Source organism: Leptonychotes weddellii, chromosome 5, assembly GCF_054177405.1.
Source record: "Leptonychotes weddellii isolate Sample4059 chromosome 5, ASM5417740v2, whole genome shotgun sequence".
NCBI classification, from domain to species: Eukaryota; Metazoa; Chordata; class Mammalia; order Carnivora; family Phocidae; genus Leptonychotes; species Leptonychotes weddellii.
Genome location: NC_138373.1, coordinates 32,686,830 through 32,757,893, shown reverse-complemented (window position 1 = coordinate 32,757,893; position 71,064 = coordinate 32,686,830). Strand labels below are relative to the sequence as shown.

General features: G+C 48.3%; 2 protein-coding genes, 1 long non-coding RNA gene and 1 other non-coding gene across 10 annotated transcripts in view; all 4 read right to left on the bottom strand.

Moving 5' to 3' along the window:
- The window catches only part of ADCY9 (adenylate cyclase 9), a 119,202-nt gene extending 105,089 nt beyond the window's left edge, over positions 1–14,113 (bottom strand). The window contains exons 1-2 of one of the 2 annotated variants that reach the window (XM_081820186.1): positions 13,553–14,113; positions 11,540–13,275 (exon numbers count right to left, since the gene is read on the bottom strand). In XM_081820186.1, the coding sequence (XP_081676312.1) occupies positions 11,540–13,232 (1,693 nt within the window). In that variant the 5' untranslated portion in view covers positions 13,233–13,275; positions 13,553–14,113. The remainder of the gene's footprint in view (positions 1–11,539; positions 13,276–13,552) is intronic. The other variant, XM_081820185.1, reaches the window with a different exon arrangement.
- LOC115938787 (U1 spliceosomal RNA) lies at positions 9,157–9,320 on the bottom strand. Its single transcript, XR_004073815.1, has one exon. It is a non-coding gene; the product is annotated as a U1 spliceosomal RNA (small nuclear RNA).
- A 19,935-nt stretch (positions 14,114–34,048) lies between the features above and the next one.
- LOC115938786 (uncharacterized) lies at positions 34,049–55,253 on the bottom strand. Of its 4 annotated transcripts, XR_014145392.1 has the most exons (6): positions 54,802–55,253; positions 53,256–53,485; positions 52,365–52,514; positions 48,488–48,613; positions 41,134–41,274; positions 34,049–34,424 (listed from the first exon to the last, which is right to left on the bottom strand). It is a non-coding gene; the product is annotated as an uncharacterized LOC115938786 (long non-coding RNA). The 4 variants fall into 4 exon arrangements; XR_014145390.1 differs by lacking the exons at positions 34,049–34,424; positions 41,134–41,274 and having other exon boundaries at positions 46,551–48,613; XR_014145391.1 differs by lacking the exons at positions 34,049–34,424; positions 41,134–41,274 and having other exon boundaries at positions 46,551–48,613; positions 52,365–52,488.
- A 5,635-nt stretch (positions 55,254–60,888) lies between these two features.
- SRL (sarcalumenin) overlaps positions 60,889–71,064 on the bottom strand; it is a 35,707-nt gene continuing 25,531 nt past the window's right edge. For all 3 annotated transcript variants that reach the window (XM_081820165.1, XM_081820166.1, XM_081820167.1), the window contains 5 exons: positions 70,586–70,687; positions 69,699–69,794; positions 66,420–66,536; positions 65,256–65,489; positions 60,889–64,100 (listed from right to left, as the gene is read on the bottom strand). In XM_081820165.1, the coding sequence (XP_081676291.1) occupies positions 63,289–64,100; positions 65,256–65,489; positions 66,420–66,536; positions 69,699–69,794; positions 70,586–70,687 (1,361 nt within the window). In that variant the 3' untranslated portion in view covers positions 60,889–63,288. The remainder of the gene's footprint in view (positions 64,101–65,255; positions 65,490–66,419; positions 66,537–69,698; positions 69,795–70,585; positions 70,688–71,064) is intronic.

Sequence of the window (71,064 nt, the reverse complement as noted above, 5' to 3'; positions counted from 1 at the left end):
TTTCTGTGGAAGGAAAAAAAATGAATTTAATAGCATTACCTAAAAATCCTGGAAATTATGCACAAAGACTATCCTAGAGCTTTGCCAAAAAAAGGATATGCTGGTTTCTCATGTGCATAAGTGATAATCAAATAAGAATTATAAGGAGCTACAGTATTATTAAAGATAAATACACTTCCTGAAATCTCCATTTTAAAAAGCTTAAAAATGATTGCCTAAACTAAGCCATTCAAGCCCACATTTCCTGGGCCCAAAATAAACACTTGGGTTTCAGTGACCTGAGTTCCTGCCCTACAGCCCAGCCCCCCCACCCTGTAGCCTTCAATGGCAGCACCCTGGAGCCCTCAGTCCTGAGGCTGCCCGCTCTCCCGCACCCATGCCCTAGGTCACATCCCCAGGCACTATGCGTCGGCAGCTCTCTCTGCCTCCTTCCCCAGATCCTTGCAAGACCCTACCTACAGCCTCTATTTAACAAACCACTCAACCATTCCTTAAAAACCAGTCATTGCCTTCCGTCTGCCTCCTGGTTTGTTCTGTGTGGATGTCCGGGGTGTGGTTTCTCGAACAACAGAGTGCCCACACGCAGAGTGTAAGTAGTTAGAATATTCATTCATTCATTCATTCACTAAGACAAATATTATTGAGCATCTACTATATGCCAGACTATGTTCCCAGCAGTAGGAGTACAGAAAATCCCTGCTCTCAAGACACATTCTAGTGGGATGAAGAAAGATCATAAACAAAAATAAGTAAGTCAAATACATGTTATGCAAGATGGAAAGGGGAGTGGTAGGGCAGTCATTCCAGGAAGCACTATTCAGAACAAAGTTCCCATGGAGGGAATTCCTGGAGTTGGGCCTTCTGGAACCTTCCACAGCTGTGCTGGGGGATGGAGCTTGCTGGGCTGGGGGCACTCTTCAGTTCGCAAACAGTCTACATTTTGGTTTAGGATTCCTTTCATTTTATATTTCTTTGTCTCTACTTATCTACATTCACAGGCACCTGTCCCTGGACAGGCATTAGTGGGAAGACAGAGTTCAAAGAAATGCTGCATTGCTCTATAATTCTCAATTTTAAGAATGCAAATTAAAGCTTCCAAAGAACTTGAAGCAGCATGAACCATTTCTTCTGCAGTGCTGTTTCTTCATATTAACATGGATATACTATTAATTTTCTTTTCAAAAAAGGAGAGGGAGGGATGCCTGTGTGGCTCAGTCGTTAAGCATCTGCCTTCGGCTCAGGTCATGATCCCAGAGTCCTGGGATCGAGCCCCACATCGGGCTCCCTGCTCCGTGGGAAGCCTGCTTCTCCCTCTCCCACTCCCCCTGCTTGTGTTCCCTCTCTCGCTGTGTCTCTCTCTGTCAAATAAATAAATAAAATCTTAAAAAAAAAAAAAAGGAGAGGGAAAACTTTAGCTCAGTCTCTCGGAATAAACCTATGAGACAAACAGAAGTAACGAGATTTTAAGAACTATTATTTCTCTACTCCTTAAAAATGTTACTAAATGCATAAGAAAGCTATTAAAGACTTCGGGATTGTATGAAAAGGACTTGGGGGCAACCTGAGGGGGCTTCCATGGGCCCAAGATGGGACAATTAAAGCATCAAAAATTGTGATTTCTGGGGCGCCTGGGTGGCTCAGTTGGTTAAGCGACTACCTTCGGCTCAGGTCATGATCCTGGAGTCCCGGGATCGAGTCCCATATCGGGCTCCTTGCTCAGCAGGGGGTCTGCTTCTCCCTCTGACCCTCCCCCCTCTCATGTGCTCTCTCTCTCTCATTCTCTCTCTCAAATAAATAAATAAAATCTTTAAAAAAAAATTATGATTTCTGTAATGGAGTAAAATACATCAAATAAGCTGAAATCTAAGAATTGATAAAGATACTTGAAAAAAAATCATTGGTCACCTTTGGAAGATGTTAAGAAACCAACTCAGCCTGGAAACCCTATAATGGGGTGGGGGGCACCTGAGTGGCTGAGTCGGTTAAGCATCTGACTCTTGAGGCCATGATCTCAGGGGTGTACTATCGAGCCCCACATCAGGCTCCACACTGGGTGTGGAGCCTGTTCAAGATTCTCTCTCCCCATCTCCTTCTGACTCCCCCCAAAAAAGCAAAAAACTAAACAAAACAAAAAAATCCCATTATGGGAAATAAGCAAACAAATAAAACATAAACTCCTAAACATACACAGTTCCCGTGATCCTAAGACTTCACAATGGTTGAGATAACAATGTGCATGCAAACACTCTGAGAACTGGAAAGAGCCACACAAAGGTATGGTTGTTTTCCTACTGTTGGTGCTAAGAAAATTGTCCCCGCTTTCACTAGCTAATGCATCTAATCTCTGTTGAGTGTCACTGGGTGCCAAGTACTTTTCTACGTACTTAACATCATTTTCTCCTTTAATCCTCACTGCAATTCTACCAAGTGGGCACTAGTATTTCCTAATACAGCCCCTCTGGGTCTAAATACCGGCTCTACCACTTAGCAGCTCTTTCTAGCTGTGTGGACACCCCGAGTTACTTAATCTCTCTGTGCTTTAGTCCCGTCACCTATAAAATGGAAATGATAAGTGTCCCTACCTCCCAGCCCCATTTGTAATACGATAAGCAAGTCTAGTGTGTATTTGTTCAGGTGATAATTTGATTAATGTCTACTTCCCCTTCTAGGCTGTATGCTCCAAGAGAGCAGAGGGCTCTCTCTCCAGAACCTAGTCCAGGCCTCACAAATAGCAGGAAATCATTTGATATTTATTGAGTAAATAGAGGAGTTTATAGTAGAAAGCGGTAGAGCTGAATAACTGTTCTAGTTCAAACTTCAGCCAGGATCTCCAGAGTCACAAAGCTGAGGATTTCCCCATAATTCCTCAATTATCAAGGGCCACATCATCTTAAGTACCCCTAAGCTCTGGGGACCAGATGCAGCCCAAGAACAATACTGCCTGAACTCCCTGGGGTTTTCAGTTAAGAAGTTGCCAAACTTGGCAGCTACTGTTTAGCCAGGGTAAGCTATCAGTCTTTTGTATTTTGGACACTTGCCCTTTTTAATCGGAGAAACTGACACAATTACAGTCCCTGGTGTGTTTTGGGTTTCAGTACCAAATTATACAAGACTGCACCAAACAGAGTGTAGGGAAAAAGAAACACCCTTGAGTACAGGACAAAATGTGACTCACCCAGGCAGAAGAGTTGGTTATTAGCAAGCGAATAAATCAATCATGGGAGAGTCACTACGCTAACAAGTGCTTTCCTTCGATCCTCTCACTCAATTCTCCCAATAACTCTCTGACAGAGCTACTGTCACTCCTGTAAATTGGAGAGTCCCTACATACTTGCCCAAGGCTCCCCAGTTCAGAAATTGCACAACTAAGAACTGAATACAAATGTATCAGAAACCAAAATCCATGCCATCATCCACTAAACTATACTGACAAAGGGTAAGCCCTGCAAAAAAAAGTTAAAAATACAAAGTTGATAGTCTTCATTGTGAACCCACCAACAAAAATTTGGCAGAGGCACAAAGGATTTCTTTGATTTAAAAAAAAAAAAAAGGTATGAACTAAAGTCACTTGGTGCTTCCACAATAAATGCGCTACGTCCACTGCACTTCCAGTCTGAACAGTTTCAGGTACATGAGAATGTGTGTTTGGGTAGTATGTACAAAACCCTCAGGCTTCCTATCTTACAGCTTAGGGAAGCAGTTCCCCACATATTACCGCAGACCCTCAGGGACCCCTGAGACCTCTGCAGAACATCCATCTGTGGGGTCAAAACTATTCTCATCATAACACTAGGACATTATTTGCCTTTTTCGGTGTCAGCATCAGAACTGATGGTGCAAAACTAATCGTGGGTAAAACCACTAGTAATCAAAGTGGTGGCACCATCCGAATTATCAGCGTGTTCTTGACTATCACGCACTTGCAGAAGGAAAAAAAAAATAGTTTCACCTAAGGAGGTCCTTTGATGATGCAGTAAAAATGAATAATTGTGTTAAATCAAACCCTGAGTGACTGTGTTAAAATAGGAAGCACGGCCACAGCATGGCCACTGCACACAGAAGGGCAAGGGTGTTGAGAAAAGCACCCTCGCAGTTGTCTGGGTTGCAAGCTGAACCAGCTGCTTTTCGGATGGAACATCATTTATGCTCGACCTACAAACTGTGGTCACTCAGACTAGCGTATTTGGCAGACTGTTCCTGAAAAATGAACAAAATGAGTCTGTCACTTAAAGGGAAACAACTGACAGTATTTGTCGCCAGTGATAAAATTCAAACTTTCAAGTGAAAACAAGAATGAGAAAACTGCCCCTGTGAAGTCGGCATCTTCCTGGTATTTAAAGACGGCTATGTTAACATTTGGAAGATCTACATAACTCAAGAAGCCAATATTTTCCAAATGACCAATGCATTACATTACAAAATCACGCCTCGGTAAAGATTCATTCAAAAATAAATGGGGTTTGGGGCACCTGGGTGGCTCAGTCGGTTAAGTGGCTGCCTTCAGCTCGGGTCATGATCCCAGGGTCCTGGGATCAAGCCCCGTGTCGGGCTCCCTGCTCGGGCTCCCTCTCCCTCTGCCTGCTGCTCTGTCTGCTTGTGCTCTCTCTCTCTGTCAAATAAATAAATAAAATCTTTAAAAAATAATAAAAAATAAAATAAAATAAATGGGGTTTGGGGGTACCTGGCTGGCTCAGTCGACAGAGCATGCAACTCTCCATCTCAGAGTCGTGAGTTCAAGCCCCACATTGGGTGTGGAGCCTACTTAAAAAAGGGGGTGTGGTCTTAATAGCATACCAAAAAATTGACTAATAGGATTTCAGATTCCATTTTTTAACTGGTCTTAAGAAACTACTGGGTATTGGTAGAGCATCAAAGAAAAATATCCACAATTACCTAAAAAAAGCTATTAAAATGTTCCTCCATTACCGAACTAGGTAACTCTGTAAAGCCAGACTTTCTACACATTCTTCAACATATTGCAACAGACTGAATGCTAAAGCAGTTAAGAAAATCCAGCTAACACACTTAAAAATAGTTAAATTAATAAATTTTCAATGTGTATTTTAAAAATTTTTTTAAAAATCCAGCAGTTTTTATTTATCTGGACATTAAGGAGAAAATGTAAAGGCAAAGTATTATAACACAGTAGGCTAACTATACTGAAATTTAAAATAATTAAAAATTAGTTACATTTTTAACATATAATTATCTGTATAAAAATGTTATTTATATTAACATGCAGTGGGTACAATGGATTTATTATTATTTTGAAATAAATTATAAGGAAACATTCTCTTAAACATCTCAGTTTGTTTCAATTTCTAACATGATAAATATCAGTAGATAAGGCACATAAACAAGAGCTCTTTAGTTTCTCCAATAATTTTTAGGGGTGTAGAGGAGTCCTGAAACCGAAAAGTTTAAGAACAGAACCACGGGCTGATGGAAAGCCTCACTGGTTGGTCACAGCTGTTCTTGATCATCCCAGTCCCAGAATCCCACCCCGTCCCAAAGCTGTTCCGGTCCCTCACTCCCTTTCTGGTTCTGCTGCCTGCCACTCCCTCCACCAGTCTCTGGGGGGGGCCTGACCTTCCAGACTATTCTAAGGAAATGAGCCTCTCTCCTAACCTCAGCAGAGAATGCATGCCGCATGCCAGGCATTTTCCTACAAGTGCAATGGAGCAAATGCTGGGGGAAAACAAAAACCTGATTTACAAGAGCAAACAAGTTTTACAAAGTACAGTTTCACCAAACCTGACCCAAGGTTGGCCACGGGGTGGCTTGGCCAATACAGTCTACCAGGGCATGAGCAAGACCAATGAATGTCACGGCCTTATCCAGCCTTCCTAGAGGAAGACTACCCCCGCCCTTTGCCCACTGCTCTGTGCCTGGTAGCCCCGGTCAGCCTGTGAGGCACTCAGTTCCCTCACTGCAATCCTGCATTAACGTCTTAGCGTGGACGGTCTAGACCTCACATGGCAGTGCCCTTCCTGTTTCAAAAACTCTCATTTCCTTATAAAATTCCCTCCAAGGATGCTAGTTCCTTCTGGGAAAAAGGTCTTCAGATGTCTCATGTGCAAAGTACAAATGATGCCAAGAGTCACATGAATGAGGAGCCACTCAGCCACTCCTCTGGTGGTCAGCAGCCTCCTATCACCACCAGGAGAGGGGACATGCATTCTAATGATTAATGATCACTGTCTTATAAGAATCCCAACAGAAATACCAATACTGAAATCACCAACCAAAAAGAAGAAAATTTAGGCACATGTACACACGAGAGAAAATTCAATGGTTTCTTTCAAGATTATTACTCCACAGCAAAGTACACAGGTGACCTGACCAGGAGGCAGAAACACAATCATTATTTGAACCAGGCCAGCTAGTCCCTGAAATTTCGTTACTTATGCTATTTATTTCTTTTTAATGTTTCCCTTTCTTAGTTAATTCTACCTAAAAGATTACCTTCCTTCCTTCTTTATTCAACCTGCCATTCTGCAAACTATATCCTTAACTTTCTTTGCCAAAGGCTAATTCTGCTCAAAAGCTGGTCCTCAGAATTAACCTGTGTGCTTCTTGCTGGAAGGCATATAATTTGGCCTGAAGAAGCCTGAATACATCGTCACCAAGGGCTGCCTGAGCATCAACTCCACAGCTGTTTGTTGTCTCCAATCTTGGTTGTCAAGCTAAATTCTGCTTCATCTTGTCTCTGCCACTTGCCATCCAAGAGGCTATGTTTCAAAGTGCACGAGACAGCCCGTTCTAGGGTGCAGGTGAGCACAGAATTTCTTGACTGGACTTTAGAGGAAGCACTGAGCTGTCAGCTGTAGGCTAGCACTCCAGTGGGTCGCAAGGGTACATGCTTAGACGGGGACAAGCTATCCAAGCTTGGGTAGGGCTGTTAGCTGCCAGCTGGCAGGGAACTAGGGGACCCAGACTGCCAGTTTGGGACAGCCGTTGGTAAAGGCTAAAGCTCAGAGTGCCTCAGGCCACTGTCAATTTGAGGAATGGCCCCAGCAGGGGGCTAGATAGGAACTCTTCTAAGTGCCACCTATTAGCACTTGGGGAAGGTCTTGGTCGCTGTGGCCAGCAGGTGACGATCTGCTCCAGTGCACATCAGCAGATCTTTCCCCCAGTTGCTCATGAGCTTAAAAGGTTGGCGATAGCTACCAGATATTCCCTTTATAAAGACATGGTTGTTGCGGTCAATTTGGAGTGACTGCGCACCGTTTCAGCTTCCTAATGTTTCGGAGGGGAATATAAGACATTTATAGATATCTTCTGACAGTTTCACCTTCTGTCTCTGTGACTCTACCTATGACAGGAAAAAAACAACAGTTCCAGACAATCCTCCTCACCTTTTTGGCTTGTGGCCCAACGCAGAAGAGAACAGCCAGTACCCTTTTGGGCCCAGTAGTTTGTCCCAAATGGTGTGAAAGGATGCTTCTTCCCATCACTCATATCACACTGTTTCTCCCTATCTTTAATAATAATTGCCTCTTAGTTTTTTGATCATTTCCAAAATCCTAGTCCTGTACTGAAAATTCCTTCAACCTTCTCTCTCAGTGACTGGCCACTAAAATTTCACACACATACACACAGACTCCAAATCCTCCTTTTTGCCTTATGTTTTCTCCTTAAAGCTTAATGCAAAATATATTTTATATTTCATTTATTTGTTTACTATTTGACTGCCCTATTAGAACAGAATACCACTGCTGCTCTCCCTTGCAGAGGCAGCCCTGCATGGCTGCTCAGACTGGTGTCTGAGAACTTTCAGTGCATGACAACATACCATGAGGGCAGGAATTTTTGTCTCTTTTGTTCACTACTGTATCCCCAGCACCTAGAACTGTGCCCAGCACAAAATAAATTACTTGTTGAATGAATCAATGAATGAATGAATGAATGAACAAGCCAGGGGTTCCTGGACTGTTTCATATTCTGCAACTCAATCCTGCATTCTCTATTCATACCACAGAAACTTCAAAGGTCTCAGTCATTCCTGACAGCAAACTGTCCTCAACGTCAACTCCAGAAACCTTGAAAGGCCATCTGCCAGGGCGCCTGGGTGGCTCAGATGGTTAAGCGTCTGCCTTCGGCTCAGGTCATGATCTCAGGGTCCTGGGATCGAGTCCCGCATCGGGCTTCCTGCTCCTTGGGAGCCTGCTCCTCCCTCTGCCTCTCTCTCTCTCTCTGTCTCTCATGAATAAATAAATAAAATCTTTAAAAAAAAAAAAAAAAAGGCCATCTGTCATTCAGACAATCTATCCTCTCACCCACCAAGCTGTCTGTTTAAATCTGGCTCTACTTCTTATCAAGTCTGTCCTGCTACTGCTCATATCTGTCCCACCACCTCCATTGCCACTGTTGTCACCCTGTTTAAGGCTGCCATTACCCTGTCCGGGATTTACTGAAACAACTCCCTAATCTCCCACCTCATACCCTTCCAACCGACACTCCCTAGAATTGAAAAAGTAAGCCCTCTAAACTTGCAAATTAGATCACCTAAGCCTCCTGCCTAAAGCCTATCGGTGGCTCCCCATTACCTACAGGATCGAATACAAACTCCTTCCCGTGTGACCCACAGCCTTCCTTGTCCTCATGAAGTACTGTACTTAAAGCCCACCAAGAAAAACAACCCCAAGCCTTTGCTCATGTTCTGCACTGAATGTTCTTTTATCTACCTGGAGAGCCACCGCCTGGTCTCAACATCCACCTCAGTATGTGCACCTCCATACAGTGTTCCTGACTCTCTGCACATGCTATCACATTTAGAACTGTAACCTCGCTGAGGTCAGGAACTTTCGGGACTCCATCTGCTCATCCACAGCATGGGGCGCATCATAGGAGCACGATGAAGATTTTCGAGGAGTGAGTGAATGTGCAGAAATAATGAAAGTCCACCCTTCCACAAACCTTTTCAGATAAATTACAGAGCAGTAGCTACTTTTCACGCTGCCAGGCTAGTTCTGGAGTGACCAGTCTACTGATACTCATTTCTACAGAGTCCTCTACTGGGTATTTTTAACCCCGTTGTCAGAAAAGGGGATGAGAGGTAAAGGCTGATGCCCAACATTGTAGAGAGAAAATATTTCCATAAACCCTAAGACAGGCTAAAAGAAATTTATTTTTTATTTACTTATCTTTTTAAAAAAGGAGAGAGCGCAAACTCAGTCCCCCACTACCACAAATTATGCAGTCGAGTTTCCTACATTTGGGGAAATCACAGGGGTCAGCACATCTGGGGTGCAATGGATAAGCATCACCCTGGGAAAACCGCCTTCATGATCATGGTATCCCCCGTGCCAGATAAGTATGGAAATTTTAAATATATAACCTTAACCTCAGGTATAAAAGGATTTTCTACAAACTGTGCTACCTTCTCAATTTAGCAGATTTGTACAATGACAGGAGAACAGAACTGGGCAGCTTCAAAAAGAGGCAGGAAGTTGTGTAGACATCCTATATTACTGGAGTCCTGTCCACAAAGGTTTTCAAAATCAGCTGAATAAAGCAAAAATCATGGTCTCAGGGAAACAGTTAAATGAGGGAATACCATATAAAAATATAACCGTTTTAGCTAACCCTTCCATCTTTCTCTACCTCTCATCCAGTAGTAAAACTTTTCCCTTAAATATACAACTACACAAATTTAAAGAAAAAGCTAACTTACCAAATTTACACTATTTGAAGTTAAAAAAAAAATCAATAAACCCATTCTAGCATATCTTGTCAGTGTCTTTGAGACCCTTGGCTTGAACTGAAGTTGAAAATAAAATTACACATAAATTTTTAAAAATGGGTATTGCCAAAGAGTCAAAGACTTGGTGACTTCCAGACCTACTTTATGATTACATCTGTTTTTATTTTTGATATTCAAGAAATACACTGTTCAAACTACCACTTACAAAACTGTTATCCTTGTCATAATGTCATACAGCACAGCTCCATTCTCTGGAATCTGTCCCACAACCCGTGAGGACTGAGCCTACAACACTCAGATCTTAAAGATGCCAAAGTGTCAAGCAAGGGATTACATCTGCCCCACACTCCACTGGCATCTTTAGACTCTGAGGACTCTGAGAGCAAGGGTCACCCTCCTACAGGGAAAGACAATCGCCACGGCAGAATCTCTCAAGTGAACTGCAAAGTGTAGTTTCTGACCTCCTCAATGTAACATTTACAGCTCTCTAGACAGAGGGAAGTTATCAGGTGAAAATAGTTTTCTACTACATCCATAAATTCTTCAACTCCTAGCAAAATTAATAAAGAAAAGTCAGGAGAAGGATAAAGCGCTCTCACCGAATAACAAGTAAATGACACGGGGAACTCCAATCACAAGGAGAGAAATGAAGTATCAGTTGAGCATATAGGATGATGTCAAGCCTGACAAACTATTCAGGCCCCCACACTCAACCACTTACTGTCTCTGATTTACAGTATTACTTCTCTCATCTTTGACTTAAGCTGTTCCTTCCCCCGACAAACTCTTTTTCCTGGAGCCTTTTACTGTGTAATCATGCAACGTGTAGGCTCCACAAAACACAATAAGCTTTACAAATTTTGGCTTTTAAGAATCAATATTATTTTCTCTGAATACTTCCAAAATAGATGTCCCCCCTCCAACCCAGAAGATTTTAGTAAAACATAAGGACTGTTTTTAAAAAGGGGGTAGGATGGGTGTTAGGTATTTAGAATCCTTACTTTGGGTCCCACTTGCTTATACATCACTTTCCAGGCCTCAAAAATTTTTGTCCTATGTGAAAATAAGAAAAACCAAAGAAGCCCACTGAAAACATCAAAAACAGCAGTAAGAGCTTAAGACCGAGATAAGAGACAAGATACAAATCCAAGGGGTTGGGAATAGGGGGTCTAAATACTGCTCCGGGTGTATTTCAGGTGTATTTCTAAAACGCTGCAGTCTATAAGACAAATATCACGATAAAAATGAAAACTGAAAGCTGAAAATACATTTTAAAAAAAGAGACCTAGGCAAAGGCAGTGTGTACTTGGGAGTATACAATTCCATCTAATTCTCAAGAGTCCTGCAGGGTTAAGCCAACTTCCTTATTCCAGCAAAGTGAGGCCTCAAGGCGAGAAAGGTTTTATTCTTCACAGTTCTGGAAAAAGGCAGAGAGAAATGTTTTGATGGGATTTAGGGGCAACCAAAGACAATCTGTTAAAGTACTTCAAAGTTCTGCCTGCTAACAGGCTCCGACTCCCCATACATTCATCGAATCTGCCCCCAGGATTTCAGAAACAGTAACAGCTGACTGGCAGGAAATGCATTTCCAAGGTTCTCCTTCCTCCTAAAGGTCTCATCTAGGTCAGCATTGTCACAGTGTGAACAGATCTGTGATACTTGACTCACCAGAGGAAAAGTCTCACCAGCCCTGAGATGCCCCCATGGTGAGGTGTCCTGAGACAACTGATCTGCCTCCAGATACTGACACTAGAAAAAGATTGTTTGGTTTTTATTTTCCTCAACACAAACAGGACTGGGGAGGGAGATGACGAGGCAAAGAAATGCACATACCTTTCAACTGATCAGCAACAACGCTCTGGCCAAGGCGTTCAGTAACTTTCCCATCTTCCATTTCGTACCGATCATCTAGGTATTTTGCTGTGGCCTCGGAAATGTGAACTTTGCCCGCCACTCCCAGCTGCTCCATGAGATTGGCCAAGTTCACATCATTGGACCACACATCGAATTTGAACCTACTCATGCCCAAGATGCCACAGAGGACGGTCCCCGTGTGAACCCCGACACGCATGTTCACCATCTCTTTCTTCTCCTGGCAGAACTGCTCAATAGCTCTGATCATGCCCAAGCCCATCTCAATGCAGCAGTAGGCATGGTCAGCCCGGGGCTCTGGACACCCCGCCACACAATAGTAGCAGTCTCCCAGGGTACTGATTTTCTCACATTTGGTCTCTTCACACAACTGGTCGAAGCGACCAAACAGATCATTGAGGAGACCCACCAACGCGTGAGCAGACTTATTGGCACTCATCTTGGTGAAGCCCACGATATCTGCAAATAAAATACTGACTTCTTCGATCTGCTGCATTTTGAAAGGGCGGAAGGCTATAGGGGCTTTCTGTATGGAAGACTTTTTCTTCCTGTTCTTGGGACTCGAGGTGGCGTGTCTTTTGACTGAATTCTCGCTCTCCTCATCCCCCTGTTTCATCAGGTCATCAGCTATGATTCTTGGCATCACAGAATGAATCATCCTCTCTTTCAGGGCTTTTTCCACTTCCAGATCCTTTCCATGCATAATTGACTGTCCCACCTTGAGAAAGGTGCTCCTAGATCTCACCTGGGACATGATAAATAGGTGGATCCCAATGGCGTGGATGCAGACGTGGAGCAGGGCTCGGCTCAGCAGCTCCCAGTGTGGCACCCCTGCTCCAGGTGGGGGAAAGCAGTCTTTGTCTCGGAAATGATAGCCAAACGTCTCAAAGAGAACAGAATAGACCACTCCCAGAAACAAGCTCAAGTACAAAGGTAAGTGCATGACGGTGTAGAGCAAAAAGAGCACTTCGATGCACATGGAAAAGCTCCCCACTTGCGATAAGCAAGTGTCTGTGGGCTTGGCTGCGAGGGTATGATTGGAGCTGTCAACACGTCCTGAGAGAGGCGTCAAAACCTGAAACTGGGCGGCCAGGGTCAGGGCGAACACCAGGAGAGTGAGAACCAGAGAGGTCCACACGTAATGCCGGGCATACAGCTTGGTGAAGGTAAACAGAAAAAAGCCCACACACACTACTAGGATGCACAGAGCTGGGGCTACCATGACAATCAGTCTGGACCGCACGTGGACCCCAAAATAGATGCTCCACAGAAGGCAGGCGAAGCCGATGTAGAAGAGCGCATACCGGAAGCGGCGCTGGGTCTGCGGGAAGCAGCGCTCCATGCAAGCCTCCTCCAGGTTCACCGAGTCGAACTTGGGGTCCCACCACCGGCTAGAGGCCCTCTCAAACAGCTGGGGCAGCTTCTTCTGCCTGCGCAGGCGGCCTCCAGCGCCCACTCTCCGGGGGACGCCCCCTGAGTCCCCAGAGCTGCTACAGCTGGAGGAGATGCTGTACTTGCAGTGCTTGGGGTGGCTGTTGGAGGACAGCTGCTTGGGGTTGATTTTGACCCTCACGCTGTTGCTGTCTCCGCTGGAGTCACAACTCACCTCGGTGCTGTGGTGCTGCAGCAGATGCTGGTGGGGCGGGGAAGCCATGTTGCCAAGCGCTCAGAACCTTCCCGGCCGGGGTCACTGGTACCTACCGGCGAAGACAACCAGAGTTACACTGGCACTGATTCCTACACAGGTACACACACCTGAAGGCCACGAGCTCCACTGGTTTGCTCGGCGGTGGCCCCGGCGGTCTACTTGGAGAGGCACCACATGCTCCCGAAAGCTGCGGCTAACGTCTAACCGGGGCTTCCACCGTCCCGCCCCGAGGCCGCCCGCAGCAACCGGGACGGACCCGGCAGCCCCGGGCCGGCGAGGCGGCGGCGTCCCTCGCCCCCCCCGCGCCGCCCGACCCGCGCACTCGCCTGCTCCGGCCGCCGCGGCCGTGGAGGCAAGTCCAGCCGAGCCCTCTCACGCCGCCAGCCGCTCTCGCCGGCACAGCTCTCCCGCCGACGGCGGCGGGCCCCTCATGCCGCGCCGAGCGGCGCCTCCCCTGCGTCAAAGGCCGGCGGCCCCGCGGGAGGCTGCGGACCGGCTGTGAGGGGCGGCAGCGAGGCCCCGGCGCTGGCGCGAGTCTGAGGAGCCCGCGGCGCTGCGACCACCCCCGCCGGCGCGGCCCGTCTAGCGGGGCCTGCTCCCGGCCTCCGGGGCCGACCCAGCAGGGCGGGGATGCCCAGCGCCCCGGGAGACGCCGGGCGCCGAGCGCAGGGCGCGGCGGGCGCGGGCCCCTCAGCCGGCCGCCCTGCGCGGCGCTGCCGCAGAGCCCGCTCCCGCGACGCCGACCCGGGACGCCCGCCCGCCCACGCCCGGGGCGGCCTCCCGAGCTAGCGACGCCGCCGCGGCCGCGGCCGCCGCCGTGCCTCCCGCTGCCGCTGCCTCATGTCGGAAGAGCCGCCACAGCCGCCGCCGCCGCCGCCGCCGCCGCCACCATCTCCGGCCCCGTCCTCCTCCTCCTCCCCCTCCCGCTGTCACTGACAGACTCGCCCGCGCCGCCCCTCGCCCCGCCGCAGCGCGCACGCGCGGCCCGCGCACGCCGCCGCCGGACCCCGGGCACGCGCACGGTGCGCGCGCCGGGCTGGCGCGGCTGCAGGGCGGGGGCGGGGCGGGCCAGCTGCAGCTCCGCCTCAGTCCTCCGCCCGCCGCACCCGGCGGCGAGGTGCCCCGACCACCGCTGCAGGCACTGCTGGGCTGAGGGACGTGCGAGGGCTGCGGGGACTGCGGGGGTGACGGGGTTCTGCGAGACCCGTTTTCCTCCCGCCTCGGGCCCCCAGACCCGCTCGAGGAAAACCAGTGGTTACTGCTAGTTAAGGAGCAGCCCGGGTGCGATGTTTAGGAAACGAAAATGTTTGCCTGTCAGCACACCTTTTTTTAATACATGCAAGTTTGCAACTATTGCATTTGCCGAAGGGAGGCACCGCTTCCTCTCTAAGCAATGAGCACGGGCCCCGGGGGCACAAGCCCTTCCCTGAGCGTGCTCGCCGCAACCACCGCAGTCGGAGCCCCAGCCTCTGGTGCCTCGGCCCCCACAGGCCTGCTCTTCCAGCCCCAGAGACTTGCCTTTCCCGTGCCTGGGCCATCTGCTACAACTGCTTTTACCTGCCCACAAATGAAACTTTCACAGGAGTCTGCTATCCATAGGGCAGCCCCACGGGGGCCTCCCTGAATGTTGTCTGCAATGTGTCGTACAGTCCCCATACATACTCCCCACTCCCCAGTGCACCAATCCTGGCCCTTCCCCTCATACTTAATACCTCCTGCCAGTCACAAGGGTCTCCTTCCTCCTCCCCTCACTTTCCAGGCCCAGCCCTGGGGCCCACGCCAGGATTCACAGTTGATTTAGAAAATAAAATAAAATGTCGCCTGTCCACATAATGGAATATTTTTCAGCCATAAAAAGGAATGAAGTACTAATCCATGAAGGAACGGGGATGAAACTTGAAAACATGATACTAAGTGAAAAAGAGCCAGTCAGGAAAGACCACATATTGTATGATTTCATTTCCATGAAATGTCCAGAATAGGCACATCCATAGACAGAAAGCAGACAGGTGATTTTCAGGGGCTGGGGGCGCTGGGAATGGGGATTGCAGCTGTTGGGAAGGCGTTGCTTTTGGGGGTGATGGAACTAGATGGACGTGGTGGGTGCACAACACTGTGAATGTACTAAATGCCACTGAATTGTACACTTTAAAATAGTTTAAAGTGGTAAGTTGTATGTGTATTTTACCGTGATAAAGATAAAAGAAAAACAAAAGTAACACAACATCATGACTGGTATTCCTGCCAAAAGTACATAACCTTGATCTAATCACCAGAAAACATCAGGCGAACCCAAATTGAGAAATATCTCTTCCAAGTAATTGGCCAGTACTGGTCAAAAGTGTCAAGGTCGTGAAAGACAAAAAGCGAGGAACTGTCAAAAATTGGACTAAACAGAACACGGGATTCTGGTATGGAAACTGGGACAGGAAAGAGCATTTGGGGGAATTGGAAGAGGTCTGCACTTTAGTGAATGGCATTGCCTCTTGCCAGTGTAAATTTCCTGGATTCATCAATGGACTATCATTACAGACGATGTTAACATTAGGGGAAGCCTGCTGTAGAGTGAAGGAGAACGCTCTAGTATTTTTGCAACTTTAAGTCTAAAATTGTTTCCAAACAAAAAGTCAGAAAAAGTTATAAATAAAACCTTTACTGATCATCAACTATGTGCCAAACAACTCTGATGTATTCTGTTTTTTACAGACGAAGAAACAGATGCAGTGGTGTACATTGCACAAGCCAGTAAGAGAGATAATAATAGTAAACTTACACTGACTGAACGTGTCGTAAGTGCCAGAAACCACTGGACACTTTCACTTGTGACCTATTTGGTCCTTACTGCAACCCTCTGAGGTACATGTGATTGTCCCTATTTTAGAGATGTGAAACTGGGGACTGATGAGCAACGTGTCCCAAGTCATACAAAGTCTAGGAACTGAGCTCAGATTCAAAACCAGGTCTGACCCCAGAGGCCATGGTGCCCTGATAAGCCTTGGCACCACCCTCTCTAAGCCTCATGGTGGCCCTTCACGTACCCCAGCGTCTCACATGCCAACCCACCGCCTGGGACCTGAAGCCCTTGGAGACAGTGCTGACAATTTACATTCCCCCCAAAATTTAATGCAACCCTTCACTCCCCACTTGCTGGTTTCCTTCAGTAATCGGAAAGATCTGTCTGTGCTTTTCCTCTCCTCCTGTAATCATTTTAGTCCACCCACCACTTGTGGTGACTTTGGCATTTGTAAATTAATTAGTTATGTCAGATTTTTAGACACGAGCATGATTTTAGATTATGCCGACCTCCCTCCTTCTCTCCCGTATGTCTCCTGGAAGCAGTTGGACAACATTCCCTGTTGATGAAGCCTGTAACCTGCCAAAGCCTCCTCAATTTCCAGGTTAGGGTGTAAGTCATTCCATAAATCCTTGGGATTGGGGATAATGTGCCCAGCGCTGTGCATTAAGCCCTGGATGTCCAATGATGCACCATCTGTGTCTTCAAGGGGCTTCTAGCTGGGAAAGATACTGGGGAAGGCGATGGGTTAAGAAAGTGGAATCATCATACGTGAGGAAGAATGCTACCAAAAAAGGTTAACTGCGTTCTCCTAATGCCAAGACCTGGAGGGGAGTCGCTGGTAAGCCCTGGGTCCCTTCTCCTTGACTCCCAGAAAGCATACTGCTGCCTAATACTCAACAGACATGGGACAGAGGCAACTGCTTTCTCCAACCATCCAAACAGGTTGCCTCCAGGTCTGTAAGGTTTTCTCTCCATCTGTGATGTGTGCAGAACTTCCACCCCAACACAAACTTTACCGAAGTTTTCTGCAGGTGTTGCCAGCTTCATCATATCACCCTCGCCCTCCCTCACATGCGCGTTCACCTGACTTGTGAGGGCCTTGGCTCCAAACTATTAGAAGTCGCACAGGGTAACAACATGACTGGCTTCAAGATAAAGAACACCTGGATGGAGCTCTGGCCATTCTCGTCACGTTGGTCCTTGAGGTCTCAGCAGTGCCCATGTTATTTCTGGTGGTCAGGTGGGCAATCATTTTGGAGAACCACCCCCTGGAAGGGGGGGATTCCCTGCTCTCATCCAATCAAGCTGTAGTTAACAAGCTTTGAGTCCTTCTTCTCTTGCCTGGTAAGGGTGAGTTTGTAGGAATAGACCCACATGTTTTCCCCTCCATCAGTGGCTGGTCACAGGTCTCAGGCAGCTGCCTCCACACTGGCAGAGGATCAGGTACTGAGGCAAAGTAAAAGAAGGCTGATTAGGGAAGATCATCAAAATCCCTGGCAGGCTCCACAACAACCCAGGAGTCTTTGATCTAGCCAACTATATATATTCCAAATCCTGCTGTGCCTGGTGCATAGCTCAATAATGTCTATTGAATGAATGCATAATGGAATTATAAGAGACAAGATGTGTGTGAAATAGTTAAGCTCTTGGTTGCTTTTAATAAGCAGAATAAATAATATTCAATGTAATGCTTATGATTTTACAGCTCTTTCCACCTACATATATAGTAGAGGTTCTAGCTTGAACCTAAAGCTAAAATATGTGATGGGCATATTTATGACCCCAGGGGGGCCAGGGAGGACCAGTCCAGGGGCAATCACATTTTGAAGTAAGGAGGAGCTGGTTGGTTGACCCAGCAAGTTTGACTGAGACAGAGGGTGAAGATTCTGAGTAAAGCATGGTGACTGTCCCTCAGATTTGCAACCTGGCCCAGCTCCTGCTGAACTGTTACTCCCGTCCCATTCCCTAATTGGGAATCCATAATAGGGTCTTAGCAGATGTAATTACTGAAGATGAGATCATTCTGGATTCAGATGGGCCCTACATCCAGTGACTGATGTCCTTCAAGACAACGGGGGACACAGAGACACACAGGGAGGAGAAGGCCATGGGGAAGATGGGGGCAGAGATTGGAGTGATGTGTCCACAAGGCAGAGAATGCCAAGTGTTGCCGGGAGAAGCTGAAAGAGGCAGGGAAGACCCTCCCCCCAGTGCCTTCAGAGGGAGCAAGGCCTCGCTGACACCTTCATTTCTGACTTCTGGCCTCCGGAAATGTGAGCAAATACATTTCTGTTGTTTGAAACCACCAAGTTTGGGGTCATTGTTATGGCAGCCCCAGGAAACGCCCACAAACTGTTTCATCACAAACCACAAGCGAAGGTACAATTAGCACTCCACATGACCCCTCCAACCGTGCAGACATGAAAGACGAAAGGCAGGAGGGGCTCTCTCTGCTTCACAGCGGACTAGAGCAAACCTTCAGCATCTTGAGAGCTGCAGGAGACCCCAAGGACACACAGGGGTGTGGAGGTCAGCCCTGACCAGTGCAGGTGAGAAAGAGGAGGAATCGGGTCACTTCTGTTTAAAAAGCCTCTAGAGACGCCTGCAGAAACTTGGCTTACACGACACCATGCCCATTTTACAGACCAGGAGCGTGAGCCGAGAGAGCACGTTGCCAAGCATCCTGTGGCTTCCAGTGTTGTGATGAGAGCTCAGATACCTTCTGACTCTTGATCCTAAGTATGAAACCTGGTTTCTCTCTGGAAGTTTCCCCGTAGCTCTGAAACTTCACCATGCTGGATCGTAGTGTGGGTCTGTGTTCATCCATTGTGTTAGGCCTTGGCTGGCCCCTCGCAATCGGAAGACTCATGTTCGTCATTTCTGGGAACTTTTATGAAATTGTGTCTTTGATGATTTCTCTCTTCTGTTTTCCCTGTTCTCTTTCTGCAATGCTTATTGTTGGAATGCTGGACCTCCTGTCTGTTCCTCTTATTTTCTTATCTTTTCCATCTCTGTGACTTTCCTTTTTCTCCCTTTGACTTTTTTGCTCAATGTTCTGGGAGATTTCCTTAACTTTACCTTTTAATCTTTTATAGAGATTTTTCTTTCTATCCTTTTTTCCTTTTCTCTTCAAAAACTTTGCACAATAATAATTCTACTGTCATGTTTTAATATCCAAGGGCTTTTCTGTCTTCTGATTTTTTTTTTTTTTTAAGATTTTATTTATTTGAGAGAGAGAGAACAGGAGCGGGGGTGGGGGGAGGGTATGAAAGGGGCAGAGGGAGGAGCAGACTCCCTGCTGAGCAGTGAGTCTGCACACGGTGCTCGATCCCAGGACCCTGGGACCATGACTTGGGCTGCAGGCAAACGCTTAACCAACTGAGCCACCTAGGCGCCCTGTCTTCTGAATTTTTAAAATCTCATCCTTTTCTCATTTCACCAGTGGAATAACTTCTCATCTCTCTGAAGATACTGAAAATAGATTTAAAAAAAAAAAATTTTTTTTTCCATAGTCTTCACCTTTTCTCATTGTTTTGGCCTTCTTCAAGTTAGAGGCTTTTCTTACATGTCTGGTCAGCTTTGGCTGTCCATTCACAGTTCAGAGGAGTCACTAAAAGCTGATTAGAAACTCAGAGCAGGTGGTGGGACATGCCAACCATAGGCTTCCCTTTACACAGTGCTTCTCAGCCCGGCCACATGCCACAACTATCTGGGATGCTTGTGGACACTAATGATCTGACCCCATCCTCAGAAATTCTGATAAGGAGGAGCCTGGGTGGCTCAAATGGTTAAGCGTCTGACTCTTGATTTCAGCTCGGGTCATGATCTCAGGGTCCTGGGATCGAACCCCATATCCATCAGGCTCCCCGCTCAGGGGGGAGTTGGCTCAAGGAGTCTCCCTCTCCCTCTGCCCCTCTCCCTGCTTGTGTTATTTCTCTCTTTCTTTCTCTCTCTCAAATAAATAGATAAATCTTAAAAAAAAAAAAGAAAGAAAGAAATTCTGATGTGACCATTTGGGGATAGGAAGGGGTACAGGAGAGCATTTCAAATCTCCCCAAGTGATTCTTATGATTATTTGCTGCTTTAGAATGTTCTGGTCAGGTCATTTTGTAGGAGACCCTCTCCCGTGTCAGTACTTCCAAGTGTTTTTCCCTGCATTCGTCAGGTTTTCCAAAGAAGGCTCTTCCAGGCTGGCTGCCACTCATCTGAGAAGCAAAAATGGCTGGAAAGCTGAGCATTCAGTATCTATCTAAACCTTCGCTTAGGAAAACACTATCCAGGACGGTTCTGATCCTGGTGGACTGCTGCTGGCTTTTACCCAGGAGCCCTGCTAGGACAGTCCCTTGCACAATGAACCTGCAAATTGTTAGCCGCATCCATCGGTATCCACCATGGTAGAACCCCATATACTTGTTAGGATGATGTGGGTATATTTAGGCACACGATCATATCAAATTACCATTAACACTACTCAGAAAGAAAGTCAGTGAACTAGACAAGTATTACCACAATGCCAATAAATACATTTTTTTCCAAATATAGAAACATTCCAGGAGGAAGTATCCAGTACCATCTACAATACTCAATATCTGAGAAGCTCCACACTGTTGAGTCCAGGCTGTATACGACCAGCACAGTTTTTTTTGGATTTCTCTGTTCTCATTTATGCTTCATGTTTCAATGCTTCATGACGAGGTCCTCACACAAGTCACGATAAAACCCACCATGCCATAGTGTGCTGGGACTGTTTGCAAGAGACAAGCCTTTCTTGTGTGCAGTGCCTGTAGAACACTCTACAATAGGGGCGCCCAGGTGGCTCAATCAGTTAAGTGTCTGACTCTTGATTTTGGCTCAGGTCATGATCTCAGGGCCATGAGATCAAGCCCCGAGTCAGGCTGGGTGGTCAGCCGGGAGTCTGCTTCTCTCCCTCTTCATCGCCCTCTGCCCATCCCCCCCACCACATGCCTGCTTTCTCTAAATAAGTAAATAAATTTGAAGACTCTACAATATTTCCAAAGAGTGCTCTTAACTAACTGCAACTCGTTACCTACATAAGATGTCTTTGGTTCTAAGAGTCCCATTTGCCCACAGTTTCCAGGAATAGTGTTATAATTTGGGGCAACATCCATATCCTCTCTTAGACAGAACGGTGAGGTGGGGAGCCTGGAAGGAGGAGCCAGTGGACCCGCAGGCCGGTTCCTCTCTGGCCCTCCTACTGTGTGGCAGTTAGGTGTGACAGGCAGTTTACAGTGAGTTACAGGCTAAATCATGCCAACCCCCTCCCCGCCAAATCCATACGTTGAAGTCCAAACCCCCACTACCTTAGAATGTGACTGCGTTGGAAATAAATTATTGGAAGAGGTGATTAAGTTAAAATGAGGTCATGAGGGTGGGCCCTAAACCAGGATGACTGGCATCCTCAAAAGAAGAGGAAATTAGGACACTTACACGTACAGAGAAAGATGACGTGAAAAAGCACAAGAAGACAGCCATCCATAAGCCCAGGAAGGGGGCTTCAGAAGAAACCAATCCTGCCAACACCTTGATCTCGGGCTCCCAGCCTCCAGAACCAGGAGAAAACAAATTTTTGTTGTTCAAGCTGCCTGGTCTTCAGTACTATGTTATGGCAGCTCTAGCCAACTAATACAGACGGTACCTTCTTTAGATGTATTCCACCACAATTAATAATAATAATAATAATAACAGTTCATAAGCCTATGAATATGCAAGTAGAATAAAAAAACAATGAATCTATTTTAAATTTTCCACTTCCTCTGCCCAGTCATTTCTGTGACTTTATCCCCTCCACACATACCCTGTGCAATGACCCCTTTTGTACCTCTCCAGCCAAGGATATTTAGGGACAGGAATACTGAGTTCTTGAAATGGGATTCACCACAGGAATGGCCCCAAGGAAAGCGTTGACCTTTTGCCCCTTTCCCCAAAACTAAGAAGTTGACCCTCTGTGTGCTTCCCTAGCAATTTGGACCTGCTTGTATTATCAACCACACCACAACTTAAAATCAGACGTGTGGATCGCTCTTCGAAGGCTCTCCACTCCTGGGAGGAGGAAATGGGGTGCAGGAAGGGCTGGTACCCAGGCTGCAGGGTCTGGAGTCCCCCCTGTCTAAACTGTCTCCCTCTCTCTGCACCTGCCTCCAGAAGCCAGTCGGTAATCACAGGAGGACAGACAGGAAGCCATGCAAAGCAACAACCCAGCTGCAAAATCGCAGGCCATGAACAGGGAACGTGTGTTCACAGTTTAATTTCAGCCTGTGTGGGAGCCAAGCGTAAGCACGTTTCAAAGCCTGGCAACATTAAGAGCTAGGAAACCACCTTTTCCCCCATCTTGAGTTACTCAAAGGCACATTCAAAGACACGAGGGTATACGCACACTGGGACATTGTGTACATCATAATACAAACATCTTGGGTTTATGAAATACTTTACAGTTTGCAGGAGGCTTGCCTCTGTACTCCTTCCTTTGATCCTCAGAACAGTGCTGGGAGGTCAGCGGACAAGACAAACAGCCCCGGGACAGAGGCAGGCACCGAGACTGGGGTTGGTGGTCCTGGAGGTCACAGAGCCATTCCTTGACAGAAGTGGGTCTAGCTCACTATTCTCTCTGCCCCAGCCTGATAGCAATAATTACCACTATGCTCGCTTGCTCTGTGTCTGGCATGTCCACTTACTGTCTCATTCCATCCTCAACCACCCTTTGATGAAACCAAGGTTTAGCCAACAAATACCGGGGAGGGGGTGGGATTTGAACTCAGGAGTGTCCCCGAATGCCACCTTCTAACTCAGCTGCATTCAATGTCCTCCCATTCCATCTGGTTCCTTTGTACTGGGTTCCTGGTTCATACAAGGCTGGTTTAGGTCTGCAGTATCACCCCATTCTTCAGTGGGGATGGGGGTGTGGGGGTAGCTGCCCCTGCCACAACCTTAGGACAGGCAGACCTCAGACAAGCAGGCGGTGGGGCCCATCATCCGAGAACTGGGGGCAGGTTCAGTGTGCTGGTTCCCGGAGCAGCATCGAGTGAGCACAGCCCAGGGCCAGGCAGGGCGGAATCAGTGCTTCTGAGATTCAGGGAGACTGGGGAAAGAAAATCCTCAAGAGCCAGGGTAGCGTTGCCAGGACAGCCTAAAACCGCATTCCTGGGCTGCTTCGGTACCCCCAAGAAGATGGAGGTTGTGTTAATTGTCTCTGCTACAACCAGGCCACAGTGCCCTACGAGGGCAGCGGGTAGCAGGCTAACTTCATATGACAACTCAGCCCAGAGCTGGGCTTCCTCCTGATTCCTTATCAGCTGAGGCTGTGGTCACAGAACCATCTGCAGGAGGTGTGGCCCCACCCGTGCCCAGCCAGGAACAGTGGAGATGCAGGAGTGCCCGGCTGCCAAGACAGGGACATGCAGGGAGCCAGCAGGTCTCCTTCCTCACTGGCTCAAAGTGGAAGTCCAAGACGCAACCGGTCACATGCAGTTCTGGACTTTAGTTATGTTCAACACACCCACTGTCTGCTCCCGGCAAGCAGGGAAACGGTATCAGACATGGGTGGGGAGAGAAAATGCCTTGAAGACCTCTGGTCCCAGGAGGGCTCATGGAGGGCTGGAGTGTCTGGGGGATTCTGGAGGAGGGGGCTGTGCTGGGGGAGATGAGCAGGCCAGCTGGGCTGCAGGGCACAGGGGATATGAGCCAAGTAAGCAGCATGGGCAGGGTGGGACCATGTGGAGAAGAGGCTCAGAAGCCTCTGGGAGATCCGTGAGGCACAGTGTGGGTGCCTGGGCTGCCCTTACAGGAAAGGCCCTGCACAGAGCCCATCAGCAGACCCTCCCAGTTGTATCTGCTTACGAAGGTGGAACCGGGACAGTTGTAGAAACGTGCTTGGGGTGAGGAAGAAACTTACCTTCCATCCAGGATCAATGATGTCACGCACAAACGCAGACACATCCCTGCCTGGCGGCACCACAGCTCCAAATCAGGAGGCAGAAACACCTGAGGGGCTGGGGGAGGCGTGCGGGGAAGGCGGGTCTGCTGAGGCTCTCGCGAAGAATCTGGGAGCGGCCGCCCCACGCAGGGACTCGGAATGTGCCAGGCTGCAAGGTGAATTCCTGGTGCATTTGTGAGACTCAGGTGATTCTGAAGGTAGAGGCTGTCCTGGAAAAACAGCATCCTGTAGACACGGACTCTGAAAGACGGGCACTGGGAGCTGGTTTCACCCCGGAGCCCGGCCCACAGCCCAGTGCCAAACAGATGTCATCCCCATTGGCAGCTCTAAAAGTGGATCTTGGTTTGTAAGCCTGGAGCATGCGGGGCAGCTGAGCAGACTTCACCTGCCAGCTCACGTGAGGAAAAGGTCTGGGAACAAGGGTCAGCCATGCTGTTCCAGGGGCTCCTCTTCTTTATCAGCAGGCTTCCTGCTGGGAGGAGAAGTTACGCCTGCTCCTTCTAATGACTGGTTCCTGGAGCACCTGGCCAGCTCAGTCCGTAGTGCATGCAACGCTTGATTCCGGGGTTGTGAGTTCAAGCCCCACGTTGGGTGTAGAGATTACTTAAAAAATAAATAAATAAAAATCTCTAATAGCTAGGTACTATAATATTATATATTTGCACCCATTCTTCCAGTTATGGAAATGCCAAGAAAGGAGAAGTACAGAGCAGAGGTCATTAAGCTAGAAGCTTTAGGATGTCAGGGCCAGTGTTCCATTTCTAGCAACGGGGAGGCCTGAGTGGTCCTGGCACATCCTCCTGCTCCACGATACCTAAGAAGAAAACAAAATTATTCTGACAAAATACATACAACATACACTTTACCATTTTAACCATTTTTAAGCGTATAGTTCAGTGGCAGTAAGTACATTTGCACTGCTGTGCAATCATCACCACCATCCGTTACATCCAAAACATTACCTCTTCCCAAATTGAGCCTCTGTCCCGGTTAAACACTCACTCCTCGTTTCCTCTCTGCCGCCTGGCCCCCGTGACCCCTATTCTACCCTCTGTCTCTACGAATCTGACCATTCTAGCGTCTCGTAGGAGAAGAATCATGCAATATTTGTCCTTTTGTGTCCGGCTTATTTCACTCAGCATAATGTTCTCAAGGTCCATCAGTGTTGTAGTAGGTGTCAGAATTTCATTCCTTTTTCAGGCTGAAGAAGATTCCATTGTATGTCTATACCACACCCATTCATCAATGGACATCTGGATTGGTTCCACCTTTTTGCTTTTGTGAATAATGCTGCTAACATCAGAGGACAAGGGTCTGTTTCAAGTCTTTGCTTTTTCTTGACTTAGTGATTTTTTTTTCTAGAAATGTATTCTTTTTTTTCCTGAACATGAAAAATTATTGGTAGGTTTTTCATAATCTTTTATTATTCTTATCATCTCTGCTGCATTTATGGTTATGTCCCCTTCTAAAATCTTCATATTATTTATTTGTGTCTTCTTTGTTCTCAATCTTGTAAGAGACTTACCAACTGCTTGCTATTCTTTCAAACAGCTAATCATATTAGACTTGGGTTCAGGGTTAGAGAAAACCTCCAAATAACAGCTTAACCCTTTCTCACTGTGACACGTCCTGAAGGCTCAGTCTGGGGCTGGTCTGGCAATCCATGGTGTGGGAGAACCAGACTCCTTAGATCCTGTTGCCCTTTCATTGTCCAACAAAAGAAAAGTCACTGTCCTATATCTAAAGGTACCCCCCTTCTGTGTAGGATAGTTTCTGGAGCTCCAGACAGGAAGGAGGAGGAGGGAGAATAAACGCATGCACACAGCACTTTTGTTCGTATCTCCCAGGCCAGAACAGTCATACAGCCACCCGACTAGCTAAAGAGTTTTTTGAAAAATAATTTCACTAGATACCGAATTCTAGATTGATTGCTTTTTCTTCCACTGCTTTGAAGATATTTTGATGTCTTCTGGCTTACATCATTTATGACAAGAAATCTGGAGTAATTCTAACCTTTGTTCTATATTTAATGTATCTTTGTCTCTGAAATTTAAGATTTTTTTCATTATCACTGGTTTTCAGCAATTTGATTATCATGTGTCTTGGTTTGGTTTTATGTTTATTCTGTTTGGGATTCTTTGTCTTAGATCTGTCTATAACTATCTTTACAGCTTTCATTAAATGTGGAAAAAACTTTGGCCATTAGCTCTTCAAATCTATTTCTTTTTTTTAAAGATTTTATTTATTTATTTGAGAGAGAAAGCACTGAGGGAGAGGGGGGAGAGTCAGAGGGAGAAGCAGACTCCCTGCTTAGCAGGAAGCCCGATGCAGGACTCGATCCTGGGATTCTGGAATCATGACCTGAGCTGAAGGCAAATGCTTAACCAAATGAGCCACCAGGTGCCCTCTTCAAATCTATTTCTTTCTTGACCTTCTTCTTCCTGGGACTTCCATTACACACAATCACACATACACATGCTGCTCAACATTGTCCCACAGGTCAGAGAGGATCTGGTGGGGTTTTCTTTTTTTTCTCTGTGCATTAGTGTGAATAGTATCCATTCCTATGTTTATGAGTTCACTGATCTGTTCTTCTGCAGAGTCTAATCTTCTATTAATCCCATCTGGTGAAATTTTCATTTCATATATTGAAATTTTCAGTGCCACAAGGACCATTTGGGTTTTTTAAAATATCTTACACTTTTCTCCACATTACATGATTTCCTTTAAGTCTTTGAGGATATTTACAATAGATGACTTAAAGTCCTTGTCTGTGAGTCATTTCATCTCTGTCATTTCTGACTGTTTCTATTGACTGATACTGCTCCAGATTATGGATCACATTTGATCACCTCTTCTCATGTCAAGTAATTTTTTGTTGGATGCTGGACATTGTGAATTATGCATTGTTGAGTGCTAGAGTTTGTTGCCTTCTTTTCAAGAGTATCAGACTTTGTTCTAACAGGAAGCTAGGTCATTTGCTGATTAGGTTAATTCTCTCAAAGCATGTTTTTAAGCTTTGTTTGGACAGACCTTTAATAGCCTTTCCTGTAGAAATACTTCAGCTTAACTAGTGTCACTGACCCTTCTGGGCTCTCTATGAATGCCCATGTGTTCAGTGATGACTCTCCACTCTAGCTGTTTAGAACTCCAGTATCACCCCCTGTGTATTTGTGGCTTGGTGTTCAGTAACAGTCTCCAGATTTTTAGAACTCTTTCTTTGCCTAGGATCCTCCTCTCTGGGACTCTGCTCTGCAGATTCCAACTGCTTCAGCCTCTTCAAATGCCTATATCTGTCTCCTCAACTCAGCAAGATTGCCATACTCTGCTTGCATTCCCCCTATTGGGCCACTTGGATATTCCAGAAATACAGGACTGGTTTAATATTGGAAAATATATTAATACAATTAACCACATTGCCATATTAAAGGAGGCATGATGATCTCAGTAGGCAGAGGTAAAAAATCAATGAAATCAATGAAATTCAATAACTATCCATTTTTTAAACTTTCAGCAAACTAGGAATAGAAACTTCCTTAACCTAATAAAAAAAGAATACCTATCCCCCCCCCAAAAAAAAACTATAGCAAACCTAATAGTTTTAAATACATAGCTGCAGTTTTAAACAGGGTGATGAGGTCTCACTGAGGAGGACACATTTGGGCAGAGATTTGGAGAATGTGAGAGAAGGGACCATGTGGATATCTGGGGAACAATGTCACAGGCAGAGGGATCGAGGTAGCAAGAACTGCGTGGAGACAGGAGCCCACCTGATGTGCTCCAGGAACAGGAAGGAGGCCCATGTGGCCCAAGTGCAGAAAGCAGGGAGAGTGGCAGATCAATTCAGAGAAGCCATGGGGGTGATAAGCCACTGGAAGGACTTGAGGTTTTACTCCAAGCAGGATGAGGATCTGGAGAATTCAGAGAAGAATGGAGAAGAGTTACATGATTGGTCTTAAGCCTGTAGAAAGGATCCCTCTGCCCACTGTGTTGAACATCACACGTAAGAAGGCAGGGCAGAAGCAGGAAAACCAGCGAGGCGGCTGCTTCGGGAGCCCAGGTGTGAAATGACTGTAACTTGGTCTAGCACAGTATCAGTGAAGGCAGTTAACAGTGGTGACACAACACATATGTTCTCAAAGCAGGGCCAGTGGGTTTGCTCACAGATCCGACGAGGAACGTGAGAGAAACAGGAGTCAAGACGACTCCAAGGTCATCAGCCTGAGCAGCTGGAAGGACAGGAGGATGGAGAAGACACACCCAAAGAAGGGCTCTATCCTGGCTGCTTCTTCTGTGCTTGTAAGAAAGAGCAGCTAGGAACACTTAAAAACCCTCCATTCGCATCCAGCAGTGGACCGCCAGCACAGCACATCGTTGTGTCTGTGTGGTTAGCTCCTGGGCAGCCCCTCGATTTGCATTGATCCCAAGCCGACTGGGACCCAGCAGGCAGCCTGCTTGCTTGTGTTAGCCGCTAATGCTGCTCACATTTCAGACCACTAGCAAGAGCAGGGAAGAAATGATTACCCCGTGAGGTTTCCTCCGTGAAAGCGGATTTAAGTTTGGGCTTTTGCCCTCTAATTCGCAACACCAATTTGATAATGGCTTATTTTAGAGATCATTTGGAGTCACGGAATAACCACAGAAAACACAGGCTACTTTAAAATTGTTTATCTGATTGTGGTGCCAAAAGTCCAGTGATCAATTCATTAAGTTGGCTTGACTCCCAGACGTATTCAGTGAATATTTTATTGAGTACCTACTATGTGCCTCCGTATTGAGAACCAAGTTAAGGCCTCATCATAATACCAATCTGTTGGGGCGCCTGGGTGGCTCAGTCGTTAAGCGTCTGCCTTCGGCTCAGGTCATGATCCCAGGGTCCTGGGATCGAGGCCCGCATCGGGCTCCCTGCTCCGCGGGAAGCCTGCTTCTCCCTCTCCCACTCCCCCTGCTTGTGTTCCTGCTCTCCCTGTCTCTCTCTCTGTCAAATAAATAAATCTTTAAAAAAAAAAAAAAAGCCCATGTTTAAAAAAAAATAAAATAATAATAATAATAATACCAATCTGCTCCCTGTGATTACCAACATTTTCTTATTAACGCATCAAAATATCATACTTCTATTTTAAAATGGGTATCTTTTTATCCAAATGCTGCAACCCATCATGTTCATCTATTCACTGTAGTTGGAGCCTTCGTGTCTGCTCTTCTATAAATCATTTACAGATTTTTCTCAAAGACCCATGACCCAAGCACTGAGGTCAGAGCTCAGAGCCACATTCGTCATGATACACACAGGCTTTTAAAAAAAATGGATTACTGGGGGTTTTATTTAATTAATTAATTTAATTATATCAAGGCCAACAGGAAATTCACTTGGAATCAGTTTTCTTCTTTCCTTTTACCATGTAATCAGACTGGGTTTTCAAGAATTATCCCCTCCTCTGTGACCTGTGTTCAAGAAAAGGAAAATAATACTTAAGATAGAGTCTGACTTTTCGGTCTAGAAAACTCCCCTTCCTGCAGGAGGTACCTGTCTGCAGTAAAACTGGAAAGCACACGCACTAAAAGAGTGGAACCCATGGGTGGAGAAAGGCAACGCAGACCCCTCTGTGCACAGGGTCTCTTCTAAAACAAAGTGGTGTGCAAACGCAAATCAAAACCACAGTGAGATGTCATCCCACACCAGTCAGAACGGCTATCATCAAAAAGATAAGAGAGAACAAGTGTTGCAAGCATGTGGGGGAAAGAGAACCCTTGCGCACGGTTGGTGGGATTGTGAACTGGCACAGCCACTGTGGAAAATAGCATGGAGGTTCCTCAAAAAAATTGAAAATAAGAGCTACCCTACAACCCAGTAATTCACTTCCGGGTATTTACCCAAAGAAAATGAAGCATTCATTCAAAAAGATGTATGTACCCCTATGTTTACTGCAGCATTATTTACAATAGTCAAGATATGGAAACAACCTAAGTATCCATCAGTAGATGAACAGATAAGAAGATATGATATACATACACACACACACACATACATACACACGACGGAATATAACTCAGCCATAAAAAAATGAGATCTTGCCATTCACAATGATGTGGATGGACCTCAAGGGTATTCTGCTAAGTGAAATAAGTCAGACAGAAAACGACTAATACCATATGATTTTGCTTATATGTGGAATCCAAATAAAACAAAACAAAACAAAACAAAGCAGATGAACAAACAAAACGGAAGTGGACTCCTAAGTACCGAGAAGAAACTAGTGGTTGCCAGAGGGGACAGGGGCGGGGGGGATGGGTGACATAGGCAAAGGGGATGAAGAGGTACAAACTTCCAGTTAGAAAATAAAATACGTCAGAGGGATGAAAACTATAGGGAAAAAAAGGAGGGGGAGAATCGGCAGAAAACCCCCAGAAGCTGAGCCTGTGCAAACTTAAATGTTTGCACCTTTTCCTTCCGTGTGTCCATGTCCCTCAAGGAATCCAGACCTCCTCAACCACACACAGACCGCGGGGTCCAGAAGACAGGACACGAGACTGGAGATTAAACCCAGTTCAATGAAAGTTGCCGGCTGGGTGCCTTGGGCAAGTCATCATTTACTTCCTCTTCTGTGACATGAGGCTATTCTAATACCTGCCTTGCCCATCTCCACGAGGTTCAGGAGACCCAAATGAAAAAAACCGAACAAGGAATTGCTTTGTATGCAATGACGAAACGCAGGCTGGAAAAACATAGTGTGTTATCACGGTTAGTCTTAGTTCTGCCACTGACGGTGTGACCTTGGGAAAGTTACTATGTTCTCTAAGTTTCCACATCTGTAAAGCAGGGGAAATATGACCTACCTCAGATGTTTAAAATAGGCATTAAATAAGATAGTTAATATAAACCAGACACTTGGCTTTCCCAAGCCCAGGGGAGGACTTCTCCACCTAAATAAGAAGATAAGGACCTGCTAAGGGAAAGCTCTGCATCCTTTCACCCTTCCTCCCTCCTTCTTCCGGATTGGAACATAAGTGTGAGGCCTGGAGGTGCAGCAGCCATCTTGCAACCAGGAGGCAAGAGGCTTGAGAATAAAGGCCTCTGCTAAGGATACAGGAACAGAAAAGTAGAAAGAAGCTGAGTTCCTGGTGATCATTGATACTAGCCCCAGGATATTTCCCTGAACTTTTTACTACATAGGAAAAAATAGTTTTTTATTGGTATCAGTCTGTAAAGTAGGGCTTTCTGTTGTTTATATCCATATGCATTCCAAATAGATACACTGCCTTAATTTTTTTTTAAGATTTTATTATTTCAGAGAGAGCACGCAAGCAGGGTGGGAGGGGCAGGGAGAGATGGTGGGAGAGAGAGAGAGAGAGAGAGAGAAGCAGACTCCCTACTGAGCGCAGAGCCCAATGCAGGGCACGACCCTGAGATCATGACCGAAGCTGAAATCAAGAGTCGGACGCTCAACCAACAGAGCCACCCAGGCGCCCCTACACTGTCTTAGTGTACATTAAGTCTGGTCCCTACAGAGCACAGCTATGGGATAGGGCCTTGGCATATGGTTTCTACTGTGTTGGCCGAGACAGCTAAAGTAAATAAAGTTTGAAATTAAAGTTTGGGGATTGGACGAAAAGTGTTAATCATGAGAACTCTGAGAAATTCAAGAATCCGCATACATTTCACAGGCGACGAAAACTGCAGTGTTATTGTTAAAACAAAGAAGCTCATCAGTCAAAAAGTTCCTCTGGCAAATACTTTTCTTTAAAAGTAAATGAGGGGCGCCTGGGTGGCTCAGTCGGTTAAGCGTCTGCCTTCAGCTCAGGTCATGATCCCAGGGTCCTGGGATCGAGCCCCACATCGGGCTCCCTGCTCGGCAGGAAGCCTGCTTCTCCCTCTCCTGCTCCCCCTGCTTGTGTTCCCTCTCCCGCTGTCTCTCTCTCTGTCAAATAAATAAATAAAATCTTAAAAAATAAATAAATAAATAAAAGTAAATGAATATAGGGGCACCTGGGTGGCTCAGTCATTAAGCGTCTGCCTTCGGCTCAGGTCATGATCCTGGTGTCCTGGGATCGAGCCCCACATCGAGCCCAACATTGGGCTCCCTGCTCAGCGGGGAGTCTGTGTCTCCCTCTCCAGGCTGCTTCTCCCTCTCCAGCTCCCCTCTCTCGCTCTCTGTCAAATAAATAAAATCTTAAAAAAAAAAAAAAAAGTAAATGAATATAACAAAAGAAGTACAAGACTTTCACCATGAAAATTACAAAACATTGTAAACCAGAAAGTAGATTCATGGTTCCCAGGCTAGGGCTTGAGGTGGGTGAGGAGTTAATGCTAAGGGGTGGGCACTTCTTTTGGGGGTGATGAAAATGTTCTGGGAAGATGGTGGTGATGCCCGTACAGCTTTGTGAATATAACCACCACCACCGAACTGCGCACTTTAAAAGGGTGAGTTTTGTGGAATGTGAATTATATCACAGTTAACAAAGAATGAATGAAGAAGAAAAACATAAAATGAACAAGAGTAAAGGAGACTAACTACTTACTCAGAGCCCCTTCAGACTTCCATCTGAGTCTAATCATTTGACCCCTTAGCCCCAAGACACATCCATGGAAATTTCCACTGGGGATAAACTGAAATTTTTGCTCATACTGCCTCCTCTTTGGCAATGTTCCAGGCATCTTCCCTCAGTGGTTATGTTGACACGGCTCATAAAGCAATGAAAAAAAAAGAAGAAAAGAAACCCCTCCGTTTGCACCCACCTAGCTTGCAATACCAACATGGAGAAAACAATCCAGGTCCTTTCACCGATTTGCAGTGTTGGTCCTCTTCGACTCAGCATCTGTGATATTCAGGGTGGCAAATACTAAGATTGTGGTCTGATAATAGTATTGTGGTCTGTTGCTTATACTTATAATTGAAGGAAGTACAAAATATCCATTAGGAGCTGATAAAGATAAAGATGTAATTTTTCCAATCTATAAAGATGGATACTTATAGGGGCACCTGGGTGGCTCAGTCAGTTAAGTGTCCAACTCTTGATCTCAGCTCGGGTCTTGCTTTCAGGGTCATGAGTTTAAGCCCCGTGTTGGACTCCACACTGGGTGTGGAGCCTACTTAAAAAAAAAAAAAAAAGATGGATAGATACAGATACTTTGTGCAGTTTCTGGCATACAGCAAGTGCTAACTTTCTCCGGGAAGGAGGAATGGGTCCATGTGGAGACAGTGTGGTCTCTGTGGCAACAAAGCAAACTGGCCCACCCAAGGGACAGGACTTCTGACCTGGACCCCAACACAGTGGCTAATGACAGAGCCAGCCTCGGGCTCCCACAGCCTCAACATCCCCCCTGAAGACACCCGCAGTCCCTACCCGCACTCTCCACCCTGGGCCCCAGACTCTCAGCTATCCTGTGACATAGAGGCTGGGCTTGGGGGACCTCGGCGCCAGACACACCCAGGATGTCCTCACCACTCCCAGCCAAAACACCCTGGTCAAAAAACAGAGAAGTGAAACCTGTAAATAATCAAAACTTGTTTCCAGACCTTCGGAGTTCTCCCACCCTGACCCATCTATCGTGTGTGTGTGCTCTGCCTCCCCACGGATCCTGCCTCGAACACCAGGGGCATTAACTTGTTCTTCCTCAGTCCTCCCTGCTGGAGCAAATGCTTCACTCATGGAATCAGAAGCTTTCCGCCTTCACCCTCAGAATCCAGCTCTGGAAGAGTAAGAGTGGAATCGAATCTTCGAATCTTCAGGCTTGGCTCAGGAGCTTGGACGGAGCCAGCGGGCGAGGGGCACTGGGTGAACAACTGAGCAAATCAGATGATATTTTTACATCTTGCAATGGTAATTCACAGAATTTTTCTGAGTAATCATTATGCCACAGTCTTAAAAATTAGGACACTGTCTGGATTACAAGCATATATTTTTTTTATTGTGGTAAAATACACATAACATAAAACTTACCATTTTAGCCATTTTTAAGTATAAGTTCTATGACATGAAGCATATTCACAATGTCGTGCAACCGTCACTGCCATCCACCTCCGGAACTCTGCCCCCATTAAACACAAACTCCCCGTGTCCCCGCCCCCCCCAGCCCCTGGTAGACACCATTCTACAGTCTGTCTCCATGATGTTGACTGCTCCAGGGACCTCATATAAGTGAAATCACACAATATTTGTCTTTCTACGTGTGAATCACTTCACTTTACATAACGTCTTCAAGGTTCATCCATGTTGCAGCATGTGTCAGAATCACACAGTTTTTAAATTTTTTTAAGCTTATTTTTTTAGTAATCTCTACACCCAGCGTGGGGTCAAAGTCACGATCCCAAGATCAGGAGTCGCGTGGTCTTCTGACTGAGCCAGCCCAGCACCCCAGAATCACACAATTTTTAGCAGACATTCACTGGGTCATCAGAAAATGTTGATGACCTTCTGTTGCAAGCAGGGCCGGTACTCAGTGTTCTAGCTAAAACAAAACAAAACAAAACAAAAAAGTAAATGATAGAGTCTCTGCTCCAAGGTGTCAGACAACTCATCTCATTTTTAAAGGGTCCAATGTGCTGCTAAATGAGAGACAGCCGACACAGCTGGCCTTCCTCTCTGCCCTCGAGAATGGCTTTCTACATTCCAGCCTACAGACTATAGACTATTTCCCAGGTGAATCTATGGATTCCAAAACACAATTTAAAAACGGAATTTGCTAATGGGAGGAATTTCAGGCCACACTGGGGTAGCAAGCAAACAAATAACTGATAAGAGTCGGGTATCCACTCCTCGGATCATGCTCTGGAAGACCATCAAGTGGACAGTCTATGGCTCTTTCCAGAAATCCTAAGAGGTGCCAAGACTTTCCACACAGTAAGACTGCTCCCTCGGCACCCACCACCCCTGGTGCACCTGCTGGGAGGCCGCCAAGAAGGCCTTGGATGGACTGAAGATCCACTGAGCTCCTACTCAAAGCCAAGTAGCACACTAGGTGCTTCCACACATAGTATCCCATTGAATAATCTGAACAACCAAATCCAAGAGACACCATCAGCTCATGTGTAGATGCAGAAACAGAGGCTCAGGTGAGCTAAGAGACAACCCAAGGTCACACAGCTAATTCGTGTCAGAACTGGGCAAACAAATTCAGGCTTGTCAACCTCAACGCTCTTTTCTTTCACTCATGATGCCTCTCATTCCCAGTCACTACAGCATGGCTCTCCAATGCATTCCTCATCTCCAGCCCCCACGCTGCTCCTCCATCACAGACCCCAGACATACATCTCGGGAAAATGCCTCAGTGGTGGGACCAGCTGAAAGCACAAGGAAAGGTGTTATCCTCCACCCTGCAGGGATCATAAAGGGGGCTGGGTGGGGGCGGGGGGGGTTGTCCCTCCAAAGAGGTCTATCTGGAAAGGACAAGATTTCTAAGAGCCCTTAAGTAAGAAAGGAGAATATTCCTACAGCACCAACAGTTTAAGCATGGGCAGGGCTTCTGACTGAAACGGAGAATGCTCAGGCAGCTTCTCTAATTAATGATGACTGAGTCATACAAAGAAGGAAAAGTTGGCTCCAAGCTGATTCTGAGAGAAGGGTGCCTGCCCTCTGTGAAGTGCCTGAGTAGGCGTCTCTTGCAGCCATATCCCCCACTCTCTCCTCCAATACTGATGCCACACCTTCTGGCACTTTCTCGTGGATAGAAGCTGCAAAAAGCTGGAGGCCTAGCCCAACAGATTTGGGAGAGCTCACTCTGGCCAACCAAATGACTGGTGGGGATGTTGGTGGGGAAGACATCTCCACGTGGAGAAATGGACCGTGGCTGGTCTTGTACACTGGCCACAGGATAATCTGAGGGGCAATGGCAAATCCCAGCCAGAAACACCTCTCCACGTCACTGCCTCTGAGATTTCACCTTTAAAAATGTCTTTCTCAGAAGGCTATCAGCCTCATAACAATCACAAAGTCCCTATCCCAACATGGGATATGACATAATTCACCCTAGATTCATATGGAAGAGCACTGACTAAAGAATATCCAAGAAAATTTGAAGCAGAACCAAGTGGGAAGAATTTACACTCTTTTTTTTAAAAAAGATTGTATTTATTTGAGAGAGACAGAGCGAGCCAGAGAGAGAACATAAGCAGGGGTAGGGGCAGAGGGAGAGGGAGAAGCAGACTCCCCACCGAGCAAGGAGCCCAATGCGGGGCTAAATCCCAGGACCCCGGAATCATGACCCGAGCCCAAAGGCAGATGCTTCACTGACTGAGCCACCCAGGTGCCCGGACTTCACATCCTCATATCAGAAATAATGATTAAGACGGCATGGTTCTAATAGCAGAGGGATAGACAACACACCAGAGAACAGACTAGGGAACTCAAAAACCATTCAAATATAGAAACTTGATAAATATCAGAAGTGGCTATAAATATTGGGAGAAATGTAGACTATTCAATAAGTAGTGTTAGAGTTAAACAAAAAAGTCTTTCGTTTGGTTCCTTTCCCCAGGAGAAGTCCTCTTGGGAGGAGAACATTAATCAACTCCTGGTAAAGTGTTAGACAGAGAATCAAATGGATCTTGGAGGTCACATGATCCAGCCCAGTGCAGGAATCTCTGACAGTATCTGCTTGTATATCCCAGGGATATGAAAATCATAATCAGGCAAGGAAGGTTATTCCCCGGCTGTATAGCTCCCATAAAGTTCTTCATATTAAGCCAAAATATTTTCCCACAGCTTCTTCCCCTCCCTATATGGCACGGGATAAATGTGCTTCCTCAAGTCTGCCTAGCAAGGCCCCGAGCACCTCCTGAGGACTGCTGTTCTCTCTGTCATGCTTGTGGCAGGACATTCAATACACATCCCCCCTTCCAGGATGCCTCTGATGGACGCACTCCAATTATCAGTAAGACCTCTCCCTATGTATGATATTTGTATACACACACACACATATCCTAGTAACAGGAGGAAAAGCAAAAGGCTCCAAACTGAGGTAACACAATAGACCCAAACAGAGTCTCAGATGTGTTAGTGGGTGTTCCTGGCCATCTGGTAGACCCCAGGCAGCAGGCATTCACAGCCCCTGATCCAGCAGCACTCTGCCATCAAAGTCACTCATTCAGTTCCCCTCTCATACTCTGCTTCTTCCCATCCATCTCTTCTTTTCTCCTTTTCTTCCAAGTGTGCGGTTGATTTTGCCACATTTCCAGTCACTACAGCATGGCTCTCCAAGCCGGGCCCTCGTGGAGGTTGCTGGCCGCTGTTGCTCAAGGAACAGCCTAAGAAGGCTCATCAGGAGCTGGAGGCACTGCAGTTTCTCTCAGAAGGCGACAGTGAGCAGGAACAGCCTGTGCCTGACCTTCACAGTACAGCTGGTGCCCAAAAGGGAGGACTAAAAAGGTGTTCATCTCAGTTCAGGGAGGGAATAAGAGAACACAGATTTCTTGGCTGTCATGCTTGATTCTGAAATCCAGATGGAGGGGACTCAGTGAGAATCACTGTGTGACCAGCTGCTTCTTGTTGGTTATCATCTGGGGCTGTGAATAGGGCCTCAACCCCAAACATCAGCCCCAGTGTCTGTCCAGCTATCACCCTTTCATCCCTCTGTGGCTTCCAGTTTCCTCTATTAAAATAAAAATGCCACTTAGTAATAAATTTAACCAAAGACATACAAGACTTCTATGCTAAAGGCTACTAAACGTTATCAAGGGAAATAAAAGAAGACCTAAATAAATGAAGAGATGCACCATGTTCATGGATTATAGGACTCAATATTGTTAAGATGTCAGTTCCCTCCAGATTGATCTACAGATTCAATGTAATCCCAATCAAAATTCCAGAAGGCTTTCTTTTCAGAAATTAACAACCAGTCTATTAAATAGAAATTTAAACAATTTAAGTAGAAATGAAAAGGACTAGAACAGCCAAAATAATCTTAGTAAAGAACAAAGTTGAAGGGCTTACAGTAGCTGATTTTAAGATTTACTATAAATAATAATAGAGTTTGGCATTAGCATTAGGGTACACAAATAGATCAATGGAACAGCAAACAGAGTCCAGAAATAGACCTACACATGTAAGCAACTGATTTTCAACAAAGGAACCAAGATATTCAATGGGGAAAGACAAATATCTTCAACATTTTTGGATAGACATAGAAATAATTTTCTATCTAAGAGGGAAAAAAAAGTGAACCACAACTCCATACATCACACCAAAAACTTAAGCTGAAATGGATCCTAGACCTAAATGAAATACGGCATCTTAAAAAAAATGAAAAAATATCTCCTTGACCTTGAAGTAGGCAAATATCTCTTAGGCAAAACACAAAAAGCACTAACCATTAAAAAAAATTACAACTAGGGGCACCTGGGTGGCTTGGTCGGTTAGGTATATGCCTTCAACTTGGGTCATGATCTCGGAGTCCTGGGCTCAAGCCCCATGTCGGGTTCCCTGCTCGGCAGGAAGTCTGCTTCTTCCTCTCCCTTCTGCCCCTTCCCCCACTCATGCTCTCATGCACTCTGTCTCAAATAAAGAAATAAATAATCTTTTTAAAGAAAATTTACAACTGAAATTCATAAAAATTTAAAATTTTCAACACACCAAACTTAATGGCTATAATTAAACAGACTAACAACACCAAATGTTAGTGAGGATATGGAGCAACCAAAACTCTCATACACTGTTGATGGGAGTGTAAAATGGTAAAACCACTCTGGAAAAAAGTCTATCAGTTTCTTATAAAACTAAAAATAAAACCATAGACAGAGCAATTCCATTTCTAGGTATTTAAGAAAAAGGTAAATGAGGGCACCTGGGTGGCTCAGTAGGTTGGGCATCTGCCTTAGGCTCAGGTCATGATCCCAGGGTCCTGGGATCGAGTCCCACATCAGCTCCCTGCTCAGCGGGGAGCCTGCTTTTCCCTCTCCCTCTGTCTGCCGCTCCCCCTGCTCGTGTGCTCTCTCTGTGTCAAATAAATAAAATCTTTTAAAAAAAAAAAAAAGGTAAACATATGTCCAGGAAAAGACTTTTACAAGAATATCCATACCAGCTTTATGTATAATAGCTCTAACCTGGAAAGAGCCCAGATGTCCATCTGAAAGAAACTGTGGTAAAGTCATTCATTCTACTCAGGGGAGAAAAAAAAGACACAAGCTACTGTCATAACAACATGAGCAAATCTCAAAAACATTACGCCTGCTGGAAGAAGCCTTACACAAATGAGCACCTGATACATGATTTGAATTATAGGAAGTTCCTGAACAGACACAATTCATCTCTGCTGGGAAGATGCCACTGTGGCCGCTTCTGGAGGTAGAGCAGGACTGACTGGGAAGAGGCAGCAAGGGCTTTCTGGGGGGACAGGAATGTTCCATATCTTTTTTTTTTTAATAACAGCTTTATTGAAATATATTTCATATGCCATAAAGTTCACCTTTTTAATTGGTACAGCACAGTGGGTTTTAGTATATTCATAGTTATGCAACTGTCGCTACTGTCTAGTTGCAGAAGAAACCAGATACCCACTAGCTCAGCCCCAACCCCCAGCCCAGCCCTAGAGAGACCGTTTCACACCATTCGGTCAACCACCCATCTGCTTTCTGCCTCCATAGATCAGCCAGTTCTGGACATTGTGCAGAAATGGATTCATCTATTCTGAAGCCTTCTGTTTCTGGTTCCTTTCACTCAGAATCATGCTTTCCAAGTTCATCCAGGGGCGCGTGGGTGGTGCAGTCAGTTAAGTGTCCAACTCTTGGTTTTGGCTCAGGTCATGATCTCAGGGTCATGAGATCGAGCCCCACATCAAGCCCCTCATCAGGCTCCACACTCAGTGAGGAGTCTGCTTCTCTCCCTCTGCCCTTGCCCCACCCCAGCTCATGTGCTCTCTCTCTCAAAGTAAATACATCTTTAAAAAAAAAAAAGAGTTCATCCGTGTTGTAGCAGGTGTCCATATCTTTCCTATGCTGTGTAATATGCTGTTGTATAAATACACCACATTCTGTTTATCCATTATCATTGCAGCTGATGGACATTTGGGGAGATGCTTAACTGGAAAAGGCAAAAGGAAATGAACTCTCCCGGGTAATTAACATAGCAGCTACATGAGTGTATATATTGGTCAAAACTTATTGAACTGTGTACTTAATTGTGCATTTTATTTTAATGAATAAACTGTAATTAAGGAGCACTCGGGTGGTGCAGTCACCACCAGTCAGTTAAGCAACCAACTCTTGGTTTTGGCTCAGGTCGTGCTCTCAGGGTTCTGAGATCGAGCCCCGCGTGGAGTCTGCTTGGGACTGTCTCTCCCTCTGCCCCTGCCCCCTGAGTTCTCTCTCTCTCTAAAGTAAATAAATAAATCTTTAAAAAAAAAACATAATTTAAAATAAAAGAAGCCCCAGGAAAAAAAGAATAAAGAAAGAGAGAATACAGGAAGAAAGGAAGAAATGAAGGAGGGAGGGAGGGATGAGCAATCACCCAAGCCAGCAGCACTGGTTTCCCTGTGGGCTGTAGCAATTGCTCTCAGTGGGGATCAGGCTGTGCCAGGATTGCCTGTGACCCTGTGATAATCAGAGCATATACCTCACAGGGCACATTCTGTCCTGCAGAGAAAACCCACCGTGTGCGGCCAGTGTGCCGGAGAGGGCACCCAGCTGGGCGGCAGGGTGTCTGCTTTGGGCTGGCCCATCCCCGCACAGGCCCCTGAGTCTGAGCACACTCTTTTTTGAGATCATCTGATTTGCTGCTTACAAAGCAACTCTGTAATGCCAAGATGTCTTTATGGGGAGATGTTTCTGCTGCAAAAGGGAGATGTAGCTGGTTAGTCTGGCAGTTCTGTCTCTTGATGTAAATCAATAAATTGATGTCAAGTTTGCCATTATATATATATATATATATGTATTTTATGTCTGAAGGGCGGCCGTGTCAGAAGGGAGGGAGGAAGAGGCAGGGAAGGAGGCCTGAAGACTTGGCCACCACTTGTACCTGGACAAAAATGGTCAAACAGTGGCATTTTCATTTGGCTCAACCTTGAGACCATCTGGTGGTTGCAAGACTCTGTGCAGGGTTGGAGACCTCTGTTCTAATTGTGTTTGGGGATGGGGGTGGGAAGCAGGGCACATGCAGAAAAAAATAACTCATGATATAGGCAGCCGATGCCAAGCGCTGTCCCAGTGCAGGCCGCAGATCGTGCTCACCATGAAGGCTCCAACGGCAGAGAGGCCGCTTCCCACCATTCTGTCCACACGTGCTCTGTGCCGGGGCTCCGGATGCCGGGATTCATCACGTGTGGCCCCACGCTCCAAGATGCTCCCTCGTGGTCTAGGGGCGCAGACTCACTTGCAAACAAAGAATTGGAAAGCACTGTGGTAGTCATTAAGAGGAGGCGTCTGCAAACTAGGGCTTCTGCCTGAGAGTGGGGGGAGCTTGGTGGAAGGGGGGGACAGGCTGGGCCAAACTGGGGACATTCCAGAGAGAAGAAAGAAAGGTTCTCGGAGTATCAGCACAGAAGTGGAAAGATGCACAGACCAAGGAAGGTCTCATTTTGACCAGAGAAGTGCTCGTGGTCACGCTCAGCAGCAGGAACCAAGGTTGAGGTGCATCTGGCTGGAGGGAGAGGGGGTTGGGGGAGTCCACCTGAAAGAACCAGCACAAGCTCCTGAATAATGGGAAGAAGCGAGACACGCAAACAGGAACACACAGCAGAAGCTGGGTCTCTGGGTGTCCTGCACGAGGCAGGCTGAACAATGCCCCCCAAAAGATGTCTATGTCCTTATCCCCAGATCCAGTGGCTATGTCACCTTACATGGAAAAAGGGATTTTGCTGAGGTGATTAAGGATCTTGAGAAGGAGAGATTACCCTGCATGACTTGGTGGGCCCAGTATAACCACAAGGGTCCTCATTAGAGGGATGCAAGAGGTCAGAGTGCATAGTAGATGAAACCATGGGAGTCAGATGTTGGGGTGATATGAGGAAGGGGCTGCAAGCCAAGGAATGCAGCTGACTCCAGACTCTGTACGACAAAGAAATGGAAGCCTGCGGAAGGAACACAGACCTACAGACCCCGTGGTTTTCATCCAAGGGGACTCATTTCAGACTTATGACCCCAGAACTGCAGGCTAATATATTTGTGTTTTTAGGGCCACCAAGTGTGGTAATTTGTTACAGCATCAACAGGAACCTCATACACTGCAGAATCAGTGGAAAAGCAACTTACACAGAGCCCCCTGCCTATCCCCTCTCCCTACCCTCAGCAGATACGTTTCCCTCCCAAGACGTAAGGCCACCAAAAACAATCGGGATGCAGAAGCATGGTTAGCAAATGTGGTCCCACTAACTGCTGCTTCCTTCATCCACTCACTTAGCAAGTGACAGGAACAGAGCAAGGTCCGTGATCCATACCAACATCCCTGCCCTCAGCGAGCTCAGAGTCTAGTCGGGGGTACAGACGTGTCAACAGCTGGTCACCACCCAAGGAGGTAGGCAGGGGGGAACACAGCAGCACAAAGGACAGCCAACTGGCCTGGCTTCCCAAGGACAGAATGCCCCGGCACAGTGGGTCTCAGCTGGGCAGAGGGAGGATGAGGGGGAAGACAGGCAGATGGGACTGCCTTTAGCAGAATGGAGGCAGCAGGAGATATAGCTCGCCTGGGGGAACAGAGGCCAGAGGCCGGGATAGGTGGCTCCTGGTTACAAGGTGGAAACAATTGCTTCATGGCTGCTTTCTCGGCCCTGTGTTGGTCAGGCCCTGTGTGAGGGCCAGGAGCTGCAGGAAGATTCATGGCAGAGATGGGCAAGGGTCCTAGGGAAAGCCTCCCTGGTGCAAACACAACCTGAACCTTCAAACTCCAAGCTCCAGTACCCGAAAGAGATGGTCCAGGCGGGGAAGACCCCAGGGCTAAGCCCTCTGACCCTGTTCCTCCCACACAACACCTCATCCTGGGATTCGTCCCCCTGCAGGGCCACGGCCATGACACTCAGACCTCAGGGGCCATGGGCTCCCTGCCGCCCCTTGCGCCAAGAGGCAACGCAATCTTACCACTGCTTACCTTCATGAACACAAGGAGGAGAAGATTCCCACCCGGGGAGTAGCCTGGCTTCTCCAGCGGATTTCTGACCTAAGCCATTTCCAGATGATTGACATCACTGATGACAATGAATGAGCCAACTGTGTTGTCATAGTTGGATGCAAAAAACAGCCCTGTTGTTGAAACAGCACTGCGCCTGGGAAGTGACCAGACAACGTTTGGTCCCAAGGGTGAGGAAATCTGGGGATGGAAAGAAGGAGGAGAAGGGCAGAAGGGGAGGAGAGGGGGGAAACCGGGACAGAGGTGGAGAGAAGCAGGAACTGCATCTCCCCTTGCACAAGGGATGCAGTTCAGACTTTCCAAGACAGAGAAAGCCTTTTAGGACCCCTGACCTCAGGGAACAAATCTGGGCCATGGCAGCCTTGCAGGCTGAGGCCACAGGGACAGAGTTCAGGCATCTAACCCACTGAGGCCACAGACCTTGTCCATCATGCAGATCAGAGCAGGAGAGCATGAGAAACTGTATTAAATACCAAGGGGAAGATTTTGTAAATAATTTTTTTTAATTGTCACTACTTAAGTGCGAAGACTCTGAAGTCTGAGAAGCAACATTTTATTCTAAGCAATCAGAGATAAATAAAAAGGAGAACTCTCTGTACTGAGTGAGTCTGCGTTGGTGTGGGCCCACACTCGGCAGAACATGGCGGAGGGAGTGGGCAAAGCTGTGGAGCTCCTCAGCACAATTTCCATTCCAGATGGTGCAGGCGTGGGAGCTGCGGGGGCGGGCGGGGGGGCTGCAGCTGAGAAGGGAGACAGCAAACCAGGAGAGAAGTCCGCTCCACAGAAAGCCACAGGAGTCACGTGGGGAAGGGCGAATGTTTGCAGCTCAGATGCACAGAGGTGCCCTGAGGTCCGCGATCCCAGCTCCGCCTTTGCCATGAAGGCTCTGGAACCAGAGGCTGTTGGCGGGGCTACAGGAGCTGTGTGGAGCTTGAGAGGAACAGGCAGGAGAGCGAGGAGCTAGGAGCTCTATTACTAATTGGCCATGCAGCCCTGGGCTGGCCACTTCCTCTCTTGGATCCGGTACCTCGTTTTGAAAAGGATGGTGGGTGGAGGGCTGACACTCTTTTTGGTAATGCCTAGGACCTCCGGAAGCATCATCGTTGGACGAGAGGGGTTTGACAACCCTCTACCCCCAATTCTACCCAAATGTGCTGCTGGCACTTCTCACCTTCAGATATTTGCCATCTTTCCTCTACCTTTCTTAGCCCCTTATCTTTCTTCCTGGGCCAGTAAGCATGCAAGGGGGCCTCCAGATCTACCCAGGGGAGATGTGTGAAGTTGGAGTCATGCAGAGTGAAGCCTCAGAAAAGCTCTCTGTACTCATGCAATTCTGTGACTGAAGCCCAAAGGCTCTGAGCCTGAGAAAGCACAAGGTCTTGGTGAGGCTTCCAGGCCGGCTTGGGTCTGGCCTCAGGCCACGGTGACATGTGCAGGGCTGCCTTCCATTTCAGTTTTCCTTTCCCCAACTCATGACACCCTTGACTCTTATGCCCTCAAAACCCAGCTTCACTTAGACTGACAGGACAAAGAAGACAAACAGTGTGACTTCATGCACCACAGACGATGAAGGGGTTATGACAGGTGTGGGTATGGGAGGGCACTTTTAGGGCCCTTATGTAATACAGCTCAGGCAACTGCTCCCCCCCATTCCTGATGGGCTCCGCCAACCATGACATTCTCCCTCCCGTGAGCCTCTGCAAGTCCGGGATGAGGGCGTGAGGCCCAGAGATACCCCAGGCTGGCTGATTCTGCCCTAACTTTCCATCTCTGCCAACCTGTCTCCTGGGTTAGAAGAACCTAAGACAGAATCAGACTCGAAGGAACAAAATTTGATTGGGGACACCAGAGGGAGACAGGGTGACTGAAACTCCAGGGAGGAATGTGGATCCAGCGCAAGGAGGTCATATTCACTTCTGCTCGACAGAGCTGGCTAATGCAACGGCAACAATCACTGTTACCACCTTTACTGTTCTACTTCCAAAAGGCAGCATTTTAGAACACCTTTATGGAGAGATACGTCACATAGCATAAAATTTACCCATTTAAACCGCACAACTGAATGGTTTTTAGTATGTGTGCAGAGTTGTGAAAGCATCACGACTAAGGTGAGCACATTTCATTACCCCGGAAAAGAAAGCCTGTGCCCATCACACTCAGTGCCCACGCTGCTCCTCCCCACCTCCCAGCCCTGAGCAAACATTATTCCACATAGCATTCTGCCCCTTTACGTACTTTTCCTACAACGAGGGTGGTAAGATCCTAATAAGATCTCATGACCCATAAACAAATGACCAACAAGCACAAGATGCTCAACATCACTCATCATTAGAGAAATGCAAAAAAACAATGAGATACCACCTCAAAACCCATTCAGGACGGTTGTTGTCCAAAAAAAACAGAAACTAGCAAGTGTTGGCGAGGATGTGGAGAAATCAGAACCCTCGTGCACTGTTGGTAGGGGTGTAACCTGGTGCAGCCACTGTGGAAAAGAGTATGGTGGTCATCCCCCAAAATTAAAAACAGGATTACCATATAATCCAGAAATGTCACTTCTGGGTATATACCCCAAATAATGGAAAGTAGGGTCTTGGAGAGAGACTTGCACACCAATGTTCATATCATTATTATATATGCAGAATTATTCTGCATAGCCACAAGATGAAAGCAGCTCAAGGACCCAACAACTGATGAGTAGAGAAACAAAATGTGGTCTATATGTACAACGGATGCTATTCTGCCTGAAAAAGGAAAATCCTGGTTCATGTCACATCACAGAGAAAACTTGAAGACATTGTGCCAAGTGAAAGAAGATGCTCACAAAAAGACAAATATAGTGTATGATTCCACTTACGTGAGGTACCAGGGTAGTAACATTCATAAAGACAGAAAGTAAAATGGTGGTTGCCAGGGGCTGGGGTTGCGGAATGGGGAGTCAGTGTTTTGTTTTTTGTTTTGTTTTGTTTTTGTTTTTTAAGATTTTATTTATTTATTTGAGAGAGAGAATGAGATAGAGAGAGCATGAGAGGGGGGAGGGTCAGAAGGAGAAGCAGACCCCCAGCTGAGCAGGGAGCCCGATGCGGGACTCGATCCAGGGACTCCAGGATCATGACCTGAGCCGAAGGCAGACGCTTAACGACTGAGCCACCCAGGCGCCCCTGGGGAGTCAGTGTTTAACAGACGCAGAGTTTCAGTGTTCCAAGAAGAGGAGAGTTCTAGAGATGGATGGTGGTGATGGCTGCACAGGTTCTCCCTCTGTGATCTCTCTCGCTCTCACTCTCTCTAAATAAATACATAAAATAAAATAAAATAAAATAAAAAACCAAAGGGGGGCGCCTGGGTGGCTCAGTTGGTTGGGCGACTGCCTTCGGCTCAGGTCATGATCCTGGAGTCCCGGGATCGAGTCCCGCATCGGGCTCCCTGCTCAGCGGGGAGTCTGCTTCTCCCTCTGACCCTCTCCCCTCTCATGCTCTCTCTCTCTCTCTCATTCTCTCTCTCAAATAAATAAATAAAATCTTCAAAAAAAAAAAACAAAAAAAAAAAACAAAAGGGTTTTCCAGGGCGCCTGGGCGGCTCAGTGAGTTAAGCGTCCAACTCGTGATTTTGGCTCAGGTCATGATCTCAGGGTCGTGGAGATCGAGTCCCACGTCAGGCTCTGTGCTCAGTGGGGAGTGGACTTGAGATTCTCTTTCTCCCTCTCCCTCCCCCTACTCACATGCTCTCTGTTCTCTCTCTCTCTCGCTCTCAAATAAATAATCTTTAAAAAAAAAAAGGGGGGGGGCGCCTGGGTGGCTCAGTCGTTAAGCGTCTGCCTTCGGCTCAGGTCATGATCCCGGGGTCCTGGGATCGAGCCCCACATCGGGCTCCCTGCTCTGCGGGAAGCCTGCTTCTCCCTCTCTCACTCCCCCTGCTTCTGTTCCCTCTCGCTATCTCTGTCAAATAAATAAATAAAATCTTAAAAAAAAAAAAAAAAAGCAAAGGGTTTTCTCCCGCTGATAACAGAAGAGGAAGTCAGAGACTCAAAGCACGGGGGGATGTGAGGTCCCACAGCTGGACTGAAGATGGAGGGACACATGGAAAAGACTGAGTGGCCTCGGGGAGCTGAGCCGAGAGCAACCCCCAGCCAGCAGCCAGCGTGGCCTGCCTGGACCCATGACCGGCAGCAGTGGGACATAACGAGCAGGTGCCATGTTGAGCTGCTACGCTGGGACATTTGTTAGGCAGCAATAGAAGACAGATTCAGTCTCCTAATTGGGGCCAGAAAGGGAGCAGAGATGAGTCTCAGTGATTGACTCTGTCTTCTTCACATATCTCCACCTCCTCCAGAAAGCTTACCTGCCCCTGAGAGCCACTGAGGATCTTTGCCTCTGCCTTCCTCTGCCAGTAATTATCTACCACTCCCTTGGCCCTGCGCACACAGGCCTGCCAGCCCAAATCCCCTGCTCCTCTACAGTCGCCTTGTCTTCTCAAATCTGGTCTGAGTGCATCCAACACAGAAGCCACAACTTGACCTTTTTCATATTCTCCAAAGCTCCCAGTACAGGGCCAAGCACAAATAGATACTCACAAATATTTGGTGACTAAACCATTTCCTTTCAGCTCCAGTGACCAGCAGGGCCAACGAAGAGATTCAAAACCGAGATGGACACAGACACTCGGGGGGAGAGCCTTTCCCATTAAACGGGCTCCACCGCCCCCTGGGATTAATAAAGCACCGAGATGGTGACACCCCATCTCAGAAGCCTGACCTTCCATTAACGCTAGCCACTCAGTTTCCTGGCACACATCAGGCTACCATTTCTCTGAAGCTTTTTTTTTTTCTGTAATGTTTTTCTACAACTGGAATTTGCAAACAAAGGAAGTGAGAAGACAATGACTCGAGCTCCCAAAAAACATACTACCTGTGTTTTGTTCAACAACAGCCCTACCCTGAAGGCCTGCCATGTCCGGGCACCAAGCTGAGACCCCAGAGACAGGGAACTAAGTCACAATAGCCCCTACTCTTGAACTGTGGTCCAAGTGTCCCCTAAATACAGAGGTCATGGCAGAGCCTCTGACACTTTGGAAACCAGGAGATGGCATTTCTTCAGGTGGGACCAGGGGATCAGGTTGACTACAGGCAGGCAGGGGGTGGGGCTCCTTTCTGCATTCTACCCTGCCCCCCGAGACTCTGGGGCGGCCTTCTGTGCCCCACCCTAGGCTCCAATAACATGCAGATGATGTCACTGTCTAGATGTGCAACAGTCTTGGCAAGTTTCATCCAGAGCCCTCAAGCACGGATTAAAAAGTAAATCCATAGCGTTTGGACAGACCTTTACAGTTTACAAGGCGCTGTCACATTCACGGTCTCGGCTGATCCTCCCAGGAGCCCTAGGAGGTGGGAGGAGTATGTTATTACCTCCCGTTTACACATGAGGATACGGAGGCATAGAGAGCTGAAGTGACTTACCCAGAGTTACCTACCTGATTTGGAAGCCAAAAAACCACATCCTTCGACGTTGGATCTAGTCTTTGGGCCTACACGAGAACTCGGCTGAGACGAGCTAGGCTCCTCCCAGCTGGCCTTAGCAGCTGGTGACTTGAGAGTTTCTTCACAGAAAAAATGAAGGAGAGGTAGGGAATCAGGAATAAGAGGAAAACACAATGATGCCTCCTATTCTAGTAACACTTTATACTTTCCAAAGAACTCACATATTTCTTATCTCATTTGGTTCACAGAACAATCCCAGACAGTCCATAAGGCAAGTATATCATCACCAAAAATGGAATCAGAACTAGTCCCCAACTCTTCTGATTCCAAGACTCTTTCATAAGCTAAGGGAGGGTATTCTTGCCACTTACACCCTCCTCTTGTCCCTTTGGTCCTGAAAGGTCAAGACCAAGAGACCACAGGATACCCTTCTCTTGTGTGCCCACACAAGTCCAGCTTACAGTGACCTTGCATTTCACCGTGTGTCCCCTGCCAGAAACTGGCCCCAGAAAGCAGCCATTTCCCCCTTCTGGTTTTAGGATTGCTTTTAAAGAACTGATTTTATATATATATATATATATATTTTTTTTTTTTTTTTTTAATTTGACAGAGAGAGACACAGCGAGAGAGGGAACACAAGCAGGGGGAGTGGGAGAGGGAGAAGCAGGCTCCCCGCAGAGCAGGGACCTTGATGTGGGACTTGATCCCAGGACCCTGGGATCATGACCCGAGCCGAAGGCAGTCGCTTAACCGACTGAGCCACCCAGGCGCCCAAGAACTGATTTTATAAAACACGTACACCGGGGAGAATGGAATCTGCTAAACTCTTGCTCATCACAAATACACAACAAGATGGAAGTTATCAGGAAAGGGCTGTGGAAGATCAGCACCATGCTGGCTGGTGGAAAGGAAGAGTCTTCACGAAAAAAGAGGCATTGAAGTTGGGCCTTGAAGGATGAATGGAGAATCTTGACAAGTAGGAAGATGCAGACTGAGGAAATAGCATGAACAGCCCCTTGCAAGGGCAGCAGCAAGTCCACCTTGGCCCCCCACCTCAGACTGAGGCTGGCTGGGATCCAGCTTAGACCGCCAGTTAGCTCTGGGCTGGTTCCTGCCCCGGCACCATCTGCTCCGTCCTTCCTCAGGCTCTGTGGACTTGCAGCACGTCCCACCAAACCTTAACCACCCTCTTAACTACTCACCTTTTCTGCTCTCTGGCTGTTTCCCCCATGTGTCTTGCCTTCCCAACTAGACTAAAATATGATTCCTTGAGCACAGAGCAGGGGGTGTCTCTATCCTATCCGAGCCAGCATGAGGTGGGAACAGAGTAGGTCCAACAACCTGTTTGTTGACTGGCTGCCAAAATCTATCGGCCCAAGAATCATGGGATGACACTTGTACAAACAAGTAGAGCGAGAAGGGGCAGTGCTTGTAACCCTAGCCTGGGATGACAGGGACGGGATTAGGAGAAGACACCCACTTCTGGTTTTAAGATTATAGAACTGATCTAAATTTAAATCAAGGGGCTCAGATGTGTTGGGTCACTCTGTGGGACTGCCCTGTAGTTCACCTTTGGTTCTCTCCGAGACCAACATCCCAGGGTCCCTTTAATCCGTTTTTCTAGTCCCTGCTTGTCAACATCTTCCAATGAGACATAGTGTCTCATTCCTCCTCTTAGAAAGAGTAATGGAAATGGCGCAGTGGACATTTCCAATCTGGGGACTCGAGGATGATGCCAGAGGAGAGAGGGGAGTCAGGGCCAGGGTGGGAGTGGGGAGGACCCTGGGACACAGTACAGCTTCCTACCAGCTGGCCTCCAAGGTGCTGAGGTCTCCCCTCAAGTGCTGGGTGGACACAACTGACAACCAGGGAGACTGAATAGGGTCAAAACCCAAACGGGTCACAGCACCCCTAGAATGGAACACAAGTAAGCAATCAAGGTAATCAACTAGGAGCCGGGGAGGGGGGCAGGGGAAGAACCAAATGCCCAAGTGAGTTCGGAGGCACAGAACTTCCGTTTTAGGGACTTCCTAATCCAACGCTCTTCTCTAAGCCCACAGGTGAGGTCTTCAAACATTCTTTCCTGTGGTAGTCTAACCCTGTTCTACCCAATGTCTCTCTGCATCTTTGACCTTCCAATCCATCCTCCATATTGCTGCCACAGCGATCTTTCTACAACACAGATTAGTTAGTTCAGTGTCTCCCCTCCACCTTCAGAAGGTCCAATGTCCGCATGACCCACGAAGGCCCTTCGCTGCAAGACCCAGACAGGCCTTCGAGTCTAATCTCCTCTCTGCGTCCCCCTGACTTCATCCCCACCTGGCCCTGCCCCCGGTGATATACTGCACAACACTCCCCAAAGATGCAAGTTTCCCCATGGTCGGCAGGGAGGATCCCAATTTCAAGGCCCAGCTCAAATGCCTCCAGCGCTGGCTCATCCCCCCAGCAAAGACGAGTCAGTTTCTCTTCCATGCTCCCCAAACACCTCCCTACAGCCTTTATCACCCTGACTCGAGCTGATTTTATAGAGACTGAGAAACCACCAGGGGTAGGGATAGGTTTTGCCTTCTTATGGTCACCTTGTCTTTATTTCACTCAGCAGGAGTAGGTGGTCAAAAACATGTTTCCTGAAAGAACAAACCCCTTTCCTTCAGAGCTGCACAGTGAGCTCCTGGCGGGGCCCGGTTACTACCGAGGTTGTCTGATGCCCAGATCAAGGCACTGTTTTCTCAGCTGCTGCTTCTACCTGTTCCTGTGCCCCTGCAACTGGATGACTCCCCACTCATCTGGACCTTGAGATGCCGGGACAGTGACAGGCATTTGCATGAGCAGGACCCCAAGCTGCTAACTGCAAAGAGAGCCTTGTATGCCTCTCCTAGGGAAGAGATCTGATTCTCAAGTGCTCCAAACCCAGCTGTAGGCAGCGACAGAGCAGGTGAGTCATGCCAGCCCACACCCGTGGGCTCTCTGCTGCAGGGCCCCAGCGTCTGTCTGTCTTGGGTCACGTGGGATATGGGTGCTCTGAGTTGACTCAAGTCCCAGGGAGGGGGTGCTGCTGTTCCGGCCAAGGACTCCCCCACCCTTGGTGGTGAAAGCAGGCGTGACGGCCTTTATCTATGACAGCAAACATAAAGGGACTCAGGGAGCACAGGGGATGGCCTTAGAGAAGCTGCAGCCCATGATAAAGGTCAAGGGACACAGCTAACCACTCTTGAGATCCCATCTGGACAGACAGATGTGTAGGGCCATCCACCTGCCCAGCCTGTTATCCACTGCCTGCCCTCATCAGCATCTCTTCATTTCCCCAAATTCAAAGCTCCTCAAGAAAAACACAAGCTGTCCTCCACCGCCCAACCTCCAGACTCAACCCAAACATTTATCTTGCAGATGAATCTTGTTTTAAGCAAAGTCAGCATGTAAAGTCGAGGGATAAATCATTTTACAAACCCCTTTCACCACAAAGAGCTCCCTTGACACCTTCACCGCCCCCCCCCACCCCGGTGGCTTACTAAGCTGTAAGGTCCTCTGTGAGAAGTTGGAGAAATGAACACTGTTGCAGGATAGTCCCTGCCCTCAACAAAGTAAATAAGTTGCACATCTGAACTACTGTAAATACAGGAAATAATGCGCTCAATCCTTTAGGAGAGGCTCACAAGGTGAGTCTGGGAATCTGGAAGTGAATGAGTTTGGAGGGACATCATCAGGGAGGTGGCACATGAGTTGGGCTTTAGAGAATGGGTTGCATGTTGCCATTCAGAAACAGGTCAACTGGCCTACCATGTGGAGGAGATGTCATCAGCAAAGGACTGAAGGAGGACCCACAGACTGTGGATGGAATCAAACGTTAGGCAGATCCATACGGAAACCCACCAGGGCGGGCTGAAACAGCACATTCGACATGCCCAAGTCCAGGGACGCAGGCCACAGCACAAGGAAAAATCTCCGAAGAGCAAGGGTCAACACGAACCCAAATAGTGCAGCAGCAGGCTTTATTCTGGGTGAGAAGTGTACCAGGATGGCCTTGGAATTAGACCAGAGGTCAAATGGCAGCTCTACCCTAAACAGCTGGGTTTGGTTACCCACCCAAAGTCTTGGTTTTCCATTTGCAAGGCCCCTCCCTAGCACTCCCTACCTAGTGTCTCACTAAGAAATGAAATGGGATGATGGAGAGCACCCATGGGGCGTAGTGGCAGGCACACAGCAGGTGATCAATCTATGTTAGCTTCCTCCTCCGTGCTTGAGGAGCTGGGACAATGAGCGAGCGACAAGTGCAAGACTGGGTGGGGCTCTCTAGGAAGAAAGAGGCCAAGAAAAGGGGACTGTAAAGACAGGAGATGGTGCAGAAAGAGGGACCACAGAGAAAGGAAACAATGTCTTTATGCTGAGCTTTCTGCTCCACAGCAGGCCATTTTAGGGATGCTGGTAAAAGTCCCCACCCCACTGGTAGCTAGTTTATCCCTGAAGAATGCCGTGTTCCAAGAGCAGCACCAGCGATGCAGTTAGCAGAACTGAGCTTGTGGGTGGAGCGATGGGTAAGAGCTGAGGCAGCACCCTGGGCCTCTGCCCAGATTGTGGGGGCACCAGAAATCAGGACTGGATCAAGATGGCTTCAGAGAGAGAAAATTGCTTACTTCCAAAAGCTTCCACTAGGAAAGCCCAGAAGTCCAAGGTTTTTTTCAGATCTAGATACCTGCTCTTTTAACCTGAATATCTGGCTCACTACAAGCTGGCAACAGAGATACCAACAGGCACGGGACCCACCTTTGCAGAGAGCCTCCGGTCCCATGGAGAACAGGCACACTAAGGATCTTCAGGGAGATGCACCATCTAATCCTATGTGTGTTTGCTCCTCATTCATTCATTCATCCATCCATTGCACAAACATCCACAGAGGAAGTACCATACACAAGATACGGTCCCGGAGAGGCAGGTGGCAGCTTAGCTGTTTACATCTCCATTCCTCAAGTTGTTTCACTAGTCGGTTTCCTTATCTGACAGATGGAGAAAACGGGGTTTAGAGAAAATGCAACAGGATAATGGACACACCTCACACACAGTAAGTACTCAAGACCTGTAAACTCTTAATAAACCAGTAGAAGTCAGGTCGCAGGTTATGCTGGATATCTTTCATTTGCTCCTCCAGGTCCTTTTTGCATCCTCTCCACCTGTACTGTGCCCTAGAATTTATCTGCATGGGCTAATCAACACTCCCTTGACCTCTGACTTCCCACTGGGTTTGGTCCATGGAGAGCCTTGACAAACCAGTGGGGGTTTTATTCCCCCAACTGCCTTCCTGAGCCCCTTGACCTGAAGTCCCAACTCTAGCAAGATGACCCTCCACACGGCCTCTCTGCCTCCAGGAGTTTAAGATCCCACTGTTACTAGCTCCAGAACATTTCACCGTCCAGAGTTGTTTCCCACACCCTGCTTCAAATTACACATTCGAAATGTGCCATCTGTTTTGTGCTGGCCCCTAACATACATGGTGCAGGAGAGTGAGAACAGGCCTGGGAATCAGGAGACCTGTGTCCCATCTTTGCCACCAGCTGATTCTGTGACCCTGAATGCTCTTTGCTTTACTAGGTGTCCAGCTTCTTCATCTGTAAAAAGAACAGATGGGACCACATGGCTCTCTGGAGCTACAACTCCCTACCACTACTGGCTGCTCTGACGTTAAACCCAGAAAAGGGATGCACATAAAGGAATACGGCTTCCTAGTGCAGAGGGCAGGTTAGCCAGCTAAGCCCCACCCCAACTCATTCTTGCCCAGGGGGTACCTCACTCCTTTCCAAGGACTTCCCTTTTCCTCCCAGATTCCGTGGGGACCAGGTGCCCAAATGATCTCCACTCCAAAGCAACAGACAAGAAAACCCAGGAAATTACAAGTAACTAACTGGCCAACCCTGATGTAGCCACAGGGGCCCCTTCCCAGGTTCTGGTATGCCCAGGGGGCCAAGCAGAGAAGCAGGTACACACTGCCCGTGAGCATTCTTCACAGGGCTGCGGAGGGAAATGGCCTCTCACAAATGGTATCTAGGGCAGAGGGAGCCACCCAAACCAACATCCAGTCAGAAAACCCTGAACTGAGATCCCTGTCACTGGACACGTTTCAAATAGAGGCTAAGGACCATTCGAAGGGATAGTAGAGAATCTCTGGAGTCCGTTTTAGCTTCTAAAAGTGACTCAGGGAACCCCAAGATCCATGAGAAAGACATTCCAATGGGAATATCACCCTCCCGGGCGTCGCCCCCCTCCCAACCCCACCCCCACCAAATCTGGAGTTTCACCTGCCCCAATCCACCCTCACCCAGACAGAGGTAGCGCAAAGTGCCAAGGGAGGACTGGGTTTCTAATCCTCAAGGACAGGAGGAAAGGGCAGTTTGGATACCAAATGCTCTGAGTTTCTGGCGGGGTAAGGGAGGTAAGACAATCTTTTCAAATCTCAGTCCCCGGGCTGGCCGCAGGTGCAAACCGCAACCTGGTAACTGCCAACACCAATCTCTCTGACGTTCTTCACGTCCCCCAAAGGCCTCCGGAAACCGGTGGTCTCTCCCCTAACTCTGAGCAACTTCAAAGCCCTTCCCGGTGCCAAATCAAAACTTTCGAGACACTCAGGGCTTCCAGCAGCCGAACAGCGCACAGGACGGCTGAGGCCCAAGGAGGGCACAGCGGGCAAAGCCCGGAGACCGGGCGCGGAGGCGACCTCTGCGCTGAGTCACCGCGCACACCGCCTCGCCGAGCCCCTTTTCCCAGGAAGCGCCGCCGTGCGCCTGCGCATGCGCGAGCCTCGGCGCGTGACTCGGGAGCGCGCAGCTCTGGAGGGGGTGGGGCCGGGCCCCGAGTGGAGGCGCATGCGCGGGGCGGGCTCCCGCGGGCAGGGCTTGGCGGGGACTGGGTTCCTCTCCTCCCCCGGCGGTGTGTCCGCAGGTTTGCTGTAACTAACCTCCCTCTAGGAAGCCGTTTGTGCTGAGGAGCCGGCTTGCGGGACGAGGCCAAGCTCGGCCAGGGGCCAGGTTCCCCCACCCTCTCGTCCCCCGTCCAGACCGCCCTGTTCGGGGCCTCAGTTTCCTCTCGAACGCGAGGGGATGCAGCGGGGAAGGCGGACCCCGCCGCCGTGAGGACGCGGGCCCGGAAGCCCGTCCCGCTGGATGATCTGCACCCCCCAGGCCGGGGCCAAGAGCAGTGGGGTCCAGGGCCCGAGAGGGGCTCCTAAGGAGGACCAGACTGCTGAGGTGGGCTTCCTCCACCGCCTCCTTACAGGGCTCCAGCACTGGTCCCCCCCTCGTAGCGGTGAGGCAGCATCTGGGGAGGACAGGGACCCGATGCCCCCCAAGCAGCAGCCCGTGGACCACGTAGGCCGGGTTGCCAAGAGAGGCTCCTTGGTGCCAGGCTCTGGTTTCTCTGTGAGTCCCGGTGCTGCTGCCCGCCGGACCTTCCCTGCTTCTTCATGGCCCCCCTCTGTCCAGAAACTTGCAGTGGCCTCAAGCCCAGACTCCTTGAGCTTCCATTTAAGGGCCAGGTTTCCCTAACCCATCTCATCTCAGCTTGACTCCTCACTGGCCATACACAAATGTCTTCCTTTCTGAGTTCGGGTCCTTGGTCTTTCCCCAGGATCCGTCCGCCTGGTCCCTGCCCTTCCAAACCCGCCCGTCCTTTAGAGTGGAGCTAGAATTCCACTCCCTTTCTAAGCTTGGAACCCCCAGGGTGTCCCAGTATTCCCAGGAGAGTCCTGATGTTATTAGGTAAAGGGATTCTCCTCCCCAAAGGTAATCTGTTAAATGTTTAAATAGTCTGTGTGCTTGGTAGAACTTTTCAAATAATTACATTTACAAGTGAGAAAGAAAATCATTTGCCCGACCATGTGTCTTGTATTATGATTGGGACATGTGGCCTTGTCATTCCCCAGGATCTGCCTGGTCACTCCAGTTCCATGCCTTGTGTCCCTAACTGGATGGTTAGCCCCCCAGGACAGATATTATGCCTGAACAAACGTGTAAATTCCAAATCTTTTGAAGTTTTGGTGGGAAAAAATTTCAGAAGTTTGGAGAATATGGAAATATAACCAACAAATAATTTTGCACTCATCACAAATACAAAATCACTCTTTTTCATGTGTCAGAAAAATGTAGTGTCCCAATTGCTCTAGGCTCCAGGTTAACACAAATCAGTGTGATTGAATGTAGTAGAAGGGACAGTGGGATGAGTAGAAAATTGGCCCTTTAGTTTGGTTTGTCATGTTTTATTTAGCTGGGTAAACTTGGACTTAACTTCTCTGGAGACGCAGCTTCCCCACGCTGGATTTGGATTTAAGGATAATAAATATGCCTGCCCCATCTAATTTATAATATGATCAGAGTGAAGATCAAATGTGAAATGGAGTTAAGGATTTGGGTTTATTTTTTTTTTCTTTTTTGTTGTTGTTGTTCAGGAAATAATCCTTAATAAATTTTCTTTTAAGATGGTTTAGGGGCGCCTGGGTGGCTCAGTGGGTTGTGTCTGACTTTGGCTCAGGTCATGATCTCAGGGTTCTGGGATTGAGCCCCGCACCAGGCTCCCTGCTCAGTGGGGAGTCTGCTTCTCCCTCTGCCTCTCACTCATTCTCTCAAATAAATAAATAAAATCTTAAAAAAAATAAAAAATATATTTTGGTTTCTTTTTTTTTAAAGATTTTATTTATTTGACAGAGAGAAAGTGCACAAGCAGGGGGAGTGGCAGAGGGAGAGGGAGAAGCGGACTCCCCACTGAGCAGGGAGCCCAACACGGGGCTCTATCCCAGGACCCAGAGATCATGACCTGAGCAGAAGGCAGATGCTTAACTGACTGAGCCATTCAGACACCCCTAAGATTTTATTTTTTTAAGTAAGCTCTACACCCAACATGGGGCTTGAACTTAAAACCCTGAGATCAAGAGTTGCATGCTCTACGGATTGAACCAGCCAGATGCCCCACCTTAACAAATTTTCTAATGCAGGCACCTGGGTGGTTCAGTTGCTTAAGCATCTGCCTTTGGCTCAGGTCATGATCCCAGGGTCCTGGGATGGAGCTCCGCTTAGCTTCGGGCTCCCTGCTCAGCGGGGAGTCTGCTTCTCCCTCTACCCCTCCCCCCTGCTCGTGATCTCTCAAGCTCTCTCTCCCTCAAATAAATAAAATCTTTTAAATAAATAAATTTTCAAATGCAAATTACGTGTGTTTTAAAATTTCATTACCATCAAGGTTCAAGGTGCTGACGGACCATTAAAAAAAATCAGGCAATTCTGCATTTTTGTCAGTTTCTGAAGAGGAGGGAAAGGCCCTGGGATCGGAAAGACCAGTGTCACCAAATGTGACCCTGGGCAAGTAACCTCGCCTGCCATAGCGTGAGTCAGGCTCAGATGGAATTCTGGCCCTCCCACCTCCACATGCTGCCTCCCCACCGCTCTGACCATCAGTCTCCTCATCAGTAAAATATGAATAATAATAACATGCATGGAATGCTTGCTGTGGGCTGCGTACTACTTCTAGCACATTGCTTGTTTTAAGTGATCTCATCCTCACCTCAGCCCCGCAGAGAGAGGGGCTCTTCGGATCTCCATTTCATGGCTGAGGATTCTGAAGCACACAACTGTGTCATTTGCCTGGAGCTGCCCAGCCAGTAAGTGCTGGAGCCCAGGACGAAGCCCAAGCAATCCGACTCCGGGGTCTCTGGTCTTTTCCATGTGAGACAGCTCCCTACCTGTGGGGCGATGTGAGCATTACACGAAATAATACACATAAAGCACCTATCATGTGGCCTGGCATATGGCTGTTAGAATTACCTCATCATATCAGATATAACTGTGGGAATGTCTATTGGTCTCTAGCCCAGTTCCTGGCAAAAGGGGGACCCTAGAAGTTGGTTTTCTTCCCCCAGTGAAATGATGTGGAAACAGAGAACATGCTCCACAATGCAAGCACTCACAGAAAATGCTCATTTATGCATGTTATTTTTTTAACCTTTGGTACAGGGAATAATACCTCAGAACCTGTGGGATACACCTTTGCTACAGGCAAATTCGTGTCTCTACTCTCATTTTCTTGTTTTTCTTATGTTTTTTTATTGCCATCAAGGTTTCCCTAGACTGGGAAAAGCTTGAGCCAAATGTCACAGACAGTAGAATCGGCACGAAATGTTGCCAGTGCTTGTGAGTTTTTGAAGGCTCCGACTTCCCCTCAGTTTGCTGAGGGGTTGGGTTGGGGGGGGGCCTACAACTGCAAAGCCAGGGCCTCAGAGGTGTCCTCCTATGGCTGGGTCTTCCTGGGTCTCCCCCCTGGGTAGGGCATCTGGCTCTCCCCATGCACACACCTGCCTATGCCCAATGCTCCCATAATCTGTCATCCACATGTCATTCATACAATTACTTCTTCACAGCCACACCCACACATACCTTCCCCCCCCAAGGACCCTCTACACACAACATACAGTACACAGACACCTTCTTTACTCCCCCCCAACCCACTTACTCTTTCATTCATTCTGATGGCACGGAGGTAGAGTCCTCCATGCTGGTCACCGTGCTACATACTCAGAGATCTTTTGGCCACAAACACTCACATATACACTGGTTTCCGCACACATGCCAATTTTCCATGCAGGCATTTGCACGCCCCTTGTACATATAACCACAGGTAACCCCCACATATTCACATACATACACACCCCTGTGAAGACACTCGTTCCGTTCAGGCCCCTTAGATCACCTGGCTAGGTTTAGAATGGTCTTTGATTTTACTTTCTCCATGGCATCTGGCTGTCCTCATGGCAGACAATGTAAAGGTGTCAGTAGGGTACAAGGCTTGTGAAATAGCACAATTTTGAACATGCTGGCAGGCTCTGGTGTGTGATGTTTATCTTCAAAACAGACCTCACCTACCTTCTGTTTTCCAGGAAAACGCTCCGTATTTCTCCCAGTCATAGGAAAACACTGGTTGCTGTCATGGGCAGGAGAGCTGACCTGGGGGAGGGCAGCAGTGGTGTGAGCTGGGTCAGGCTACTACGTTGCTGACTGTGGACTGTGGACCCCCGAATCAGGAGGAGGGCAAGGGAGAGGGAGGCAATGAGCCACACTGCCCTACTCATCCCACCCTGAGATCAGCCTCTCCCGACTTAGGAAACCCAGAGCAGGTGGCCACCAATTCCGCATCCTCCCTGTGCTGACCCCCTCACGATGGCATGTTGTTCACTCTCACACCCCCGTATATTTCCAACCTCCCACCAACTCCCCAGGGCCCAGGTCTTTCCTTTGCAAACACGCTCTGAATCAGTGTGAAGTCCTCCATTTCAAAGTAAAGGAGCTCTGCTCGGGGAGTCAAGGACAGGGTAAGGATTCATTAAAAACAAGTACAAGGAGGAAGCCCGGGGTCCTTCTGTGGAGAGCGCCACTTTCAACAGAAGCCAAGGGGAGGCACCGTCCTTACATTCAGGACAGACCCTCCAGCTCCCTCCCCAGAATCTTCAGCTACCAAGTGGGCAGTGGCGTAGTTGAGGACATGGACGTAGCGGCATCTGCCTCTCTGAGAGTCTTGGGGACAGAAGCTTCCATAGTTCCTATGAACGGGCTAGTGCCATAGACACCAGGGAGAATGACAGCCAGGGGCTGAGGAGAGAGCATGTCTTCGTTTCCCATCCTACAATGAGAAGCCTGGGTTTCAAGGTCATCTTTGACACTGGGGGGCTGGAAGCAGGAAGGGTCTAGCGAAGAAGGCACGGGGGTGTCTAAAACACAAGTGGGCAATTCGTGTATTGTCAATCTATCCCTAAGAAACTTAGAAAGTAGCAGTCAGGGTTGGGAAGAGACGGGAGGGATGAACAGGTGGAGTGCAGAGGATTTTTAGGGCAGTGGAAATACCCGTATATTCTATAAGGATGGACACATCATGATACATTTGTCGAAACACGCAGAATGCACACCACCAGGAACAAACCCTAACATATGGACTCTGGGTGACTCTGGCATGTCCACGTCGGCTCATCAGTTGGAACACATGTTCCACTCCACCGGGGATGTTGCGAGTGGGGGAGGCTGTGCATCGTGGTGGCAGGGGGTGTGTGGGAAACCTCTACCTCCCTCTCTGTTTTGCTGTGGACCTGAAACTGCTTGAAAAACAAGTCTTGGGACGCCTGGGTGGCTCAGTCGGTTAAGCGTCTGCCTTCAGCTCAGGTCATGATCCCAGAGTCCTGGGATCGAGTCCCGCATCGGGCTCCCTGCTCCGCGGGGAGCCTGCTTCTCCCTCTGCCTCTGCCTCTCTCTCTATCTCTCATGAATAAATAAATAAAAAAAAAAAAGAAAAACAAGTCTTAATAAAAATCAGTCTACTACTAGATAAAAGGAAGAGGAAGGGATTAGGCTGGCCGGAGACCATGAGAAAGCACGCGGTGTCACAGAGAAATTGAACTTTATTGAGATTTCCTCCCTGATGAAATCAGAACGGCAAGAACACTGGAAACTTTCCACTTTGGAGAGAAACAGCAACTGTTCAGGCACAAATACTTACAGATAACTCCTCTTGGGGGGAATCTCTGGATCCTAAATTTACCCCCAGGTCCCAATCTCCCTCCTCCGCAAAGAGTCAGAATTCTGCTTGAAATCCACATCCACAGAGCGGGGGCCCAAACAGCACTGAAAGCCTAGGCAGACCCGCTGACCAGCCTATGGGCCATTTAGAGAAAAGGCAGGTTGAGAGAGCAGAGGAACGAGTAAGAAAAGGCAAATGGATGGAACAAGAAAGGGAGAAAAGATCACAATGATAATGTCGGCCCCAGCCCCACGAAAACAAAGATCCTGTATGAATGTATGGGCCTCCTTGCACTCGCTTCCCCCAAAGCGACGGGGGCATCGGCTGCTGTAACAGTTCTGTACTTTGTACGGCCCCACTGCACGGAGAAAACCTGATATGCTCGAGGACATTGGGAACATTAAGGAGCAAGGTGAGAGGGGATGTGATGGGGAGGTGAGGCAAGGGCTGGTTTTTAATGAGAAGAAAAGCAGCTCGTCAGGCCCTGGTCACCAGGCTCCTTGGATGCCCCAGCAGGCCCCTGGTGCTCTGCTTGGCTCTGTCCTTAGAAACAATATCCTGGAGGCTTTGGGGCCTCTGGATTTCTTGTGGGAGGTTCCAGGTCCTGCTGCAGCATGCACCCGAGTGCTAATCATTCTGGGAAGCAGGAATTCCAAATTCTCCACGGGGACCTAATCTGATTGATCAGCAATTTGCTTCCATGACCTCGTCCTCAGAGTGCCTCCCATCTGCCTTCATCTACGCTTTCCTTCTGGTCCAAGGTGACTCCCTGGTGCTGGTGGGTCCTGACCTAGGCCTCATGGTGAAGCCCCCCAGATGGCTCGCTCCCAAGTGAGGCTGGCTCACGAGGCCGCAGGTGCCACTCCGGGCAGCCCTGGCCCAGGTCTCCTGGATTTGCACGAACTGTTCAACCCACCTACTTTTCGTCAAAAGGCTCCTTCCCTCCATCCCCCACTGCCCTCCGGGGTTGCCCAGCAGCCTCACAGAGCATCCTTTCTCCATGCCCGCTGGCCTCTGCTGTCTCCCTCAGCTCTCTTGGACAAGGCAGTACACGCATATTCACACCCGTCCGTATTTGAAGGCCCTGGCTGCCCTGTGGTATGTTTGGTGCGAATCAGTGTCAAGTTCAGGTGGAAAACCGAATGTGAAGCCTTGGTTGCCACCCACACCGAGTGGCTGGCACTGGTTCTGACTCGTGGGAAATCACTCTGAGTTTTGAGTATTGGCACATCAGCGAATGGAGAAGAAAGGGGAAGCCATGGCATGAAAACCAGGAGGGTACGACCCTTCCGCAGAGCGTCTCTGCAGAGAAGGTTTGGAAACCGCCTCCTCCTCATCTGGGGGAGATGGACTGCCCAGAGAATACCCTCATGAAAAGGAGCAAGGTTTCCATCATCCCCTCTGAAACCCAACGCCTTTGGGGTCTGAGTTTTCCAAGACATGCAATAGACAAAGACACACTGCAAACCAATTAACCCTCTGAGCCCTTCTGGTAGTTTCACTGAAGTCACTTCCAAGAAGTCAATTACCTGAATGCATGGAACACTCAGCCTCCTCTTGGGGCTGAGAAAGGGACCGAGCTTCCCAGCCGGCTTAGAAGACTACATCGGAGAAATGGCAGGGGGGAGGCAGCTCTGTCTCCTAGTCTGGGGGACTCCTGTTCTCTCTTAGTGTTCTGGTATCCTAAACCGTTCCCCCGCCCCGAGAGGAAGCAGGGAGGAGGGCCTGGGGGTAGGCTCGAAACCCAGGTGGATTCTGACCCAAGAGACTGTCCCCTGTTGAAGCCAACCCAAGCGAGGAGCAGGCGAGGGCTGGAGGACCAGCAGGAGACTGCGTGGGAGGAAGCCACGAAGGAGGTGAGCAGCCCTACAGAAATCAAGTCTTCCCTATTTTCCCAGCTTAGAGGGCGCAAAAGGAATTTCAGCTGCTTTCAGCTGGATGCTCATCACCTCAGTATAAGTTCAGTATACGCTAGAATTTAGCTGCTCTCTGTCCCTTTGCGATAGGACCCAGGAAAAGCAGGCAGGGCCTGACCTGCCTCGGTCAGGCCCCCCACTGAAGCAACAAGACGGGCACACTGTAATTCACAGTTTCCTCTGGCCTCCCTTGACCTGCACCCTCCCCCACCACTGGCCTCAACTCCCAAATCTCCGGCGTGTAAAGATTCTTGCCAGTGTGGCTCAAAGGGTTAATAAACCAGGACTTCTCAGAGAGGACACAAGCTTATCCACCAACAGGAACCCCAGAACAGCGACACAATGACCTAGTGTTTCTTATAGCGATTCTTTGGGGTTTCGCCACACCCTGTTTTGTCACAGTTGAGAGCACCTGGATTCTTCCCTAGCCCAAGGCTTCCCAGGAGGCCGGGGAGCTCCTGCGTGATGGCCCGCTCAATCTTCTCCAGGAAGCAGCCCCCCATATAGGAGCACTGCTGAGACAGCAGCTTGAAACTGGAGATGGGGTTGATGCCAAAGAAGTCCTTGTAGGCCTCGCGGTTGGGAAGGTCAAACTTGCTGACGTTGGTCTTTGCCAGGATGGTCTTGAAGATGTAGAATTTGTCGGGGTCTTCCACAATGTCCTTAAAGACCAGCTCTCCATCACTGAAAAAGGTCATTTTGTCCTTATAAGTCTGCAGATAGCGGTCGACCAGGAGGGCGTGAATGCGGACCCGGATGGCATGCTGGCGAATGAAGGCGATCTTGTTCTCCAACCTGTTCTCGATCACCTGGTTCAGGTCTTCCAGGAGAGAGATCTCTTCCTTGAGAAACAGGTCCCAGTGTGTATCGGGCCTGTAGTCTTGTGGCCAGAAGGAGCTGACGTAAACCCTCGGGGGCTCTGTGACATTGATGAGCGGGGCCAAGCTCCAGAAGAGGGCCCCATAGACCCGCATGAGCATCTGCGTTGCCAGGTTGTCGGCCTTGTTCAGGATGATCCTTATCTGGGACTCGCGTCCCTTCAGCTGGCGGAAGAGCATCTCCAGCTCCAGACCCACGTCCAACTTGGTTGGGTCAAAGACGACAAAGATGAGGTCCGCTCTGTCGATGAACCACTGGCACACATCATTGAAGGGGTAACCTTGGGGGGGGAGCAAGAAGTCAAGCTGAGCAGGCTCACCCTAAGCCCCTTGTGCCCCCTTCCAGAACCAAACCATTGCCTGGGTTGAAGGGAATAAAGGCAGTAGGGATTTTCTGGGCTTCCAAAGACTAAAAGAATTAATTGCATATCTCCTGCGCCTTGTCAGCCTTCAGCCAAGAACAGCCTGATCCTTGTTTTAATCTATGGAACCCAAGGCTCCAGGAAAGTAAAATACTTTTTCAAAATGGAGATCTTCCTACTGTCTAAAAAGATATGGGACAGTGGCAAAGACATTGAAGGGCTGAAGTCAGGGAATTAGAAGAATATGAAAGAGAGGATATGCTATTTAGGGGGAAGCAATGTGGAGCTGGCCCAAGACCCAGACTGGAATTTGGGTTCTGCCACTGGCCAGCCCAGTTCCAAGCTGTACCATCTTAGCTACAAAATGACAAGAAAAACAATAATACCTAGGTTGATATAAAGATTATGATGTTGCTATAAGGAAAGCACGTAATTAAATTGCCTCTCACACAGTAGGTGCTCAACATATTTTAATTCCTTCCACTTATTTCCAAAATGAGGAGACTAGGAATACCTGTCTTGAAAATTTTCTACAACAATCAACCAGTAATGCATACAATTATCTGATGCATAATAGAAGAATAAAGGTTAATTTACTATTATAATTATTAGTGACAATATTATTACTAGTAGTAAAATAGTAAGGAAACCAAAATGAGAGTTATAACCATAAAGTGAGATCCACCATCTGGGCCTATAGTCCTACAAATGCCCTGTGATGACTCATCTCTGCAGACAGCCCTGTGTCATGGTGATACTCACTGGCCTCTGTCATAACCACGTGTCTGCTGGGCCCAAAGTGGCACTCCTCTCCCACTAGAAGAGAATGCTGGGAAGTCTAATACAGGCTTCTGGTCAAGCAGGCCTGGTCAAGCAGACACTGGACCAGGAAGAGTTCGAGGTCAGGTTCAAACCAGAACCCAAGTTAACCAGAGGTCAAGTACACATGGACAGGGATCCAATTCATCTTGGACAACGCTGGCCACCTTTCCTCTCCCCAGTCTGCTTACCACCCCCTGTCGAATGGTCTTCTAAGACACAGCTCAGGCTGTTCAGATACAACCGCTCAACTACCTCTTTCTTGCTGCTTGCGGTTCTCAATGATGCCTGGTGTATCCACGAAAGTGACTCGCTCCAGAAGTTTGTGGGGAACCTCGATGCCAATCAGCTTCTCTAGGAAATTCTGGCCAAATTTCTCGAGGGGTGAGAAGGACCGGGCGCTGTCGGCAGCCATGACGATACCCTCGATGGTTTTCAGCTTGGGTCCGTGCATGAGGACAGTGAACTCAGAGGTGGTGGGCTCAGCACCTGCACACATGGGCACGAGGTCAGTTGGGACACGGTCACCTCTGCGACAGAGACCCTACTACAAGGTAAGTGGGTAAGCCAGGGGTTTCAGGGCAGACTTACCCCAAGAACTGGATACCCTGCTTGCTAAGCTAGTGTGTTCTTTCTTCTTTTAATTGTAAAATATATGTCACAAAATTGACAGTTTTAACCATTTTTGGGTGTACAATTCAGTGGCATTAAGCACATTCACACCATTGTGCAGTCCTCACCACCATCTATCTCCCAAACTGAAACTGTCCCCACTCATTCCCCCTTCCCAGCCCCCGGTAATCTCTCCTCTACTCTGTCTCTATGGATTGGATGACTCTAGGCATCTCGTAAGTGGAATCGTAAGGTATCTGTCCTTTTGTGTCTGACTTATTTCAGTATAGTGTCTTCAAGATTCATGCATGTTGTAGCATGTTTCAGAAATGCATTCCTTCTTGGGGCGCCTAGGTGGCTCAGTCGTTAAGCATCTGCCTTCGGCTTAGGTCATGATCCCAGGGTCCTGGGATCGAGCCCCGCATCAGGCTCCCTGCTCCGCGGGAGGCCTGCTTCTCCTTCTTCCACTCCCCCTGCTTGTGTTCCCTCTCTCCCTATCTCTCTGTCAAATAAATAAATAAAATCTTTAAAAAAAAAAAAAAGAAATGCATTCCTTCTTAAGACTGAATAATACTCCATACTCTATCATACGGATAGACCCTTTTGTTTATCCATTCATCCATCCATGGATGTTTGGGTGGTTTCCACCTCTTGGCCCTTGTGAGAAATGCTCCTGTGAACACGGATTGTAGCTGCTGATTTCTTGTAATTCTCATCATTCTATTGAAGACACACATGACTGTTTCATCATGCCTTCACATAGGACAGTGACACACCAACACACAGGCAAGAGAATCCCACTATTACCTGTATAGAGCTGGTAGCGAGTGTTTTCCAACCCGAGGAGGTAGTTTATCATGGTGGATTTGCCAACGCTCCATGGTCCGAGGAACAGCACCATGGGCTTGGAAGTAATCTCCCCATCTGCAGGCAGCAGGAATTAGACATGGAAGTGACTGACAAAGTTTATACAGGAGTGACCCAGTGCTTCCCGCCGCATCCCGCGCCCATCTGACGGAGTTATAGAATTCTACACCAGGCCGGGCAGGGTGTGGCAGTCCGTGGCAGTGTGTGATCACCCAGTTAAAAGATACCAGGAGACGTGATTTTGGCCTTACACAGATCCTTGGCACACGGGCACCAGAAGGAGGTAAGTGACATCAACAAACACACCAACTCAGAGCTCACTGTGGGTGAGGCCTCCTGGTTTGCATCTGGGGGACGGTTCATAAGAAGGGGAGAAGGGAACTACCACAGGGGAAGAGGTTAAAACTCTGCTACCTGGGGGCGCCTGGCTGGCTCCATCAGCAGAGCGTGTAACTCTTGATCTTGGGGTCGTGAGTTCAAGCCCCACATTGGATGTAGAGACTACTTAAAAATAAAGTCTTAAGGGGCGCCTGGGTGGCTCAGTCAGTTGAGCATCTGCCTTCAGCTCAGGTTGTGATCTCAGGGTCCTGGGATCAAGCCCCACATTGGGCTCCCTGCTCAGCAGGATGCCTTTTTCTCTCTCTCCCTCTGCCTGCAGCTCTCCCTGCTTGTGCTCTCTCTCTGTCTCTCTGTAAAATAAATAAATAAAATCTCTTAAAAAAAAAAAGTAAAAAAAAAAAAAAGACAAACAAACCCTCTGCTATCTGGATCGGGAACAGAAAAAAAAAAAAAAGACATGAAAGAGGCTCACACAATCTTAGACATCCTGGACGGGGGCCCCCTGACATCCTACCTCAGGCTCAGCCTGACCCTGGGCTCCGGGCCAGTCTCAAATTAGCCTCCAGAGACCATGACCTATTTGCCAGGTCCCAGGACCAAGCACTGACTAGGTAGTTCTTGGGTTTCTGGGCCCTGTGTCCAATGTCAGGAAGAGCACCCTGCCTGGGCCACACCAGTTGGGGTCCCTAAGAAGGGAAAGCAGAATCCTCCAGTGCTTTCAAAACCGGGGGCCGGGGGGCGGGGGGGATGAGACCACTGGCTGCTGACTCGCAGGCGTCTGTTCTTGCAACTCGTCTCTGAGCCACGGCACAGGGGCCAACCCAGTGTCACGTACACCTCAAGTTCTCCAACCTCTTTGTCTCCCTGAGTCCGGCACATAGGCCCTGACAGTAGACACTCTTTTTTTCCATTTTGATGTATTTAATTTCTTGGTTCAAAAATCAGAAGTATAAAAAGGTATAGAGTGAAAGTCTCCCACCCCTGTCCCCAATCCGCTTAGGCCATAACACCCACTACGTATTCTTTCAGGCATTTTAATGCATGCAATCCAAGCAATAGGAGCAGATATCACATTCCCCATCTTTTTTCTCCAAAGAGGAGTACAGTATTCTTCTTGTTCTGCACCTTGCTTCTTGAGGTGCTGGTTTTCTTTTTTTTTTTTTTTTTAAAGATTTCATTTATTTATCTGAGAGAGAGAGCACATGAGAGGGGGGAGAGTCAGAGGGAGAAGCAGACTCCCTGCTGAGCAGGGAGCCCGATGCGGGACTCCAGGATCATGACCTGAGCCGAAGGCAGTCGCTTAACCAACTGAGCCACCCAGGCACCCGAGGTGCTGGTTTTCTTTCTCGAAGGTGAAACTTAGTCCCAGAAGACCAAGACGGTGTCTCATAAATGGCAGGCCATATATAATTGCCTGAAATTGATACCACGGCCCCGCCCCATTCCTCCCTGCCGGAAAACACTCACGATGAGTTGCAGGCATCTCTGGGTGTCAGCCCCTGGCTTGAGGACAGGAAGGGATAGGCAGTCGGAGAGGGTGGCAGGAATCCCCAGTTACAACCACAGAGATGCTACAGAGAATGTCTTTGGCCCAGGCCTGGGAGACATGAGGGGAACTGGACCTTCCAGCTCCAGCAGAGACGAACCAGAAACGAACCAGAAACCAACCAGAAACGGGCTCTCTGGGGACTGCTGTTTCAGCTGTCTGCAGCAGGGGGCGCTACTGCCATGTGCAGGAGGCCACAGGTGAGACACAGGGAGGCTGCGAATCCCTGGTGTCTTCGCGTGAGGGCCCTCTTCTGTGAAGCGGGAATAATGTCTAGCCTAAACACCCTACCCACTTTAGAGCCATCGAGAGCATCACATGAGAGAATACAGAAACCCCCAGTTCACAGAGAGAGAGATGTGTAACGCCACTCACCATTCAACCAGACACCACCATGAAAGTTTTCGGAGAGGAGAAGCTCGGGAAAAGGGCACGGCTGCGGGGGAACAAGACTCTCACAGACCATTATCGTGGCCACAAACTGGTCCGACCTAAGGCGACTTGGCAACAACTACGAAAATGCTTAACTCCATTGTTGCACTTGGAAACATGTGTCCTACAAATGGATCTGCACGAAAATACCTAGCAATCAGAGTCGCGTTTGGAACGTTTTTGGAACTGAACGTGGCAAATGCCCGATCGTCCGTCAGCTGGACAATGACTACCTAGAGTGGTGCGTTCAGAGGCTCAGAAAGAGCAAAGCACGGCTGCGCACCCACAACCATGCGCTGTGATACCATCGGGCAAAACGCAAACAGAGAGGGACGCGCCTGTGTTTGCTCACAGGCACAGAGCAAATGTCTGGAAGTATTTGCAGGAAACTATAACAGAGGGAGTCTCTGAAGTGGAAGGGGAGACGCTGAAAATCAAGAGAGGGATTTTTATTTTTCAATCCGTACTGTTTTCCACTATTTGATTTCTTTTTGGCAACAAGTATCCCTTGTTTTTATTATTCTGAAAATGAATCCAGACCCAAGGAAAGCCAACTGAAGAAGTGATAAGGAGGAAAAAAAAAAGGATTCCGGGCAAATTAGGGAACTTGACCCATGACTTCTTCGCAGTCAGGGGCCCTGGGGGGCTGTTCAGCACAGGAGAGATGGAAACTGGGAAACCATGACTGTACTACTGAAGCATGAGCGCACGCAAACAACGTGGTCTCCACCAAACCCTGTGCAGATATGGGTACCCTTGCAGGGGAAGGATGATCCCGGGACCGAGGCCTCCGGGGGGGATCTAGGAGAGCTCAGCTCCACGTGTCCTCACGCCCGCCACTCACACAGCTCAAGAGGGACGGGGGAGGGGCTCTAAGCAAACAGCATCAGCCACGAGGGTACCTGTGATCTCGTGCTGCCGTAGCTCGTTGTATTTGTAAGACTGCTCCAGGGGCTTGATGGATGAGTGGTAGATCTTTCGAAGCCGCTGCAGTACCACTGGGGGCAGAGAAGGGTGAAGGGAGAGGGTGAAGGAGAGGGTCCAGGCTCACTCTGCAGGACCCCTCCCCCCAGCTGGCAGCCTCATTCTACGGCCATACATTAGCATTCCTGGAGGGAGTTGGTCCACATCCCAACCCTCAGAAATCGTTAACCAAAAGGCATTCCCTCCCACCCTCAAAACCTCCTGCACTATTTTTTTTTTAAACCTGATCCTCTTCTCCCTCCAGGGAGAAGCAACTCCCAGGGTGAGGCAGGGAGCCTGCAGGGTGTGAGGCCCAGAAGGAGGAACTGGGGCCCCAAGCCAGGCTGTCTAGACCCGACCTTCTCACTGCTCCTCTCTAGCTGTGCGCCCCATGAGACCCGTGCAAACCCGAGGCTGCTCTGAGCTCCAGCTAGCTCCTCAATGAAGAGGAGACATGAGCCCCACTGAAAGCCTTGGGTTATTCTGAGGATGAAGTGCCAGGAATAAAAGGGCTTTATAAACTGTAAAAACCAAAGCAGATGGGATGAACTCTCATTAGCAAACCTCCCTGGCCACCGCATGAAGGCTGGTACCCGGCCCCCGGCGGCAGTACTGGGATTTGTCCTCGACCCTGGCCCTGTTCCCTCTGCTTGGATCACCTCTCCTCCTCCCTGCCAATCCAGAGCCCCCACCCAGGCCTTGGACACTGCTCTGGGAGCCTCTTCCACAGAGCCCCCCATCTCCAGGGCTCTCAGCCCTGGGGACCTGTGGGCCTCAGAGCCCAGCCCTGGACCCAGCCCCAGTCCCAAGTCCTTCCTCTGGTTACCAGAGTAATCATCCACTGGCTTGTCCTCATTCAGCATCAGAGTTTTCTCAATGTGGGAGCGGTCCCTCATTGGGGCTTCTTCACTCACATCCTCTGCCTCTTCTGGGGAGAGAAGGACAGAGCAGCGTTAGGGCAAAGCTAAGAGCCGGGCTTTGCTCTTTGCAGGAAAGGGCATAAGGAAGTGCTGCAGGAAGGCTTGCCAAGTTCAACTGAACCGAGTTCTGTCTCGAGGAGACTCTGAAAATCCAAACTCAACTTCTGCTAAACTCCATGATCCATTTCACGTATTCAACAAATACGGACTGAGTACCTACCATGGGTCAGGACTGAGCTCCATGCTAGGAATGCAGTGGTGCCCAAAACAGACATAGCTCCTGCCCTTGCGGAGTTTTCGGGGGAGAAATCATCTTGAAAGTAAGGTGATAATTACAGTCAGTGTTGTGGCTATGGCAGGAAAGATTCCAGAAGCTATGGGGGCC